The sequence below is a fragment of the Arachis stenosperma genome, chromosome 8 (assembly GCF_014773155.1).
Source record: "Arachis stenosperma cultivar V10309 chromosome 8, arast.V10309.gnm1.PFL2, whole genome shotgun sequence".
In the NCBI taxonomy this organism is placed as follows: domain Eukaryota; kingdom Viridiplantae; phylum Streptophyta; class Magnoliopsida; order Fabales; family Fabaceae; genus Arachis; species Arachis stenosperma.
In genome coordinates this window covers 38,063,997-38,119,137 of record NC_080384.1, presented here as the reverse complement: position 1 = coordinate 38,119,137, position 55,141 = coordinate 38,063,997, and the positions used below count along the sequence as shown (strand labels likewise).

The 55,141-nt window shown below is 28.3% G+C and overlaps 1 protein-coding gene across 1 annotated transcript; it reads left to right on the top strand.

The window, feature by feature from the left end:
- Positions 1 to 34,508: 34,508 nt before the first annotated feature.
- LOC130944760 (indole-3-acetic acid-amido synthetase GH3.5-like) lies at positions 34,509 to 36,776 on the top strand. The gene is made up of 2 exons (XM_057873264.1): positions 34,509 to 35,470; positions 35,927 to 36,776. Exons 1-2 carry the CDS (start codon positions 34,567 to 34,569, stop codon positions 36,514 to 36,516), a joined length of 1,494 nt encoding a protein of 497 aa, XP_057729247.1. The 5' UTR covers positions 34,509 to 34,566; the 3' UTR covers positions 36,517 to 36,776.
- The last annotated feature ends 18,365 nt before the right edge of the window (positions 36,777 to 55,141 follow it).

Genomic DNA, 55,141 nt, shown 5'->3' with positions numbered 1-55,141 from the left:
CTGGATTCTGCATTTTGATATTTGTGGCCTAAATATATAGATGACCAAGTCACCCATTTGGTTTTCTTCTTACACAATATCATCATGTATATTTGGATTAGCTTACTTCAATGGAGTTAACTTTTTTTGTCATTATAAAATTAAAAAAAATTACAATTTTGTAGAGATTTTATAAATAGTTAATGTTAAGTAATTTTTTAAAATTTTATATTTTAAATTTTAAATTTATTAACGTTAACTATTAAAAAATTAATTTTTTATATTTTTTTATATTTAAAACTTAAATCTTTAAATAAAAGCTTTCTTTTTTAATCTGTATAAAGTATAAACACTTATTCATTATTATAATACACTTTAAGTGTTCTAAAAATTCAAATTTTCACTGATTTTTGTCTTAATTTCAATTATATCTCATGAATTTTCAGAACATTTATATAAATAGAAAGTAACCCAATATTACATGAATCATCCAAAACAAAAAATGTTACTTGAATATTTTTATGTATATATTTATGTAAACCGAATTTACTATGTAGTAAATTGAATTATTATTGTATCGAATTACATGGAACACTATATTTAAACATAAATTGTGACACTAAATCAAATCTAGTTGATTCGATCTACTACTGCACCATAAATATAGTAACTCTAATGCTACCTTAAAGCGCTATACTTTATATTAGTTTTTTTAACATCAAAAGTCTCGGTAACGATTCTTTAAATACTAATGAGTCAAATAATAATTTTTAATAAATTTTTAGAAATCGTTTATTATTCCATTTTAAATTTATAAGCGCATAAAAACGTAAATTTGTAGAAATTTGAACTAAAATACAAAAGTTAATTCTATTTTTATTAGTTTTGATTTGTTTGATATTTTATTTGGATTCAAATGGAGTATTTTCTTATTGACATTTATATTTTAAAGTTAATATAATTAACTTAAAAAAAGTAATAAAGGTCAAGTTGGTGGATGGAAGATGTCAATAATCCACAGTTTGGATAAGTTCCGATGAAATTGTTGAGGAAGACGCGTATAACATAGTGACACGGAGGAAGATGCGTGCCGCGGAGCTTGAGTTGCTGGTGGCAAAAATATAAAAGGAGATGTTGTACTTGAGCAACGATTTTCAAAAAAAATGAAAAAATAAGAATTTATAGCGCAATAAGAGTAGTCTTCAGAGGGCGTCAGAGGGCAATAAAAAGATGGCGCGTGAAGCGCAATAAGAGTGCAGATGGAACAGCTAAAACAGATGCATATTGAACTGCTGAAACAGAATGCAGCAGATGAATGTACAGATAGAACTGCCGGAAGAAGGCATATACAGGCCATAATGACTATTTCATGAATGATAGTTGTTTTTTGTTAGAATAGGGGTAACCAAGACTGATGTTGAATTTTTACTTGGATGGATGTAATAGAGATTTGTTGGATTCTAAGCTAAATTAAAAGATTGATTATTTATCGTGAGAAGAGATTGAAAAAAGAAGTAGAGTGATTTTTTACCAGAAACATGATAATTAAGCTTATTGGATATGTTATATATATAGTACAGTAATAAAAGCTTATTCCATTTAGTGTTACCATAATTAATTCGAATTATTACTAAAATATGTGAATTGAATTCAATAAATTTAATTTACATAGATATATGCATAAAGACCTTTACGTAAAGTTTTTTATTTTGGATGATTTATATAATGTTGAATTGTTTTTTGTTTATACAACTGTTTTACCCTTTAGAAATATTTTCTCAAAATTAAGCTCAATGTTAACACAATTGTATAACGCTAATAATGGCTCAAAAAGCTTGGAGAGATAATGTATGTTCAATGCCATAATAAATCCACGCTAAGTTCTCAAAAGGTGAATCCTGCTATAGTGTAGAGTTGATTAATTAGATTCTGTCTGCTCAATCTTTTTTTTCTCTTGTTCTCTTGTAATAATGATTTATAATTTTAATATTTTATTCACCTTTTGTAGAGGTTGGTCTACTTATTCACTCCCACTGAATATTGTTCTTAAACTGTACTTATGATGCAAGTTCTGTGTCTTTTCTTATTTTCCCAGTTAAATGTTAATTAATGATAAATTATATTTTGTGTGTCAATAATGATCATTAGAGAAAGTAAAATAGAAAAAGAGCTTTAAGAAACAACACTTAATATACACTATTAAACAATAAAGATTTGAACCTAGAATAGTGAGTTAATCACTAGTAAATACATAATATTATATAATTATAAATATTATATACATAAAATTATAAATATTAAATTAAATAAAATAATTTTAATTTGCATTGTTGTTTGCGTAGCATTATTAGCAATTAAAATTGCATAAATGAATCAACTATTCAACCTCAAGAGAAATCCATGAACACAACTACCCTTATTATTATTAATAAAGTGTCTATATTAATTGGTCATTATATTAATTGATATAAATATAAGACTAGTTGATAAAAGAAGAATTGTGCACTAAAATATTTTCATTTTAATTATATACAGTAAATTATTATTATTATTATTCCATAGTGACAACTAACCAACAAAATGGCCTAAACAGTAAGTGGATAAAGCAATTTGCAAGAGCTCCATTACCACACAAGCTGTGAAAACAACGCTTTCATATTTTCACGGGTTAACTTATCATTGAAAGCGAAAGAAAAAGATTGGTATATGAATAATAGAGACATAACGAAAAGTAAAAGCATAAAAATATGAAAAAAGAAAAAGAGAATGTCTTATGTATAAATAAAGTACCAAATTATTTGGCATATGTCTTTTCAAATGGCTACGTGTGTCTCTGATAAGGACTTTGAATCTTCACCTTCCCAACATATGTATGTGCATGCAAGCCCTCATGTAGTAGAACTAATAATATACGATAATAAATTCAAAAAAATTTCAAATGTATAAAAAATATCGCTATTTTATTAATCTTAGTTGTTAATTTTAATTAATATATATTATATATATTTTTATAATTAAAATCAGCGCCTAAAATCACTTAAATACTAGTATTTTTAGATTACTTAAAATTGTAACTATTAAGTGTTCATAAGCAATATTTCTGGTAAAAATTTAAGCTGTTAATTCTAAGGATGCTATAATGAAATATTTTTAAAAGCTTTATTTTATAATGATTTATAGTATTCTAAAAATTTCGATAGGTCCTAGAATATCTTAAAAAATAAAAATAATTTCAAATATTTTTAAAAGATTCTGAAATATCCTAAACCATTAAAAAGAATGTGAATAATGGTAAAGTATTCCATAAATATATAGAATTAATTATATCAAAAAATTTAGTATGTAGATATATAGAATAGATATTTTATATTGAGTTATGAACAATCAATTATTGAAAAAATGGAAGACTACTCTATATAGACCAAGAATCATAAATAAAATTTATGTGCAGATTACTTTTAACATACCACTTGGGTAGTAACGTGTTTTCTCCACTAAAGTTTCATTTCTTTTGTATCTTCTCTTGTTTCTCTCTAATTATTTGCATTCATATAAATAATTGTTGAGGGTTAAACTAATATGTTCTTAGCTCAAAGAGTTAAATGAGTCTAAGTGCTTGTAAATAGTATTGCAATGTGTCCAAAATTATTTTATTTAATTTAATATTTATAATTTTATACGTATATAATATTTATAACAAAAATATTATTTATATATTTGTGTATAAATATATATAATTTAATTTATTTTTTATATATTTTATATTTTAATATATATTTTATTCTAGTAACTGATTTTGATAATTAATTTTAATGTATATTTAGTATAGTTATATTTATAATTATATATTTATTATTTTAATATTATTCAATTATTTCAGTAATAATTAAAAATATATAAAAAAATAAAAGTATTAAATAAAATAATTTTAAATTATGTTAAACTTATTTATGTTTTCTTCTAAATATTTTTGTTTCTCATTTTTGTGAATGCACCCTGTTATTAGATTTTGATTCGACAACTCGACGAAGGAAATTATAAATTTGACCAGTTTGACTTTATTTGCCTTTATAAACAGAGTACTTAATTTGGCCATGGTATTTCTATTTTCAATGAATATCATCTCTATTTTTTTTTTCCCGTGATACTACTTTTCCTATATATTTTAATAAAAAAATACATAAATTCATGCAATAATATTTTTTAAATTTATATAAATTTTTACATAAATGTTTTTTTAATTTTTGTCTTATATAAATTTTTTTTAGCTTTTATGAGAATCGAATTTTAGATTTTTTTATTATATATGATATTTATCGGTTTTTCCAAAAATTTTAACCGATAAAAAAGAGTTGAATATATAAATAAATAATTATATATATAATATTTTCAATTATTGTTTAAAGTATCTACAAATACTAATGTTATCAATAATTGTGAATAATGCAAACTATAATAATTATTATTCTCCGCATACGTTTCATATAAGGTGAATGCTACCCAACCCTCTCTAAAATAACATGTAAGTTATCCTTTATTATGTGTCACGTTGTAATTGGTCCTTATCTTAACCATAGTTGGGTTATTTTATAATTTATTATTCTTAAAATATCAAAGCTCCACTCCCGTTAATTGAAACACATTCCACTCCTCCATTCTTTGTTTATCACTTCATCACCTAGATTTGGTCCTTCCAAGCACCCTCGCGTTCGTGACAAGAAGCGCTAACGTCATCGCCATGCCCTTCCACACAACCTCTCTTCCCATATAGTATAGCCAGTGCCTCTATTTAGCATGAATTACTGCTTACCCACATAATTAATGGTTAATTTGGTTATTAAATTTTTTTATTAAAAAAACATATCTTTATTTAATTACGTGATGGAACATATATTTATATATAAAATATAATATAATAAAATAAATCTATTCAAAGTATTTAAAAGTATAATTAAAATCATGAACATACAAATATAATAATAAAATTTGTACTCCAAAAAAATAAACATATATTATTTAAAAATAAATATATTATTAAAATTAATAATAGAAATTTAAAATTATAAAATTCAACTTTTTTACCGTATTTTTTATAGTATTTTTATTTTTTAATTTTTAATTTATTAGTACTTTATTATTTAATTAATAATTAAACAAATTATTTTTATGAAAAATTATTTTTTATATTATATTAGAGAAGAGACCAATATAACAGTTTAAAAAATAAATTGTATAAATATTTAAGAGATAAATATGAAATACATACCTAAGTAATGTTTAGTTTGGTTATTAAATTTTTTTATTAAAATAAATCTTTATTTAATTACACGATAGAACATATATTCATATGTAAAATATAATATAATAACTCTATTTAGAGTACTTAAAAGTATAATTAAAATCAGAAAAAATATATTTTTTATTGTACATAAATTATTTTAAAAATAATAAATTGTTAAAATTAATAACACAAGTTTAAGATGATAAAATCTAACTTTCTTACAAGTATTTTTTATAGTATTTTTATTCTTTTAATTTTTAATTTATTCGTACTTTATTATTTAATTAATGATTAAATAAATTATCTTCATGATAAATTATTTTTTGTATTATCTTAAAGAAGAGACCAATATAACAGTCTAAAAAATAATGTAAAAATGACTTTTAAATAAAAAATAGATAATATTAAAATTTTTAAATACAAGAGTAAATTATATAGATAGATATTTAAGAGATAAATATGAAATACATGCCTAAAATAAATAAAATAGATAAAAATAATTCTCCATTTCTCAATAGTACTCCTATTTTGTCTATTTTATTTATTTTAGGTATGTATTTCATATTTATCTTTTAAATATTTATACAATTTATTTTTTAAACTGCTATATTGGTCTCTTCTCTAATATAATACAAAAAATAATTTTTCATAAAAATAATTTGTTTAATTTTTAATTAAATAATAAAGTACTAATAAATTAAAAATTAAAAAAATAAAAATACTATAAAAAATACAGTAAGAAAGTTAAATTTTATTATTTTAAATTTCTGTTATTAATTTTAATAATATATTTATTTTTTAAATAATATATGTATGATAAAAAAATATGTTTATTTGTTTGGAGTACAAATTTTATTATTATATTTGTATGTTCATAATTTTAATTATACTTTTAAATACTTTGAATAGATTTATTTTATTATATTATATTTTACATATAAATATATGTTCCATCACGTAATTAAATAAAGATATATTTTTTTAATAAAAAAATTAATAACTAAAATTAACCATTAATTATATGGATAAGCAGTGATACATGACAAAAAGAAGCGCTGGCTATACTGGGAAGGACAAGTTATGGGCGACGGAATTCAACGACGTGACTAAGGGATCATGCACTAAAGAAATAGAGGTTATGTGGGAAGGCAGTAGATGGCGATGTGCGTTGGTGCTTCTTGTCACGAACGCAACAGTGCTTGGAAGGACCGAATCTAGGTGATGAAGTGATGAACAAAAAATGGAGGCGTGGAATGTGCTTCAATTAACGGAAGTGGAGCTTTGATATTTTAAGAATAATAAATTATAAAATAACCCAACTATGGTTAAGATCAGGACTAATTACAATGTGACACATAATGAAGGGTAACTTACATGTTATTTTAGAGGGGGTTGAATAGCATTCACCTTCATATAATCATATCCGATGCAGAAGTTTAGTGTAGTGTTTGGTGAAAATTTACGTACAGTTATATTTATGTGAAATTAATAATTGAGAATCGTTAGATGATAATTTAGTTAAACTTATCAAATTATCTAACGATTCTTAAATATCAACTTCAGATAAAGATAACTTAACTGTATGAGAGTTTCTACCATATTGTTTAATTTTCTTTTCACTTAATAATATTTCTGCAATATTTTAATCATACCAAAGGTTGCACTAAGCATAGTACTAATAATATATCCCTTTGCCAAGAAAGACATAACAAAAGTTACTCATATGTATCATCATATCAAATTAATTTTGCAGCATATGATGAATGATGATGAAGATCTTGTTGTGTTGTCGGTTTAATGAGGATCAGAATATGTGTCGGTGAGGTTTAAGTTTCCACCATACGAAATTGGACATGGAAACTGTAGATTGAGAAACAGGAACAGTGAAATTGAAAATATTTAAACAAGACTCATCATGTGGTCATCTTTAATTTCGTTGATATATTGATAATTAAGAAAATGATGTGCATATATATATAAATATATGCACTTGCAACACGCTTTGAAGATAATTGAAATTGTGCTGATAATGTAATATCAATTTTTTCAACCTCAATAATAATCATAGCACAAGTATAAAGTTAAAATACTAATGTCATTTTCCATGGATATATATGCTAGTCATTATATCCACCAATATAATCAATGCATTGCACTAGAAAAAATTTTTTCATCACTAGCTTCAATTTCCTTTTTGAATAATCAACTGTATATTATCTTCCCACTCATTTTAGTTTTTATCTGCCACTACTTTTAATTTTTGTTTAAAAATGTACCAAAATTAATAATGACAAAGAAAAGAACACTTATTAAGAATCTTTTTCTATTTTAGCCTCAAGTGAAGAGATTTTTTTTTCAGTGCTAGGGTTTTGTGTTGTGTTATAGCGATGTTAATTTATTTTTTCTAATAATAATTTCTGCATTGAGATGTGAGTCTTAAATCATCACGTTCAAGAATAATACTGTCAAAATGACTTAATAATTAGATTAATATTAATGTGGACCACAGATAAATTTGGACCACTTTTCACATAGATCTAAGAGTTTATAGATTGCATAATAGAAGAAGCTACCTCAAGATAAAAGTACTCATGTTAGCTTAGCTTACAATGTCTCCCGTGATAAAACTACTTTCTTCCAAAACTTAAAATTGATGAAAAAAATATGTAAATAATTTATCTCTAATATGTATTTATACAAAAGAGTCTTTTTTTTTTGGAATTTGCATAATTTGTGAATAGGATTTTTTTGTTGGTCTAATGTTAAAAAAATTTTAGTATCAACAAAGATCGAATTCTAAATCTTTATTTTATAGAAATATCGATATTATTATGATATAAAACTATTTTTCTAAAAACTTTAACCTAATAGAAAACCACTTAACAAGTTACACCTTCCAAAATGTTTTTTAACTTCCATTTTTTATTTTTAATCAAGTACTTTAATTTATTAGACCAAATATTATATATAATTATATAATCAATGAGGCTTAACTGTTTTTATATTCAATAAGAGACTGTAATTAAGATATTAAGCCCACAAAAATGTCTAAGTTATTGTTTCTGATAAACTAAAACTAAACCATTTTTAACTTGGTTAAAGGTCCATGCAATTGCATAGCATATGATGCATGGGTCAGGTATGCATGAGAACTGGTAAAACAGAAGTTCAGGACTCCTCAATTATATTAAAAAACATCATTGCACGAATTTGAAGGAATTCAATTAAGCGCCTAATGTGGTAAAAGCTTATTCCAAATTCCAAAATTTCAAAAGTATATGTATATTTTCTGCCTTATAAATTAATCAAAGTTACATCTTAATTCAAATGCTTTTGATTCTTGTGCAAATATAATAGCGGAGAAAAAAAATATTGCATTACCTTTAACCATATGACCATATTATTATATATGTCACAAATAGCAAGATGGTCAACAAAATATTCAATTTTTTTTTTTAACTAACTTTGTTCTGGATCTCTTTGAGCCAATTAGAGTTGAACCTAATATTATTATTAATATAGTAAATAATATGGAAATATCTAATTTTGAGGCAAAATCCAAGCTTATTAACGAGGTGGCCATGATGATTTCTCTCATGGATTCTTTCAAATGTCCCTCCATGTTTGTGCTTCCACTGACAATATTCTTCCCTGCCACCCCTGAGAGGAAGCAATGATACTAAGGACCACATCATTGGTACAGAATTTTAATTAACTTTGCCTTAAAAAGATGTTAATCTCTTTAATTACTATCAAATATCAATTATCAATTACCATTACCAATGTCCTACTTAGGATGTTGGATTTTGACTTTAATTAACTACATTGTAAAGATCAATTTGTTGCCTTTCCTTTTTAGTTCCACGAGCCACATCAAGTTGTATAGTTGTATGAACATCCTAAAAGAAATAATAGATACTCGTATCTTAGTACTTCAATTATTCCGAGCCCCCGTCTAGGAGAAAGGGGAACACGGTTTTGCGCTTAATTTCATGCTTCTATCGTGTATGATTATTTTAGGTGGAAACTTAGATACAGTCGACTTCACATGAAGTTAATACTTGAGAGCTCTTAGATGATTTGGCTGATTTGACTAAATTTTCATCTAACAGCTTTTAAGTATTAACTTCATGTAAAGTCGACTTCACCTGAATTTTCTTATTTTACTTCACTTTAAGTGGGAAAAAAAATTCTTACTTGAACAGCTCATGAAAAATTATAAAAGATATTATACATTACTAATATTTTAAATTTAAATATGTGAAATGATAGAGAACCATTAAAATTTATTATTTTTTATTATTAATTAATTATTAATGTTTAAAAATATAAATTAAAATATATTTTTAAATTGGATTGATGATTAAAAACAATAAATTTTAATAATTTTTTAATATTTCTGTATAAGTATTTGATTTTTTGAATTTATTTGTTATGTACTGTTTAGTATAAAGTTTCTTTAGATAAACAACGAATAAAAACTGGTCACCAAATTAATTAATACGTATACAAGTAGTTGTTTTCATCTTTTGTATATATTAGTACATTATTGAATATTTAGATAATTTCATATGAAAATTTATATTGACCCTAAGTAAAAAATAAATCATTTTTAATAAAAGAAAAAGAATAATAATACTATACATTTATTAATGCTTATGGTACAAATCATTATCTTCATTCTTATGGACCAAATTGTTGTATTCTTATGATGCTGATGTGCGCAGTATTATGAAATTATTGTCAGAATTCCTCGATTGCTGGAGATTCTTATATATATGGTAAATATTCGATGCAAAGTTTCGTAATCCGCTACGGGGCATGATGAAGACATGAACTAGGCTGACAGGTGATTAATTATGGTTTTCTACAGTTAAAGACTAATTCAACCTGAAAGAATTGCATAAATTAAATATCTAACCCACCTCTTAATTTCTGTTTGATAAAGATTTTGGGACAGAAAAGAAACGTAATTATATTCATATTTAATTTTTTTTATCTCTACTTTCATTATCTTTAACTTTTCAGTATATAAGAAAATAATTTAATTTTTATATATTACCAATGTGACATTGTAAAAGATTATCTAAATGTATGAATATAATTAAATAATTATGTACAATATTTTAAAATCTGCAAACCTGACCTTAGATACATGACGTACCACTTATAGGCATTTTCTTCTAAAATAGAGAAATGTTAGGTATCCTAGTTTCACTTTAGAAATTTAAGAAAAAAACGAAAAAACAAAAAGAAGATTGAGGTAAAGCTGCATTTACCACTGTCCAGCATACAGGAGAATTTATGAAATTAATGATAATCAATTCTGTCCTAACTGAGCATTTTGATTGCACTAATTTGGTAGTTAAGATATGCTTCATTTTTCAAATCAAAGGTCTATAATAACATCTTAATTTATTAATTAATTTCTTATTATTCTCATTTATGTGTCATTAATGCTTTACAATGCCAGAAAAACGTATTTTACCGTAAAAATTATTGTAAAATTATTTTAACAGTAATTACCATCGAATTTTATATAAGAGTATTTTACACAAAATTCAAAAAAATCGTTATCACAAAAATTTACTGTCCGATTTCAGTTTTTAACTCTAAGTTTAATATTAAAATAAGCAATTTTGTTAGGGAATCAAGAGGGGGTTCAGCTAACTCCTGCCAACTTTTTAATAGGTTGGACCTCGAAACTCATCTTAAGAAAAATAAGTTAATATATATAGATGTTTCTTCTGCTAAGTATTAGAATGTTTCTTTTTCATACTAAATGGATGTTCTTTTATATATTTTTCGAATTTTTTTGTATTGCAAATGTGAATGTCTCTATTTCTTTAAGAATTCATCATTTTTTTAAATTTTATAGATATTTAATTATTTTTGCTAAAACATAACTAGATATTTCTTTTGTTAAGTATTAGGATGTTTTTTTCATATTAAATGAATGTTTTTTTATATTTCTATAATTGTTCAAGAACAATTCGTTCTCCACCACTTCTTTTAGCTAAGATCAAGTGTGTAATTTGCAGTCTCAAGAATGGCGAAGGAACTTGAGAACAAAGCCAACGAGGCATTTTTGAATGACGATTTTGCCTTCGCCGCCGATTTCGGCCTCAAGCTATTTGAACAGCCTCGTGGCATTGCGTTGCTCCTCTGCAAGCTATGACGGCTGGATCTTGTTCATGATGACCACCATTTCCGTGGCTGCAGAAAACAGAATCGTAGAGGATAGTTTCAGAGTCAAAACTGGAGCACCGGCCGCTGCGCCACTTGCGGCTGCCATGTCGCACATGGCGGTGGCGGTGAGAGTGATCATGTTTATGGAGTTGAGAAGGAGGGTGTTCCAGTTGTTACGCTGCTCTCCCATATTGTCCTGGTGTTGTCAACTAAAGTTGAAATCCGCCTGTGGGTTGAAATTCGATATTTCAATTCTTGCTCATAACGGTGCCAGAAGAGGAGTGGGTCGTAGTAGGGAGGCGGAGAGGGCTGACGGTGAGAGAGATGGGTCTCTGTGTGTGATTGTTAGAGGTGGATAGTTTAATGTGAGAGAGAAGAAGAAGGTTTTTATAGGTTTTAATTAGGTTTACTTAATCAACTTTAAATTTTTTAAATTTTAAATTTAAAAAATTTAAAATTAATTATTAGTATAATTATAATTAATTAAGTTGTTCCATTATTTGCTGATTAAGAGTTAATTCCATATACTTTTCCTAAAATAAGGCATAAAATTGGCATGTAACATTATTGTCGAATTTGTCGTTGGATCATATAAATCAATTGTATCAAACGTATTGTTTAACTTAATGACTTGCACATTACCATTGGAATTATCCTGTCAGAAAATCTAATGCAAATGAACACCAAGGTTGCCAATTCTTGAATTCAAACAACCCAAAGCATCTATTACTTTGCAAGGCACAACTAATTACTACAAAAAAAATGTTAAATACCGTCAAATTTATCATCAGATTTAGTGTTGTAGAGTAGCGGCAGATTTACCGTTGAATTTATCGACAGTAATTACGTCGAATTCGTAAGGTTTTTTAATTATCGGCAGATTCTATTTTTCGATAGTAAATCTGTCGGTAATTTTTGAAGGAAAAATAATTAAATTGGCGCGTCCTTTACCATCGGGTTCACCGTCGGATTAATTCGACCGTAACTCAATTTAGTGAAACGATATGTTTTTGTGACCCGCAATGATTTACCGTTGGAATTTTTCGACGGTAAATCCGACAGTAAATATGGCGTAAATTCAAATCACGAACCCCTTCCCCTCATTTGACACCACCACCATCCCCCTCTCTCGCGCGTTCCAGCTGCTGCCGCCGAGACCACCACTGTCGCCACCCCCTTTCCATCGCCGTCAACCCCCACTGCCGACGCCTCCTTCATCCCTTCTATTGACTGATATATCGTACCACCTCTAACGATAGAAAAACTCCCCCCTCCACTTTCAAATTCATCGCATAAATTTGCAGTGCAGCAGAACATCAAGCAGGATATCGAACCTGACAGTCTCAATGGTAAAAATTACTTTGTTTCCTCTTTATATAAATTGCTATTATATTTTGTTTTGGTGACAAATTGCTATTATATGAATGAACTTACTGAATTTGTATTTACTATGCTTTTCATTTTTATATATTTTTCATTTATGTTTTGTCTGTTAATAATACCTGCACCCATATAACAGCGGACGTCATCAAACTAATGTATGAGACAGGATGGCTTAGCTATAGGAATATTTCCCGTAAAGTTAGAGATAGATGATTCGATAAATAAAAATTATGATCACATTAATTTTGGCTTTATATTTTTTTCTTTTGAATAACAAATATCAAATTTTGAATATTTAGTCACAAAAACTTTGATATTAAGATGCTACATGGAATCTAGCAACCAAGAAATGTTATATTATAACATGCTAAATGGAATCTAGCAACCAAGAAATGTTATATTATTACAAATCAAGAACATATTAAATTAGCAGCAACATAATATATTGAATAGAGGAAATGTGAATGGAAAATATGATTCAGATGTGAAAATAAAATCTGTTATTGAACTTTTCAAGTAAAAATTTACATACATGTACTATAATAAAATTGACCGATCATGTAACTAATTGAGTTCTTGTTTCAACTAATTGGTACAACTAACTTAATTTTTAACCAGTTAACTTATACTACTAACCACTACAAATACAAGAGTATATCTGATATTTCCCTCAAATTGGAGCATATAGATTATATGTTTCTCCTCAAGGAAGTGCTTTGGTGAGAATATCTACAAGTTGATACTTGCTTGGAACATGCACCAACTTGATAATTCGAGAAGCGACTTTCTCTTGAATAAAGTGACAGTCAATTTTAATGTGTGTTGGACCTCTCATGTAAGGTTGAATTGGTAGATATTTAAATAGCTAATATGTTGTCACAAAAAAATCATGGCTAAGTAGACCTCAATATGCATGAATTTTAGCAAAGTAATGAGCGAAAAAACCTCACAAGCAGCAGTCGCCAACATCCGATATTCAGTCTTTGTCGAACTTATGGAAACCACATCCTATTTCTTGCCCTTTCACGATATCAAAGAATCACCCAAAAAGGTGCAATATCCGATGGTTGATCTCCTCGTGTGTAAACAATTACCTCAGTCCGCATTAGTATACATAGTGAGATTGAACTTGGACTTAAATGAGAAAAGGAGCCTTGTCTCGGTACAGCTTTCAAGTAACGAAAGACATGATGAGCTGCATTCAAATAGGGAAGGCGCGAATCAGACATAAACTGCGCCAATTTCAATACTGTGAAGTTAATGTCTGGTCTAGAAATAGTCAAATACATGAGGCGACCAATCAGTCTTCTATAGTGGGATGGATCAGGTACGGGATCGCCTTCACCAGTTCGAAATTTTAGATTTACATCCATAGGGAAGTGGTAGGCTTACATCCTAAACATCCTAAATAACTTGTCTCTTTCAATAATGACATCGCATATTTTCTCTCGGTAAGGGAGATGCCATCTTTAAAGCATGCGAGTTCTAAATCCCCCAAAAAAAATTGAGATCACCCAAAATTTTGAGCTTAAAAATCATTTGGAGTTTTAGCTTAACATTATTAACTATCTCTTGTTTAAGGGTAACAATGATGATATCATCCATGTAAACAATAAAAAAAGTAGTTGTATCACTTTCTCCTAAAGCAAATAGAGAATAATCCTGTTTGTATTGAATGAACCCGTGGCTAAAAAGAGTGTTACAGAACTTGGTAAACCATTATCGTGAAACTTGCCTTAGAGTATACAAAAACTTTGTGAGCTTGCAAACTAATCACGATGATCATGTATGTTCCATATTATGATGATGCTATACATGATCTGTGAAGATCACGGCTCACCTGACAACTGATTAACCATTAAGACTACCAAATCAAGAAAGTATTCTAATCTTATATAATTAACAGAATAACAAACTTAACCAAATTCTGATGATTTTCCTAACCTTTATCTCGATGTTAATTACCCTTAATACGTTTACCAAGTCGCTAAGCAAAATAATAATGTTAGACTCGTGGATCTAGCTAGCTAGTTTTATTAAAAGTGTGTTTTATGCAGTTCTTAATTATTAATCTTCTAATGACTCCAATTATTGTGTTCCGGATGTGGTATACTCAAGTTATGATTACTAATGTTGATTTTTCTCTCTTGCTTTATATTTAGTTTAAGAGCAAATTAACGCCGAAACAAGGTCATCGTTACCCAGCATGAAAGATTGAAACACCAAACCCAAATTATATAGAAAATAGAAAGAAGTGGTCCAATCAAGTTCATTATTTAAATTTGAAGTGTAGAATGTGTATGGTTTGTGCTCTGAATTATTATTGTGTTGTGCTCTTCCAATTTCGCGTGCACCACATGATGAACTGTGCTATAGTATATGGTTGACTCCAAAGTAGTTGAAATAGAAAATTTGAATTCAAGAGTGTTAGAATATATATAAGGCTTTGTACTAAATTTCAAGAGAAATAAAAGTATATTATATAAATAATTATTTATATATTTTTACTCAACAATTTATTTATTTTTTTTTACAAGTGATTCAACATGATAATTTGTTTATTAATTATTAGTAATACTTGGTTCTATGTATTGTTATTGGTAAACTTGCCATGTTTTATTTGTAGTTAGGATGTGATTAGTTTACGTTTTTATTTTTATTTTTAGTATTTTTTATAATTTTATTTTAAAAAATAGGAGATAAAAACAGAAAAACAAGATTCATGATTTTATACCATTATTATGAAGAGGTTTCTTTGGAATTCATCAAACGAACTCTTAACTAATGGTACTCACTGAGAAAGTAATCGATAAAAAGTATTATTAAATGAAGTAAAAATTGATATTTTTACTGTATTAATTTTTTAAAAAAAAATTCTTCATTTGGTAATTAAATAATGTTTCAATGGACATATTAAAAAGATAAATACTTTCTCTTAAATTACAATAAATTAAATAATAGCATAAAAATCAGATATATATCATCATATATAGATATGTATTTAGTATTTATAAAAAAAAGTTAATGTTGTTATAAAAAAATTTAATTACTTTGTAGTGAAATGCTTGATTATTCTATTGTGAAATTTGTTATCATTTTTATGGTTAATTATTTTGTTGAAAATATTGTAAAATAATATATATAAATATAAACAAAGATGGTGATTGATTTGCTTTTTAATTGAATTTTTTATAATTATTATAATAAATACGACACTAACCCTTCTAAAGGGTACAAATAACAATTGAAAAGAAATCATATGTATATCACCTAAAAATAATTAATTGTACAATTATATTAACGAAGTTCCATTATTAGATGTTCTTATTAGAAGACAAGGTCACCTGTTGCTTTTTCTCCTCCTAATTAACTTGATTCAATGTATCAGCTTGAGTATCACGATTTTAGTATGATCTCTTATTTGATCTCTCTTAGTTAGTTTCTTATCCACTAACTAATCTTACTCATTTAAGTAAAATTGCAAAAATCATACTCTTATACAAATAGAATTCCAAGTATTGTAAGACTTGAACTTTTTTTTTTCCGTATGAACAATATTATTTTGACTTATAGTTTGAAAATTGAGCTAAAATCCATCACATATGACGAAAGCTCAACCGCTCCATGGTCGGCACATTTAGGGTAAAACTTCTTATTTCATGTAAAAGTAAGGGCCATATATGCAAAAGATGACAAAATTAAGGACCTCCATAATAAAAACCAATAATGTTATATTATTAGCCTTTCACATTCTCCCTTTCCATTTAACTCTCTCATCATTATCTTTTCATCCATCATTTCTGCCACAAATAATGAGCTTATTTAGGATACTGACAAATTAGAGAGTACTTAGTAACATCATATTGTACAACAAAAATTGATGCAAATTTCACATGATCGTCCTTTGGCTCAGCACTAATTAAGCCATATATAATACTAATTAGGTCAATAACTTTGCGTAACTATTGCCCCCACTTTGGTTTATTAATTTCCATATCCTCACGAAAATCTTTTTCCTTCTTTAGTTAAAAACTATCTCACCATTATATATAAAAAAAAAAAAACAGACACAAATGAATTGGATCATTAGAAAAAGAATAGAGAATTAATGTTTAGTTAGTCGTCATATATTATTATTTTTATTTTTATTTATTTACTTATTTTCTTACTAAACTAGGTGTCTACACTGATTATTTGTCCATTTAAGAATAAACATTAATATTTAAATGAATAATATTAGGTAATTAATTTTTTTCCATTAATACTAGTTAACTTTTTAAAAATTATTTTATTTATCTTAAATCTATATCTAAATCATAAATTCTTATCTCTAAATCTTAAATTGTAAATTTAAATCTTAAAATTGACTAATAATATTAACTAACTAAAAAAATTTTTTTTTTATCGTTTTCCTATTCAAAATAGTCTGAGAAAATCATTAACTTGAGTAGTCAAATTTAATTTTTTTGATTAATTTCCTATTAACGTGTAATGTTATATATCGTGATACGTTAAGAATATGACAGTGATAGATTTTATCTTAAACCTTAGTGATATTTTTGAGAGACTAAATTTAGGCGTTAAATTATTTGAGAGAACAAATTATTTTATGTATGTGTGTGTGCTTTTTTAAAATCAATCTTTAAAATAAAGGTCTTAAAAGTAAATAAAATCTAAAATAAAATTCAGTTTAGTAATTGAGATTGATTGTAAATATAAAGTCGGAGAGATAATTTCAAAAAAGTTGTTCAACTAGCGTAAGAATTTGCATATTAAAAAATATTCAAAAGGAATGTGATACCAAAAATTAAAATACTGAAAAAAAAAGTGTTTATATATACGAAATAATATTATTTGTGTTTAATATTTTGTTATTTTTGGTTTGACAAACTTTGTAGCTTTTACCAAAAGGCCTTTTAATAAAGTTTTGAGTAATGCAGTAAAAAGGTGAATATGAACACACGTAAAGTTAAGGAATTAGACATATAATATAAGTAGTCCGTTCGATGTTAAGAGATTAGCTAGTTGACAAAAGGAAAAAAACATAAACAATCGCGTAAGATCAAATATTGCTCTTATTCTTTTTAGTTTTTAGTATATTACAATTTAGAGCTACAGTAAAACTAGGTATCTAAATATTTTTTAAATTAAATTATGAGCTAAGTTATCGTACATTTTTTTCGCAGATGCTTTCTCTTTTTTTTTTCTTCTCCTCCTCCTCTTTTGTTATCGTTGTTATCATTTTCTTCTTTTTTTTACACACTTCTTTTTTCAATATCATTATCGTCGTTGTTATTGCAGTTACTGTCGCCATCGTCATCGTTGCTACCATCACTGTCTTTCATCACTATAAGAAAAATACTGAATACCGTCAAATTTAGTATCGAATTTGCCGTTGAATTTAGCTATAAAGAAAGAAATTATAGCACGTCCCACTACCATCGAATTATTTCGACAGTAACTTTGTTTAGTAAAATGTTGCATTTTAAACATACAAAAAACGTTACTGTAGGATATTTCCGACGATAATCATGCCCTAAATGATAACGCAAACCCTCGTCTCCTCTATTTCGAATTTTCCCTTTTCTATCTTCATCACCACCCTCTCTCTCTCATTCCCGCCTCCATCTTCGCCACCGGTTCTCTGCCCCTCCTGTCACCACCGCTGCCACTGTTCCACCATTCTCGACAAGCTAGAACCTTCGCCACCGGCCGTGCTCAACACTCCACGTGGAGTTGGGAAAGCAGAACCTCCACCACGAGCCAAGCCTCCACCACCACGATGTCTGCCACTCTCTCCACATAGGCACACTCCAGCGAGCTACCTCCACCGCCGCAACTTTCACCTCCACTGTTGCTCCACTCTTCTTGCTCCGATGTTGGTTTTGAGATTTTGTAAATTTTCAATTTAATCTTCTCTGTTCTAAATTCATTATGGTTTAATTAGATTTTAATTTTTTTATTAGTAATTTGGTATAGTTAAACTAATTTTCACTATTAGGTTGATTTAGAGTAAAATTTGCATTTTTTATTAGGATTTCTCTTGGTTCATAGGTAATTAAGCATTCTATTGTGATTCTTGGGTTTGTAATTTGAATTTATTTAAGGTTTGTAATTTAAGTTGATTAATTTAGGTTAGATTCAATACATTAGGTTTTGAATTGTTGAAATGTTTGAAATTCACTAATTTTGTTATTTCCTGCATTGATGACTATTTCTCTGAGAAATTGTTGTTGACGTTGTTTGCTAATTGTTAATTTTAGTTTAATTTAGTTTAGGTTTTGTTAGAATTTCAATTTCAATTTTGAATTAGCTTTAAAGTTAGTTTAGGGTTAGTTTTCTAGTATTCGTGGATTTAGGTTGATTAAGTTAGGTTAGATTCAATACATTAGGTCTTGAATTGTTGAAGTATTTGAAATTGTCTAATTATGTTAATTGCTGCATTGATGACTGCTTTGCTGAGCAATTGTTCCTGAGATTGTTTGATAATTTGATATTTGCAGACATGCCGACAGATAGCGGTGCTGCGGATCAGGCTGCTGGTCATGGTTGTAGCCATGGTTGGGGTAGAGGGTGGATTTCTTTCGGTACCCACGAGACTTCTGGATCCTGTCTCTCTACTCCGACCACGTCGGTGATGCCACAGGTTGCGGGTTTAGCGGACTGGCTGTTCATCATGGTCCCTAACCCCATCTACGTGCCTCCGTCCACGACGATGACACCGCTTCCTACCGCTCAACAGCCCGCATCCACAGCGATGCCACCTCTAGGGACGAATGCCGCGGCCTCGAAGTCTAGCCAGCTAATGCCCTTCCACCACCTCCCGCCACACGGTTGTGCATTTGGCTTGATGACGGCATGAGGTAAGTATCACGTTCAATGCTCATGTATTTCCTATTTATAGTTATCGCTGGTTTAGTTGCTTTAAGTGTTAATTGCTCATTATTGTTTTCTAGTTTGAATGATTATAATTCCTGTATGCTGAAAGTTCCTGAAAACTAATTCCTGTTTAGTGGATTTAGGTTGCTGTGGATTGGTGGTTATTGTTTTCTAGTTTTAATTATTATGATTCTAGTTAATGCTAAAAGTTCTTAAAACCTGATTCATGTTTAGTGGATTTAGGTTGATGTGGATTGCTGGTTATTATTTTCTAGTTTTAATGATTATAATTCCTATTAATACTAAAAGTTCCTATAGCCTGATTCCTGTTTAGTGTATTTAGGTTGATTTGGATTGTTTTCTAGTTTTCATGATTATAATTCCTGATTTTTGTTTTCTAGATTTAATTATTAGGGTTGATTCTTGTTTGTGAGTTGTTGTTGGGATTTTGCCAAACCCGAAGGCGTGCACTTAGAAGATGACGAACGTCATCAAGCTGATGTACAACTAGCCCTGACCCAACTATATAAAGATCCCTGTTGAGACCAAATATCACTGGTTTGAGAAAATGAGCAGTAGTTACTTTTATTGTTTCTATTTTAAACTTGTTTAGTTAGTTTATATCCTCTATCTTGTTTAACTCAATTTAAAGCTTCTTTGTTACAGCTGCACTTTATTTGGGATGCTGAGCACAACCTTGCCATCAGAAAGATATTCGACCATAGGATGGGTCGGTGGCTCCAGCAGATGCTGGATAATGTTCATCATGGGCTAGACCAGCAGACGGGCTGGCTTCGATTGGGGGTATAGAAGGGTCTGTTAGCTCATTGGGAGATCGATGCAGGGTTCAGGCATCGGCGTCTCACCAACCGAACTAATAAGGCAATGGCCAAGTCGTCCAAGTACACTGACGGCTCGGCGACCTTCATGAAGACGAAGGCCAGGCTGGTATGTAGTTCCGTTAATATTGTTAATAATTTTGTTATGTTATCTGTTTTGCATATCATTACTAGGCATTCTAATATTTTATATTTCAATCCAACTTGTGTAGTCGAAGTCGTTGGACTGTGAGGCCACATCGGCGGAGATGTTTAAATACACCCACATGTTGAAGGAGAAGAAAGTGAGATTTACTGATCAGCTGTCTCAGGACCATTATGTGAGTAAACATACATCTGATTATCCTCTACTATGAAATTACTAGAGATTGACTGTATATCTGTCTTACTAATCACAGTAACTTATGTTAATTGCACATGAGTCCTACATACAGAGACTAGAGGCTGCGACTCAACAATCTTTGCGGTCTCAAGAAAGTGGGAAGGACGATGTCGATGGATCTACGACCTCAGTCATCGACCACGATGTGGTTCGGCGCAAGACCGCCTCAGCCACGTACAAGAACGGCGGATACGGGATGAAGTCGTTCACCGCCACCAGCCTCTACACCTCGATATTGAGGCCATCGTCAGGCTTCGATACCAGTCGAGCCGTCCAACCCGAGGAAGGCGTGGATTTGAGGCTCCAGGTGCAAGAGCTCCAGCTTAGCCTTCACCATCAGGCTCATAAGCTTAACGATTATCGGGAGAGGTATCAGGAGATCCTCACCCGTGTGACGTCTACGGATGAGCTCAAACTAGATTTTAGAGAGTCGCTGGAGCGGATACAACGTATGGAGGCTCAGATGGAGGTATACCAGGCCCAGATACGCGCTGCTGGCATCGACCCTGTTGGTGGGAACACCGCTACTGGTGGCAGCGGTCCTATTGCAGGTGGAAGCAGTATCACTAATGGCACACGAGCATCGTCACCGCCTTCTGCGCCACCGACTTAGGGACATGGGACTGTCGACGACGACAATGACTACCTTAATCTATAGATATTCAGTTTTTGTGTTATTGTTTCATATATTTATTCGATGTACTTGACTTTTATTTCATTTGCCCATTGTATTATTTATTTATTTTTGGTGGGCAAAATTGAACTCCGCACAACTGAACCAGCAAGTACACCGAATCGTCCAAGTAATACCTCAGGTGAGTGAGGGTCGAATCCCACGGAGATTGTCGGATTGAGCAAACAATGGCTATCTTCTAAATCTTAGTAAGGCGATTAGAAAAGATGGTTGTTTGTCAAGAAGCATAAACAAAAAGTAAAGGAAACAAAATGCCATATTAGTGTAAAAGCAATGATAGATATTCAGTTAAGGTTTTGGATATGCATATTCTTTCCGGATTAACTTTTCTTACTGTATACTTCAATAACGAATGATTCATTCAATGGCAGCCGTAATTGACTAACTCATGTAGCATCCTCATCAAGTTTGTCTCTTTTAAACCATAGCAGTCCACTATATCCGAGCAACTGGTGTAGCATCCTCATTAAGTTAACTCATGGCTTTCCACTATAGTTGAAGATGAAGATCTGAGCAATCCACTCCCCTTCGCGATCCTACTCAAAACGCCGCAGACAAAGTCGAATCTTCCGGATCAGAGAACGTTGCTTCTCAAACTCTAGCCTTAACGCCACAGAAACCTCAGTAACTGACGGTCAAGGGAATTTTATGTCACGTATCCAAAGTCGCATAGGCACACTCTTGAAATCTGCAGTGCACTCTCTAGCTGTGGTTCAATGCTATCCGGGTCAGGACTCACATGAAACCCATATAGAACAAGGATGATCGTCACGAGTCATTCTCAATTCATGAGATGAAGAATAAAAATGCATAAGAGAATGGAATCAATGTGTATTGAAATAGAAATAGTAATACTATTAATCCATGAGAATCAGCAGAGCTCCTAACCCTAACTTAGAAGGTTTAGTTGCTCATGCGTTACAGAAAGTAACGTAAAATGTGAAAGAGGTAAAGATGAGGCAGAAGATTCTAAACATGATTGATCTTCTCCTTTTAAGTACTAATCTAATAACTAAGAAATATAAAAAGTATGACAGACTAGACTAGAGGTGCAAAAATCCATCCTTGTGCCCACTTTGGTTGAGTACTTGAGTTGAGTTTGGTGTCTAAGTTGAAAAATGGATGTTTGAACGACCATTAGGGGGTGATTGGCATTGCCTTGCTTCTTGGTGGGCGTTGAACGCCCCAAAGGGGGTGGTTCTTGGGCGTTCAACGCTGGCTTGTCTCCTTGGGACGTTGAACGCCAACCAGGGGATAGCTTCTTGGCGTTTAACGCCAGTATGGGCAGGCTCATTCGAAGAAAAGTATAAAGGATTATATATTTCTGGAAATCTCTAGAAGTTAGCTTTCCAACGCCGTTGAGATCGTGTCATTTAGACCTTTGTAGCTCCAGAAATGCTAGTTTGACTATATGAAGGTCAGATTTTGACAACATCTGCTACGCTTTCCTTGTCTCTGACTCAGACTTTGCTAAAACTTCTCAATTTCAGTAAAAAATTACCTGAAATCATCATAAAACACAACAACTCAAAGTATAATCCAAAAATATGAATTTAACACTAAAACCTATAAAAACATAATAAAACTTAAACAAAACATAACTAAAACAATATGAAAATGATGCCAAAAAGCGTATAAAATATCCGCTCATCAATTTTAAATAAAAATTCTTCATTATTCATGAATTGATCACTAATTGTGTAAAAAAATAATTTAAAATTAAAATTGACAATTTATTTCAATTTTTTTTAAAAAATTTACATTAACATCAGAATTACTGATGGAATAATCTGACAGCAATATGCATGGCACGGAACAACATGTTTTTGGCGCCAATATTATTGTCGAAAAAATTCGCCGGTAACCAATTAGTTTTCTGAGTAGGTGATCTACCGGAGAGTCTGACAGTAATCACCGTTGGACAAAATAAATCTGACGATAAACATTTACCGGCGAGATTTATACCGTCTGATTGTTTCCGATGGTACTCAGCGTTTTCATTGTAGTGTTTTTCTTGTTGTTGCTTTTAAAATTTTTTTTCCTCCTCTTCCTCCTTTATTATCATCATCGTCGTCGTCTTCATCGTCTTCATCTCCTATATATAGTTCAGAAAATTAGAGCATAGAAAGTTTAATATACATCACAAAAAATTTTAAACAACCACATACCTAAAACATTAACACCTAACCAACAAAATATATACAGTACAGAAATTTCAGTCCACAACCCAAATATTTTGATACTACCTAACACAGAAATTTTAGGCTCACATATCCAAAATATTGACATCCAACCAATAAAATATACACATCACATAAATTTTCGTATACAACACAGAAATCTTAGTGCATAGCACAAAAGTTTGTGTCCAGCAGAAAAATTTTTGGAGGAAGATATACTGAGAACATTGACTCACTCAACTAACAAAATATACATTCATAGCAAAAATTTATGTTATGTACAAAAATTTCTATCCCATGTGCAAATATTTATGTGCTATGTGCGAAAACTTCTATAATATATTGATAAGTTTGTGTTATTTGTAAAAATTTTTATGTTATAGACAATTTTTTGTGCTATATCAATAAATTTTTTTGCTTTTTAACAAAAATTTTTGTGCAAAAAAAAAAAACGAAAAAAAAGAAGTAATAATGTATGTGCGTGTTCTTTTTTCGTTAAACTTGTACCAACTTAGTTAGATTTAGTTACAAATATATATATATATATAGTATCACCGTTATATTTAAAACATTAAATTATTAATATATATAAAATTATTCAAAATATGTAGAATAGTTGAATTTGTATTTCATTTTTGAGCTAAGAATTATATATGTAAGGGGTACTGTATAACTAACGGCTTACTTGATTAGTTATAATTACTAAAATTTGTTACTCTCTTCATTAATAAGTAACACCGTCTTTTAAGTTATCTTAGCTAAATTATTTTTGTAATTTAATTTATCTTTGAATATATAGTTATAGGACAATTATGACAGTGAGTGAATATAGTTAAATGCAATATATATCCAAAATGAAAAAAAAAACTTGAATTTGATTTTAAAAAAACTAAAATAAAATAATCTTGTAGTTGATTTTGAAATGATTAAATCAACTTTTTAAAATTGGAATTGTTTAATTTAATATAAATTTAAAATTAGTATATATATTATGTCCTGCACAGATAATATACAAAATATATATAAAATATTTTTTTATTTTTTAAATGAAAACACACGTAATAATATTTGTTATAAATTTTTTATAAAATTAATTAAATTTAAAAATCAACTATTTTTAATATTAAAAATAATGAAATCAAATAATTAATGAATAATAATTTTACTTTTTTTCAAAGTATAACAATTATTCATTAATAGTAATATATAGTTTGTGATTAACTAAAAATATTTATATTAGAATTTTATTTTTTTAAAGATTTTTTTTGTCATAATAACACTCGTTCTAAAGTTTAAACTGATAAGAGAAGGCGAGTTAAGTCTATAAGTGGTTCATAAAGTTACACTCAAGACTCAAATTGGTCCCTGAAACTAATAGTTACTCAATTTTGTCCTTAAAATTATACTCCATGACTCATAATAGTCCCTCAGGCAGTTTTCGTCAATCACTGGCCATAAAAAATATGAGGTGGACTAATACTTGCCACACTGGCACTAACTACGTCGTTTTATATTTATGAAAAAAAAAACCCTAATGCCCTCTGAGGCCCCCTTCCCAACCTACTCTCCCACACTCTCAGCATCAACACACGGCAGAGGCAGAGCTTTCCTCAATCCTCTCTGTCGCCACCTCTCATTGGCCTCGATCTTGGCACCACGCTGCTCGTCCCCTCCCCGACCTAGTCTCTCACACTCAATTTTTTTTGTCGTCGCCTCTTGCCGACCTCCATCTTGTCACCATGTTTTCTCACTCTTTGATGTAGGAAAATGATGATGCGCACAAAACGGTGTCAATTTTGTTGAGGACACCGTTGTGCGTTTGAGGCCTCCGAGGTTGTTAGTTGTTTAACCTCGTCTTCGCCCCAACAGGCTCTTTCAAGTAAAGCTCAACGAAGCTCTGTGCCTCGCGAACTTACTCGAAGAACAAAGAGATGGGTACTTTTTCATCAATTTCTTCGATAAAGAGTTGCTGCCCACATTGTTGTTCAAAACCCTTCCATAAAAAGAGCGACGTTTTCCGAAAAATAATTAATCAGGAATGGAAATGAAGGGAGAGAATCACAAAGAGAAGGCGTTGAATCTTCTTCGAAGTAAATTTTGTGACCACAAATTTGCGTTCAAGGCACTCTATGATTCTCCAGAGAGCAATTATAGCAAGCTTAAATTCATGATTTCCAGTTTTGTTATTGAGGCTTGAAACAATTCCATTCTTTTTGTCGGTCTTCACGGCTCCGACAAGATTTTCATTTGTCTTCTCTCTAATTGACTACTCTCTTCTTACTCTTTTCTTAACGGTTTCTTTAATTTCGTCGTAACTATATCCTCTATGGGAGTTTTGGCAAGATTTTTGTTTGTCTTCTTTCTAACTGACATATGCTTGATTTTATTTTCTATGTAATAATGTAGACTTCTTGCAAACCCTTATTGTTGTGATTTCTTTACTGTGAGAGTGAGTTCTGAAGTTAAAAAAGAGAAATGATAGGCTTGGAAATTGGATTAATTACAAAGTAATGTCTTTTTGTTTTCCGTCACTATTTCCATTATTTGGACTATCTTTAGTAATTTCATGATGTACTATTTTAGACAAAAAATTTGTGGACATTCCTACTGATGTTCCTAAAGCACATGATGGCAAGAATGATGGTCTTGATGAGAATATGCATTAGCACATAAAATAGTCATTTTGTTGTTGTGATGGTTGGATTTGAAAGAATGAGAATAGATAATAAGTTTGAAGAAGAAGAAGAAGAAGAGAGTGACGAAGAGAATTTAGTGAACATAATTTGAGGATTAGGGTTTTAAAAGGAGAAATGAACCACATTCGAAACAAAAAAATTTCGTCTGCCACGTCAGTTAGCCATTGGCGTGCCAACGTGGCAGGAATCAGTCCACCTCAACTTTTTTATGGCTAGTGATGGATGAAAATTGCATTGCCTAAAGGACTACTAAATTTGAGAATAAAATTGGGTAATTATTAACTTCAGAGACCACTTTGAGCCTCAAGTGTAATTTCAGGGACCATTTTAAGGCTTAATTGGAAGGAGGCAAGATGAATAGTTATATTTTTAACACTCCTACTCAAGCAAGAACCTCTTTTGAGTTTGCTTAATTTTTGCATAGACTTTCTTTTCTTCTTTTATTTGGCTTATACTACTTTTTTTTTTCACTTTTGGGGTTCACCAAAGATCGAACTCTAGACCTTTCAAACATAAACTTCTGATACCATATCATGATACCACTCATCCCAAAAGGTTAAGTTGACAGGAGGAGGCAACATGAATGGTTATATCTCGAGCACTCTTTAAATTACATTAATGGTTAATTTGTTAGACATTTTCTTATGATTCATGAGTAAAATTTTTAAACCCTCTTACTCGTATGTTAAAATAGATTTGAGCAAGTACAATTTAATATGAGATAAAATTTTTCATTGAATTATCTTTTTTATTATCATAGCAAAAAAAACATTATGGAGAATTGTTCGAGTCATGCTACATATCCAAGTCCTTTTGCCAACCAAGTTCAAATCAGTTTTATTAGTGAGAGCACGAATGCACGCTCTAACTATGTGAACGTTCCACGTTCCTCCTCCTCTTCCTTCTCCTCCTCCTAATTCTTCGTGTTTCTCCTCCTTCTTTTTCGCGTTCATTATTCTTTTTTGCGTGTTTTCTTTTTATCGTCGTTCTTTTATTGTTGTTGCTGTTGCTGCATTTTTTCTTTTCCTCCTCCTCTTCTGAGTGATTTTGCAATATTATGTATTTCTTCTTCTTTGTTTGTTTATTTTTTTTTGTTTTTATTCTTATTAAGAGAATAAAACCAGAAGAATAATGATAAGGTAAAACATGAAAAAGAAGATGAACAAGAAAAAAGATGATGATGACAAGGATGATGAAGGAGGAGGAGGAGAAGTTTTATGTTCGGTGCATTCTGGATTTAATTTTGGTGTATTCTGGTCTGAACTTGTTTTAAACTGAGTTTGTTTGTATGTCATCATTATTAAAAAATTTAGGTACATTCTGAATTTGAACTGTTATACATATTAAAAAAGACAACCATGATGTCAATAATGATAATGATGATGATGGAGGAAGAAGATGAGGAAAAGAAAAAGGAAGAAGACGATCGAAAAAATCAAATAAGAAAAGAAGAAAGAGGAGGTGGTGTTGTGGTGGAGATGATGATGATGATGATAACGAAGGAGAAAGATAAGAAAAAAAGAGGAAGGGGAGCAGGAGGAGAAGATGATGATAATGGAAAAGAAGGAGGAGGAGGAGTAGTTTTGAGTTATCCTTAAATAATTTTGGTGCATTCTAAATTTAATTTGATGCATTATAGTCTGAACTTATTTTGAATTGAGTTTGTTTGTGTGTCGTTATCATTATAAAATTTTGGTGCATTTTGAATTTGAACTATTATACATATAAGAAGAAAAAGACGATGGAAGAAGAAGAATGAAATCCGCAGAGAAAGAAGCCATCAAATGGTAGTTAAAGATAGTGGCACATGAATGTCAATTAGGTTATACCAACTTGGTTGGGTAATCAACTTGGTTGTAGAGTATTATTCGGATTGTTTTTGTTAAAATTTACACCTATAACTATTTTATATTCTAATATCATGTTCATGGATCATGTGAAACCAGGTTTGACTCGACCCATACTTGACCCTAAATTATGTGTAGGCCTACTTTTTAAACTGATACTCGACCCTAAACTCGATAAAATTTCAACCAGTTGAGGCAAATTCTTATTGGGTACGTTTTGGGTATGAAGCCGGGTCTCAAATCAGATGGCAATGAATGTTCAAATTTTAGATTATGAACAACACAACAACACCACCAATGCAACATATTAAACAATACCAACAATACAACATATCACATAATAAAACTCCATCTGTTTATTAGATAATTTTAACTACAAAATCTGAAAATCAACCACAAAAGAAGCAAACCAGAGACAACAATACAGAATAAAATGACGGCGATGGCAAAGCAAATCATTGACAGTGACAACGATTCAGAACAAACGCGATAGAGATGGCAAAGCCGATCAGAGGCTAAATACAAGCATCGGCAATGACACATAACAGAGTTGCAAAGACGATGCATAACGGATCGGCGGTAAAGACTTAGAATAGAAGAAGACTGGCACACTGAGAAGTGTAACTACAGAGACAAGGAAAAGGAGAGGAAGCGTAAGTCAGTAATGAAAGTGCGGTCACAGTGGTAAGATCCTGAGAAAGAAGACAGAGAAAAAGGGAAAAGGAGAGGGGCAGCTAAAATAATGAAGAATAATATATGGGATGTATTGCTAGCCCTAATAATCCTCTTTTTTATTTTTAATCGAGCTGAGCCGGGTGACCCAACCTTGGACTCTAAACTAGTTGAGTTGTCAGACCAGGTTGTTTTTAATAGTTTTGGGTTTAACCTAATTTCAATGAAGTCGGACGGCCAAATTTAGTTCAAAATGATCAGGTCGGGCCAGTTGGATTTTGTTCATTCTTAGTTGAAACTTACTAACATATTTTATCTATGCTTGAGTTGAAGTAGTTGTATTGGTATTTAGGAATGGTTTTATGTTTTTTATTAGTTTAAACACCTACCAAAAACTGCTAAAAATAAGATAAATGCACAATTGAATGCACAATATCTTGTTACAACAATGACAGATTTATTGGTCTAAAGTAATTTATAATGTTTTTGATATTTTTAGAAAGATAATAAAAATTTTACTAGGAGAAGACAGGATACAATTTATACTTATCTGTTATACATAAGCACTATTGTATATAATTATTCGTGATTCTTATAAAAATGGAGGTAAGCCAAACAGACGAAGACGAAGAAAAAGATGTACAACAAGTTTTATTGATGTTATTTCATCACTCAATTTTTTAAATTAGAAATAAAATTAAGCATGTTAGGAATATAATTTAAACATTGAAAATACTCAACATGTGAAGAGTTATGATAAATTACTTTGTATGGTATAAAAAAAGATAAAATTTATAATAAAAATGATAAAATAAATAGGAACAAAATAAAAGAATAAGAAAAAGAGTACAATAACAAAAATAATGCTTTATAGTTTAAAAAAAATTAAGGAGGAGAAATAATGGATCATAGGAGAAAAGAAAAAAGTGTTGCCAGATAGAAGAATGATAAAAAAAATTTTTAGTATATATAACTTTTTACGGTGAATAAATTATAAATACAAAAACAGATAAAATAAAAAATTAATTTTTTTAATAAATTAAAAAATATTCACAATTATATAATTGATGGTGGGTATATAAATATTAGACAATAAATTAAAAAAATACTGATAATAATATTAGATTTGATATTAAAATAAAAATATATTTAAACAATAAATAAAAATTTAAAATTAAAATATTTAAAATCAAAGAAAAACATGAAAATAAACTTTTGATAAATAATAACTCAAACATTAATGTGATAATAAATTTATTATAATTATTTGACACAATAAAATAAAATTAAATAAATAAAAAATATATTATAAACATTTTATATAAAAATTATTAATTAAAATATATAAGATAAAAAAATTAATATAAATTAAAATAAAATTTATTTATTTATTTTATTAAAAATAAATAATTAATTAATTATAGTTAATTTTTTATAAAATTTATCAAATTAATTTCTAAATAGCAAATTAATCAGATATCAAAGTGATTATTATGTCATGCAAACAGGGGGGGTAGAAATTAATGTTTAAAAAAAAAAACAAAAGGCGGTCGTAAAATTTAGTAAAACGCGTTGCTGCGGTACGTACGCTAAAGACCTGCATGCTTGTACTGCGGATGTCCCATGAAATACCGGCACCCACTTTTCCTCAGTTACTTGAAATTATCGTTTTATTTTATTTTGTAAATAAAACTTCAAAAAGAAAATCTGTTTGAGTGGAGGGATAGTACGGTAAATAATATAGCTGGGTATTATTGTTGTTAAGACCTAAAGAGTATCCAAATGGGACAAGCTAGCTAAGGCAGCTGTATGTGTGTCAAACTTGTTTGGTTGACACGTACCAATCAGGTCATATCCTTTTCAGCACTTTTTTTTTTAACTAAAAAAAAGAGTGTAATATTAGTATAAATACAAAAAGAAAAATTATTTAATCAATTATTTTATGTTATATATTATCTTATATTTTTAAAAATGATTAATCAACTTTTTTATATCTAAAGTTACATTTGTTATAAAAAATAATTAAATTTTTATAACAGTATAATCAATTTCTTTTAAGAATATCAAACATATGTTTTTATTAAAAAACAATAACAACCCATTTTTTTTTGTCTGTGTATCATAGTTAAAAAAAATTTACATAGATTTTAACTAAAATCATGGCGTGCTTTCATGCTTAAATATTACTTATAAGAATATATTCAGATTGTTTATTAAAACATCACACAACAACAAAAAAATCATATTTGTAAGTGGACGTTTAAATTCAAACCGATTTAAATTAGATCGCTCATTTAATTCAATTTAAATTGAAAATTAATTAAAATCGTATTAATTTAAATTTGATTGGATTCTATTTTTTGTAAATCGCTGGATCGGATCGGATTTCGAATATACTTTTTATAATTGATTCAATCCAATCCAAATCGCACAATGTGTTATAATATTATTATTTTATTATTATATTTACGATTATATTTATAACATGTTCAATTTTTTATACATTTTTATATTATTCATGTATTATTAATTTATTATTATTTAATAAATATTTTATGTTTAAAATGTTATTTATTTATTTATTTTAACTAACCTATAATTTTATTTCTATTGTTATGTTATCGTTGGTTTTTTAAGATATTGTTGAGACTTGTTATGTCATTGCTAATTATTTTAAATTTGATGATGAGACTTGTTATATGTATTTAATTTTTTAAATTTATAAAATCGCAAATCCAATCCAATTCAATCCAATCCAAACTGCTTGAAACTGGATCGGATCGGATCGAAATTTTTTTTAAAAAAAAAAAAAAATATCCAATCCAAATCGCATCGCAAGTAAAATTAATGTTCGAATTAAATGAATTTTTAACTCAAAACCAATTCAAATCGCACCACAAATACTCCTAGTAAGACTCATTCTAGACTTCTATTATAAAATTTAGTTCTTCTCTTTTTATATATATATTTTTAGAATAATACAATACGTCTAAATTTTTTGTTAATTAAATTTAATTAAGTTAGTTTAATATAATAAAAATCAGTTATAATTAATATTATTTTAAATTTTAATATTTAATTTAATTGAATTTAGTTTATAAAACAAGTTACATACGTAGCATTATTCATATTTTTATAAGATTAGTGTTTCTTTATTTCAAATAATTTTATTTATTTTGAGGACTAAACATTTCGCATGGCATATATTTTTTCCCAATATCAATTCTTTCATATGCAAAATGTAAATTTGGGACCGTTAATAATTAAGGAAAGTTATTTGTTTGTTATTACTAAAGAGTAATGAGTTGAATTTAGACACAGGAATATTTGACAAGGCGCATAAACCAGTATAATATCAGAGACTTTTGATATGGCCAAATTAAACATAGCTTAGCCTGTGGCGGTAAATGTATCAAATACCAATTAGAGTAGCGAGGATGCCACGTGTTTGTCTATATTTTACACTCTATTCCGTAAAAAAAAATAATAATAATCAAGTTACGAACTTGCAGATGTTTATCCACATTTATACAATTTTGTATAAGCATTATATATTCATAGTTTATTAACAATCCTATTAATTTATTTTTTATTTAATAAATGTGTATTAAAAATATAATTATTTATATATTTTTTATTAATTTAAATTTTTTAAAATAATAATATTTGATATAATATTAAAGCTTCTATTATTAGAAAAATTTAAAAGTTCGATCCTTATTATCCCTAAAAAAATATAAGACAAATAAAAAAATATATATATATAAATATTTAAATAAATTAAAGAAAAACTCTTATTTAAAGAACGTGATAAAAATATAAACTATTTTATATACTTTTTTATTAATTTATATTTTTAAAAAATATATTATGATAATATAATAATAAAAATAATAAATGTATTTTTATATGAATATATATGTACTCGATAAAGATCATTTAAAAAAAAAAGCATGGTACACAACATTTTTTAATTCTCATTATACTATATATAGATAGTAGATATAGTAGATACATTATACAATATAATATTTTTAAAAAATAATATTATGATAATATATAATAATAAAAATAATAAATGTATTTTTATATGAATATATGTACTCGATAAAGATCATTTAAAAAAAAAAGCATTGGTACACACAACATTTTTTAATTCTCATTATACTATATAATAGATAGTAGATATAGTAGATATACATTATACAATATAATGAATTTTCTGTGAACTTACGCCATCTTCTTTAATTTGAACACGATTAACAACTGTAATCTCTATATGTCTTCATGTGAGTGGTGAATTGAACTAATTAATTAATTCATTACAAACTTATTACAATAATAATTTGAATAATGACAAATACCTTTTTTTCAGCCAAATTAATAAATCTTTTAAAATTATTTTATTTATTTTAAATATTAAAATTGGTTAATATTAGCTAACAAAAAATTAGTTCTTATATTTTTATTTGAATATACATTCGATATTATTCCACCGGATATTCATCGTGTGTATTATGGTCCCCTCAGCTTCTTACTTCTCCAAAAGCATGACATGTGCCTCTCGCTCTCTCTATATATACCTCTTTCCTCTCATCCTCTTCACCCCTTCACTCCACCATTAACAAACATAAACACTTCGTTCTCGTCATTCTTCCTTATCCTTTTCTTTCTATTTCTTCCCACTTAATAAACAACGAACTGGTTACCATGCCTGAGGCACCAAAAGAGTATGACCTGGCGGGTGAGAACAAGAGGGTCCTGGACTTTCGAGTATGTCTGCAAACGCCGACGTTGTGCAGAAAGACATCCTCGATGAGATCCTGTCCCGTAATGTCGGTGTAGAGTATCTACGCCGGCATGGCCTTGAAGGCCGCACGGACCGGGACACCTTCAAGAAGCTTTCCCCGTCATAACTTACGAGGACATCCAACAAGATGTTCTTCGCATAGCCAATGGAGACACTCTCCAATACTCACCTCAAAGCCTATCTCAGAGTTCTCACTAGGTGCCAATAAATTAAAACTCTTCTATTCATATTTCTATTTTTTTTAATTTCTCTTGTTAGTGTTGGTTGGTTGGTTCTTATTATTATGTTTTCTTTTTAAAGATGAGAAATTTGAGAGCCACTTTAGTGGAAAGTCACTTAAAGAGATTCTCCTTTAAAATTGCTTTCTCAATTAAGTTTTGCTTTTAATGTTAAATGAAACAGACACTTATGTAATTTTAGTAATTTTAATTCCTATTAAAGTTTACATGGGGTTTACCTTTAAATATTTTTTTTAGTTTAACAAATACACTAAAATTACCATAATTTTGTTACTTGACAAATTTCAGATGTTATTGAAATATTGGTGTTTCAATAGTGTTAGCTATCGATATTAATTAAAAGGAAATAATATACAATATATTAATTAAAATTAATGGTTAAAATTAATGAAATGGTATTTTAGAAACTTTTGGAAATTTTTCTACACACAAATAACAACAACTTTATTTTTCTTTTTTGTGTAGCTCTGGGACATCAGGAGGAGAGAGAAAGCTGATGCCAACAATTGAAGAAGAGCTAGGAAGAAGGTGCTTGCTTTATAGCCTATTAATGCCAATAATGAGTCAATTTGTGCCTGACCTAGAAAAGGGCAAAGGCATGTACCTTATGTTCATAAAATCCGAGTCTTGGACACCTGGGGGGATAGTGGCTCGGCCAGTCCTCACAAGCTACTACAAGAGCCCTTATTTTAAGGACAGACCCTATGACCCATACACTAACTACACAAGCCCAAATGAAACCGTCCTTTGCCCTGATTCCTACCAAAGCATGTACTCACAACTTCTTTGTGGCCTTTGCCAAAACAAAGAAGTTTTGAGGGTTGGAGCTGTTTTTGCTTCCGCTTTTATTAGGGCCATAAGGTTTCTTGAGAAACATTGGGTCCTACTTTGTAACGACATAAGGACCGGATCTCTAAATCCCAATATCATCTCTGACCAGACAGTCAGAGACGCCGTGAAAAAGATTCTTGATAAACCCAATCCGTATCTTGCGGATTTTATCGAGAGTGAGTGTAGTAAGAGTTCATGGCAAGGGATTATCACGAGATTGTGGCCCAACACAAAGTATGTGGATGTTATTGTGACAGGAACTATGTCACAATATATACCAACATTGGATTACTATAGCAATGGGCTACCACTTGTGTGTACCATGTATGCATCAAGTGAGTGTTACTTTGGTGTGAATCTAAATCCTCTTTGCAAACCAAGTGAGGTGTCCTACACCCTCATCCCTTCAATGTGCTACTATGAGTTTTTGCCGGTTAACCGGAGCGACGAGGTCACCGGTTCGCTTCACATGCCAAAATCGCTCAATGAGAAGGAGCAACAGGAGCTGGTGGAGCTTGTGGATGTTAAGCTTGGCCAAGAATATGAGCTTGTGGTCACAACTTTTGCCGGTTAGTTTCTAATTTTGTACATCATCTTCTCTCCATTATATTTTAGAATTTATAAACTTATTATAATATTAAGTTAAATAAAATAACTTTATATTATTGTCCTGTTCAATAAACATATGCAGTCTTTTTGTTGGATACATCATAAATGTCTAACGACCATTTTACTTTGGGCATGATTATGTCTCTTCCCAAAAAATCATATTTTTGCACTACACGACAACACTGATATAAAAAACAGAAATGATTTTTCAATACCCTTTTTTTAAATCGATACTCATCATTCTACCGTTATTGAATTATTTTGCGCAACTCACACTCTAATATTTAAAATTTTTGTTTTTTGTATTATCACGTTAAATTAGATATTGAAAAAATATTTTATTTTTAAGTGATTCTTGTAACGGTAAAGCAAACGCATATCTTTGGTTAATTCATATATACTTGTGACAATTTCAGGCCTCTATAGGTATAGAGTGGGTGATGTCCTAAGGGTGTCCGGATTCAAGAACAAGGCGCCACAATTCAACTTCGTCTGCCGGAAAAATGTTGTCCTAAGCATAGATTCCGACAAGACCGATGAGACGGAGCTCCAAAATGCCATGAAAAATGCCGTGACACACCTCCTCCCCTTCGATGCGACCGTGGTCGAATACACCAGTTATGCGGACACCACAACCATCCCGGGCCACTATGTGCTCTATTGGGAACTTGCTCTAAACGGTGCGACACCAATCCCACCGTGCGTGTATGAGGATTGCTGTCTTGCCGTAGAGGAGTCCCTCAACAGTGTGTACCGGCAAGGACGTGTGTCCGACAAGTCGATTGGGCCACTCGAAATAAGGATTGTGGAGCAAGGAACCTTTGATAAGCTCATGGACTATGCCATAAGCTTAGGTGCATCAATTAACCAATATAAGGCACCTAGGTGTGTTAAGTTTCCACCTGTGCTGGAGCTATTGAACTCAAGGGTGGTTGAAAGGTTCTTTAGCCCAAAATGTCCAAAATGGGTCCCCGGACACAAGCAATGGAGCAATGGTCAGAACTGAATGAATGAAGACTGAAGTAGCATGATTAGAAAAAATATGAACACTATGTTATGTGGTTGAGTAGGTTTTTTTTAACAATGTTCCTATATGGGCATCTTAGGTTAATTAAGGCTTCTTTAGGCCCCCTCTCTCTTTAAGTTATAGTTGATGTTTTTAATTAATAAGTTGCATAATGAATAGTAGTGATGTGGAACTTAAATTAGCCAATGTAAAAAAGCAACAAATTCCACCCTACTCTAAATCGTGTTTCTTTGTATCCAGTTAAATTGAACTTTTTTTTTTTAATTTGGTGATACTTTTTTTATTTTTTTCCTTTTGTGGAAATGAATGATAACGTTCCGTTGGGAAGCAATCATGCAATAATGCTTCGTTTGCGCACTGAATTGAAGTGTCAATGGGGTTGCTTATTTCCAATTAAGGGAAACGAGTAAGCCTTTCACTTCTGAACTTTATTTTTCTATTGTTTTCAGGGGAAAAAAAGGGCTAATTATCTATTTGTTACCCCAAAGATTTAGTGGCCGATAAAATTTTTTTACAATATTTAATAAATATTTAAAAAGTACGCAAAAAAATTGAAATAAAATTTATTTCTAATTTTTCTTTTTATTTTTCAAAAATATAGTAATTCATAATTAAAAAATAAAAAAAATTTACCTAACATAAAATTACTAAATTTTAATAATAAAAAAATCTTTTTTTAATATTAATTACAAAAAATTACATCAAAATATATTTTTTAAAATTTTTTAAAATATATATTTAATATCTAATTTTTTATCATATTTTTAAATTTTTTAAAAATTTATTTGTTATTAATATTTTTTAAAATTATTTTAATTCACAATGCAAATTTTCAGATACCATTTTTTCGATAGTTACACACAACAAAAATATGCATATGTACTAACTTTTTCTGCCTTGTTTCCACAATTCCACACTACTTGAGTCCAGCTAGCTTACCAGTCACACAAAAATAAATTATTGGAAGACAATACGTCCCTTAAAACTAACATATAAACAAGTTTATTTAATTTGGGTATATTTTATTATTTATTATCAAATTTCATTTCTCTTATATTTCTAAACAAATAGAAGCTCAGGCGTTAGGATTTTTCTTCAATTCATTATGAAATGGAAAAAAAATTGTACTCATTTTATTTTAAATTTAATTTTCATGTAATAGTATAAAACGTTAAAATCTATTCTTTTGAATGAATATTCATGCGATTAATATAAAAAATAATTATTTATTGATGTGCATTGTTACATAATTAGATACACGTGTAAAACTTATTTATACAGTATATCAAAATTAAATTTTTTATGTTAAACACTAATTAAATATGCATTTGTTGTTTTTGAATATAAATATAAGATCAGATCTATTTTTATATAAACTTTAAGTTTAAGCTAAAATTTAAATTGAATGTATAAGATAAAATGAATAAAAAGGACCTATTTAAAATTAATGAGAAAAAAAGAGTAATAAATATATAATTTAGAACAAAGAGAATTAATAAAAAATATTAGAGACTACACTTTTAGCAATATTAACTAATATTTTGGATTAAAATTTAGAATAAAAATAATTTGTCTGACCGAATTTAAAAAAATGTATGATAATATAACATTGCTAAATTAATAAACAACACGCTTTTATGAATGTTGATTGGATACTAGTCTTCTTGGTGAAAGTGATGGCTAGAAATGACTCCAATTCCGCTTATCTCTCACAATGTCTTTTAAGAATAACAATATTGTAGTATTTTACTCATAGGCAACACTTTATATGGATATTTATTAAAGTATGATAAATGGATAATGAATATTAATGTCATGCATGATACATTTATAAAAAGTTAATTTTTTTATTCTTGATAAACATATTCTCAAATTATTTAAACATCATGCATTTTTTTTAATATGACATTTTAAGAACATTAAAAAGTTTCTCAATTAAATAAATGCTAATGAGGGTAAAACAGATGTTTAGAGTTTTTAAACTATACTATGTCTATATAACCATACTATGTTTAATTTAAGAGTAAAATCAACTCAGTTTGCTTAAATAGAGTTTATTTAAAATTTTTAATATTATCTAATCTAAGTGAATCTATCTCTATATATTTTTTTTAAATATAAAATTTTTTATGCATTTGTTTCAAACAATTTAAACTCTCATATTTGACCTATTTTTATGTTTTTAATATGTAGAATTATATTATAAATGTCTCTTTAATAAAAAATTTTTAAATAAATTTTTTATTTGTTATACATAATTTTTTTATTCAACAAAAATTAAATTCTAAATTTTTTTAATCATACAAATTTTAATATTATATTATAATATTTTTTTAAAGTTTAAATTAATAATAAAATAATAATTATATAAAAAACACTAATAATATAGAAAGAACAGTTTTAGTTGGAACAAATAGTTGTTGTATCATTCTTATCACCGAATTCTATATTTGCGTAAGATACAGAAGTCTCATGTTTCATCATCTTAGGATAAATCCTTTATCCTAATCAATTTTAATCATATCATATTTTCACAAAGTCCGATTCTTAATAATTATGATTATTTTATTTGAATATATGACTCTTTTTCCTAAAAAATACAATTCGCTCAGCACTTCACCTTACATCAAGTAGTATTACAATTGGTGAAGGTTAATTAACTTATTTAAAACATGAGGAAGAAAAAAATGAAAAATAAATATACAAAGATATACTATACCATTGTAAACAAAATTTATATTGATAAATAAGATTGTCAAAATAGATGAATATATGTATTAACTTATTTAATTATTTTTAAAAAAATAAAAAAAATTAAAAATATTGTTAAGTAGTTATATTTTATGTATTTTATGTACTCTTATTATATATTTATAACCATACATTAAATGTAACAAGTTAAACTAATTTCTATTCTAATTAAATATTAAAATGACTAATTAATTATAATGGAGCCCACGTCTAAATAATAGAAAATGATTTAGATAACACTAGTCAAAATAAGACGTTTGACAATTTTGGTTTTACTAAATATGAATTAAATATATTAGTCTGTAAAATAAATAGATTGACATCTTTTAATTTCTTATCATTTTTTTTGTTTAGTTTTTAACATTTTTTTAATAATCAAATTCAAATATTTCAAATTTAATTAGCTCTTAATAGTGGGGCAATTTAATTTTGAAGGTATATGTATAGTTAATAACTTAATATATAATTATCCACTAATATAAACTATTAAATAGATCAAATCAATTCATATTTGAGAAATATTAAAAAATTATTAAAATTTATTATTTTTGGTTATTAATTAATTATTGATATTTAAAACTTAAAGTATGAACTAAGAATCTAAGATATGTAATTTGATTACTAAACTAAAAAAATTGGTTAATAACTAAAAGTGATAATTCAATACAATAAATTTTAAAAATCATCTATATTTTTCTGTTTAACACAGGTATTGATTGATGAGTACTATCATAGATATTTTAATCTGAAAGATAAAATATCTGTTGTGTGCCCCAATCTAAACCTACGACAGTCTATTCTCAACCTGAAAATTTGCCGACAAATGACAGAATTAATAATAATAATAAAAGAAAATTAAATCAAACTTCTTTAATTATTGTGTTAAATATTTTATTTAGTTTCTTAAGATAAACACTATTTGAATTAAAACTCAAAAAATGACAGACACATCCTCACTGAAATCACTTCTTCACTGAATTCAATTAGGTTTAAAGTAATGGTTTTTCAGAATAAGATTTGAATATACACGTTTCAATTAGGACCATTAGAAAAATAGAAAAGGGAACATAAGGAGCAGAGTATTGTTCCCTGTTTCCTACATTCTGTGAAACAAAACAAAGTAAGAGTTGTTTGTTTTGAATTTTTATTATTGTAAAGTGTTTTATCACGGACACAATCATAAATTGTGTATATCCCTCTGACACAAATTCAAAAGAAGAGACAAATCCATGTATTCAGGGACAGATTCTGTTATCCTTATTGGCCCATGTGAATCAATACGATCCTCTTGCCAGTAGTGAATAATTGGAGATAAATACGTGTGTTATGCACGTTATATTTTTGTTCAGTTTTTTCGTCCACTTCGAATAATTGTTAGGACCCTTTGAATCTTCACCTATGTACCCCCATATAGTTGCGTTATTTCCTTAATCACTCTTCCAGATTAACGTAAAATTATTTTATGTAAAATTTTTAAATAAAATTAATAATTAAAAATATTTGATAATATTACTTATTTGGTTAAATAAAAAATATTATATACATATTAAAAATAATAATATTAAATATATACTAAAATCAATTATTAAAATTAATTATTAGTATATAATATATTAAAAATAAATTATATATATTTTAGTAGTTAATTTTAATATATAATAGTATTTTGAAAAATAGTTAGTATGCATTTACTGTATTTAATACATAATATTATTAATTTTTGTAATATATTTTATATTTTAGCATGTATTTGTAATTAATTTGATGATTAATTTTTTACATATATGTAATATAATTATTAATTATTATTATCTAATAATTTTTAATTACCAAATTTACTTAAAGATAAATGTATATAAATTTTTAGGTTAAAATTGACTAACATAAATATATGATATAATATAAGATTTGCGAACTTTTTTATTTAAACAGAGAAAATATCATAAATATTCGTACAATTTAATGTAAATTATTATAACCTATAAATAATTTTTATTTTTAGTATTTTTTGAATTCACAACTAGTTTTAGTTCGACCACTACAAGAAAAATGTCTATGGTCACACTTTTTTTTGTCACGTTTTAAAAGCGTGGTCAAAAGTGGTCAATAGCCACATTTTACAAGAGTGGCGATTGACTAGAGATTTGGCCACGTTTTTTCTTGCTACGCTTAAAAAGATTTGGCCATGTTTTTTCTTGCTACGCTTAAAAAGTATGGCGAAAGGAGTCTATGGCCACGCTTTTATGAGAGAGACAACTAATTCGAGATTTAGCCAAGTTTTTTTTGCCACGCTTAGAAACATGCACACTTTTAAAGGTTGGCGACCGAGATTCGTTATAGTGACGTTTTAAAAACGTGTCCGTTTCTTACAACTCTTTTGGCACGCTTCAAAAGCGTGGCCAAAAGGTCCTCGTACAAAATAAAATAAAACGCTAAGTTTTACTTCCTTATTCAAAATGATGCTTATCTCCATCATTCAAAACCCCCTTTCTCTTCAAAGAACCTAGGAGACCAGAACCCTAAAAGCTTCGAAGAACCCCTTTTTGCCACGCTTTAAAAGTGTGGCTGTATATCTTCATATTGCGACGTTTTAAAAACGTGGCCATATCTCACATATTGTCATTCTTTAAAAACGTGGTCATATCTCCCACATACGGCCACGCTTTTAAGCGTGGCAATATGTAAAAAGAGTGGCGATAGGTTATCAAAAGCGTGGCAATAGAGCAACCGCCATGCTAACAGAGATAACCCTTTCAAAAGCGTGGCAGTAATCTAAAAAACGTGATGAAAAGCTATCGTCACGCTTTTTTCAACTTTTCGCCACACTTTAATAATTAACATTTTTATAAAAAGAAATAAAATATATTCATGACTTTCTTGATATATAACACCGCCCACCAGTCTTCCTGTAAACCTAAATATTTTTAGTGAAAAAAAAAAAGTTATTGTCCAATGCAACTTTCAACATTACTTTGTTAATTCTTGGTCTATATTATTGCTCATTATTGTTCAAAACTTTCCATTATTTTATGCCTAACTTAATGCAAATTATACATCTTTTATAATAAAATTTATGGGAGTAAATAATTAAATTTATCTTTAAAAAATAATTCATCTTTTAAATTAGTCTTAAATTTTTTTTAATTAAATTTGTCTTTTAAAATTAGTTAAATTAGTTTTTTTTTGTCACTTTTGTTATTCATAGCATCAAAATTTGTTTATATAACATGTTAAGTGACACTATAGTACATACCTAATAATTCTAATTAACAACTAACTTGATAAGTTTATGAAATCAAATCAACTACAAACAAAGGGATTTTAATGTCTTAATATCTTCCTTAATTTGTGATTGATTTAATCTAATTGCATAAACTTATATTATATTACTCATCAATTAAGATAAACGGGTATGTATTATGGTTATAATAGTGTCATTTGATGTATTACATCAATAAATTTAAACTCTGTCAAAAATAAAAGTGATGAAATAACTAATGTAACTAACTTAAAATTTTAAAAAAATAAATTTCATTAAAAAAATCTTTTAAAAATAAATATAAAAATTATTAATTTTTCAAAAATAAATTCGACTATTTATTCAATCCCTTGAATTGAGTTCCTATTATTAATTCGATTTAACAACTCGATCCTTTGATACCATTCGTGGTGTGTTCAATTTGTACAATATAAATATTTTGACATGGGACTCAAAGTGATATATACATAAAAAATTGAATTTGGATGTATTAATGATATAAACGGTTTTATATAAGTATTTAACATCAACTGTTACCTAGATCATTTACTACAAAATGAAAAATTAAAAATATTTGTTAAATGGTTACATCTTGTACTCCTCATATATTTACACTATAATTAATTATAGTCGTATATTAAATAATTAGTAAGTTAAATTAATTTTTATTTTAATTGATATGTACTAAAATGACAAATTTGTTATAATTGAACTTATATTTATTGTTAATAAAAAATAATTTAAATAACATCAATAAAAATAATTAATTTCTATAATATAAAACCCTATAATTGAATGATTTTATAAAATAGTTTACATATATTTTTTTAATGGCTTAAATAAACTAAAAAACAATAAAAACAAAAAATTGCAGTGTACATATATATATACATATATATATATATATATATATATATATATATATGTTTTGAATAAAGTGAATATATACAGAGGAGGGGACAATAGGAGGTAAGAAATCAATAGCCTTGTCTGTGGAACCCATACCAGTAAAGAGGAGTGCGTTGCATGCCTAGGAGTCTGGAATCCGAAAATTAAGGGATAATAAGGCCTTCCATGGAATCATCTTAGTGGCTACAAGTCTTGATTGTTGCCACGTGAAAAAGGAGTTTAATTGATCCGGTGTAGTAAGATTATTAGGTATTGACTATGACTACAATAGTAGCAGAGTCTTCTTCCATCTCTGTTTCAGATAAACACAGCAACAAAAGAAGGAGGCAAAGGGACCCACACATCACAGAAATTTACATGCCATTGTCTTCCATTTACTCCTAGTAATGTTAATAACGTTTTGGGCATAGCAAAATTACTTTTAATAATTGAAAGAAGGATGTCGTTTTGCCTGGAAAAAAATTTTAAAAAATTTTATAATAGAAAAACAAGATTTTCGTTTTGTGATTTAATTTTTTCTTTAATTATGAAAATAGAAACGGCATTAATTAAACAAATTTAAAAATAAAAGCTAGTCAAAACGTTACTAGTGTGTTACAGAGAAAAAAGTAAAAAAATAATGATATTTTTTAAAAATGTCAACGATCTTTTGTATTTGTTCAAATAAAAAAAATAAAGTATTATTTTGTCTTTAACGTTTGGGATAAATCTTAAAAGTTATTTATAACATTTCAATCGTTCTATTTAAATCCCTAACGTTTTAAAATTAGTTCAATGTTTTGCTGTCATTAGGAATCCGTTAACAGATTTTGATGGTGGGACAAAATTGAGACGATTTTGAAATGGCAGGGACTTAAATAGAACAAAAACGTTAAAGACAAAAACAATACATAGAAATAAATTTTAATTTTATCCTTTAATAATATCAATTTTTTAATGTATATAATATTCAATTATTTTTTAATCACATCTAAGTAAATTATACTTAATCACACTACTTTTATTTTAAATAAATTTTTTATATTTTTATATTAACTTATAACTTTAAGTATAAAATTATAAAAAAAATAAACTTATTTAGAATGAAAGTAATGTGATTAAGTGTAATTTACTTAGTCACCAAAAAAAATGTAATTTACTTAAAAATGATTAAAAAATAATTGAATACTATGTACACTAAAAAATTGATATTATTGAAGGATAAAACTAAAATTTATTTCTATGTATTATTTTTATCCCTCAACGTTTTCGTCCTATTAAATCCTTAACGTTTCAAAATCGTCTTAATTTTGTCCCGCCGTCAATTCTATTAATTGATCCTATCGATTAGGGCTTGAAGTGAGTCAAACCAGCTCATGAGCCAGCTCGAGCTCGGCTCGTTAATAGTTCGATAAGCTAAGCTCGTGAGCTGGTGAGCTAAGCTTGAATCTGAAATTGAGCTCATAAATTAAAGAGCCGAGCTTGAACTTGGATAAACTCATCTCATTAGCTTGTGAGCTGGCTCGATTATATATATATATATATATATATATATATATATATATATATATAGTATATACTTTTAATATTATATATACATATAAAATAGTAATATATAATTATATATATTAATGATCTTAATTATTTAAAATTTTATATTTATTTATTACATATAATTTTGATGTAGGACATAAATAAAAAAATTATATTTATTGATAGATAAACAATATATAAAATTGTTCTTTTTAAATATTTTTTAAAATATATAAGTTATAATTTATTGATATAAAATTATAAATTTTGTGTTTATGTTTCTATTATTTGAGCCAGCTCGTGAGCTTTAGCCAGCTCGTGAGCTTTCGGTGAGTCGAGCTTGAGCTTAAGAAATATGCTCGATTGTTAACGAGTCAAGCCGTGAGCCAAGCTCAATTTTGGTGAGCCAAGCTTGAGCTTGGTCTAGCTCGGCTCAGCTCCAGCCCTACTATCGACATTCGAGAGGACAACATTGAGTCAATGCTAGGGACTTAAATAGTGCAATTGAAACGTTAAGGACAACTTTAGAACTTATCCAAACATGGACAAAAACGATACTTTATTCAATAAAAAATATAAAACTAACTATAAAAAACAATAGTGTTGCGTCAAAAAAATATTTTTTATTTTGAAAAAGAGCTTAAATTGTTCTTAATCTTGAGGAAGTGAAACAATTTTAGTAAGTATAATAAGTGTATAAAATAAAAAGTTATGTTATTTTATAAATTTCTTACAATAGTCTAATTTTGTCATACACATAAGAGTATTTATGTGTTATTGTTATTTTGTCATACATATAAGAGTATTTATGTGTTATTGTGGTTCTTTGTTTAACAGCATATAACAGTCTTAACTCTTAACTATACTTTTTCGAGGTATAGATCATCAAGCTAGCATTGAAAAAAATGACAAATATTTTATTTAATAAATTTCTTCTATTTCAAATAATGCAATAAATTTAATATATAAGAAATATTTTTTACCTATCATAGTACTAAAGTACAAACCTCACTTGTTGTATGGGTCTATTTGATTTAAGTGTATTGTATAAATATCTTATACTTTAACAATAAAAATCATAATTAACATTCAATAATTATAATCAATAAGTACAATAGCGAATATTAAATTATTGTAAACTCTAATAATTGATAATTACTAAATTAATGGTTAATTATTAACCACTGCTGTTAATACAAGATGCTGAAAGTATTTTATAATGTGGTCCTCAATACGTTTAAAATATCTAAGTTTTTCTATCTTCGTCTTTTCTAAATTCTATAATTAAAAAAATATACTAACAATTAATGATAACTATTTTATTTACTAGTGATTTTTTTTATAATTAATATTAAAAAATATATATTAAAAATTAATAAGAATTTTATTTTTATAATAAATATGCAAAATAAAACTAAAATTATTAAAATTGTACACTAATTATTGCACACAATAACAACTAATAATAATATTACTTTTATTAAATATTTAAAGTAAAACTAAACTTACATAACAACATATGCTAATAATTAATAATACTTATTTTTAATTAAATATTTAAAATAAAATATAAATGACTAAAAATATATCCTAACCATTAATAATGCTAATTCTGTATTTTTTATGAATATTTTCAACAAAACTAAAATTAGTAAAAATATATACTAAAAATAAATAATAATAATTTTGTTTTTTTAATAAATAGTTAAAATACAACACAAAATCTTAAAAATATGTACTAACAATTAATAATAATTCAATTTTATTAATAAATAATTTAAATAAAACTAAAATAACTACGAATATAAATTAAAAATAATTGCAACTTCTAATATTTTACGTAAAATAAATATTTTTAAAAATAAATACTTATCATTAATAATAATAAAAACTAATATATTTTAATAAATGTTTAACATAAAAGCTAAATCACTAAAAATATGTACTCACACCTGTTAGATAATTCTATTTTTGAAAAAAAAAACTAAAATATACTAACAATTAATTAATAATATATAATAACAACAATTAATTAACCGTAACAACAGTAGTATTACTACAACTACAACAACAAATTATATTCTTTATTTAACCAGACCTGATCAACTAACAAATTCTTTAATACAAATGTTTAATAGCATACTCTTCATAATTAATTTTATTTTAATAAGATAAATCATTGAATTAAACAATTTTATGGATATTATTATCAATTTAAATGATCATTAAATCATGCTAGTATCCACCTAAATCATATATATTACTGCTTTTTGGATTATTAATAATAATTTCTTTTTATTTTTTTATCTTTTTTGTAGCATTTATTGATTAGTTAATATTTTGCGATAATAAATTTAATATAATAATTATTAGAATTATATTTTGATGAATAATAGGCAATAATTTAAATTTGTAATAATTTAAAATAGAAAAAGTGATTTTTTTAATAGTAAAAGTTAGTTTACGTACTAATTTATTAAAAAAAGACTACATATTTTTATCCCATTTTTTATTTTGATATTGGATACAAGTGTGCAAAGCACACACATATGAGATAGAATAGTATTTATCAAGAAGATGAAAATTGACAATACAATTCATAAATTATATTTTTAGAAATAAAAAATATTTGTTAAACATCTAATTACCTAGTATCGTTATAATTCATGTGATGTGATTCACAAACATCTCACACTTAATAAACAATATTCATTTGATTATTAAAAAATCTTAATAATAATATTTATGAATAATTTTGTTATATAGATTGATAAAATGAATAATTTGTACTGTAATATAATTTGGTTCTATATTTTATAGTTGATGATTTAATAATATTATAATTAATTAGTTATGAAAAAAATAAAAATAAAAAAATTAGTGATAAGGAAAGAGAAACATACATTAATAAATTGAGTAAAATCTTAACAATGTTATTTTTATCAAATTAGAAGGATAACTAGAGTTACTATATATTTAATACTCCTAATCATTTCTCTAAACTAAGCAACTACATTATAATATTATTGATAATGATTATACAAAGACTTTGAAAGAATAACCTAGCGACAACAAATTTTAAATGATTTGTGTTAAGAAATATTGACACAAAATTTTAAGATAATAGTTAAACTTTCTCAAGTTTTGTAAAATTTTTATAATATATATAATTTGTATTAATGAATATTAACATATGAATTTTGATTAAAAACTTTTTTTATCAATTTATTGAATAAAAAATTTTCATGCTAAATATATATTTTAAAAATAATCCAGATAATACTTTATAAGTGCAATTACAAATGTAGTCTTATTAGTATATGAACTAAATGAACATATTAATTCAAAATAATTATTTTAATTTTATTGAATACTGAATAGTGATGAATAATAAAGATAAAGTAAATATTTTAAAGATATATATAATAGAAATAAATTTGATCCGTTAAATAATTTTATTTATACCAATGGTTAAGATTACAACAAACAATAATTACATGATATTATAACAAATTTTAATCTTAATTATTCATGAACCATTTATAATGTTTAGTTATATAGCTCAAATTTATTGGTTTTCACTCCTTTCAATGTCATTAACCAAACTTAATATATTCTTATGATTACTTTATCATATATATCAAAACATTGTTTTTTTCGATTTTATGTCATCATGGGGCATTTTTATAACAAACAAAAGAGGTAACTTTATTTGCTACTAAGATGTCACTTATCATTTCATATTTTGAGTATACATGTTTCTTTCTCTTTTCTTTCTCCTTTTTTCGTGTTGGGACTAAAAGAAACAAGCAATTCACAAGCCAGCGTTAAAGATTAGAATCTCACAAAAGAAAATGCTAATGAAACAACACCAATTGAAAAAAGAGACTCATAATAATTAATATCTATGCATGAATAAATAAGGTAAAGAAAAAGGGCTTCATATGAAATGACAGTGAGAATCTTACATTAATATGCTCAACATATTGCCAACAATGACTAAGATAGCCAAACAATTATATATATTCTTTAGGTCCACGATTGTTTTATTTAAACTAACGTAAGAATAATAATGATGTAAGATCAACTACAATAATAATAATAATATGGTTGATATAATATAGGACAGCAAATTGAAGAAAAATAGATACAACATACATTGGAAAGTTGGAAATCATTGCTGGGCTATTTTGTGCGTGACAGAGAAAGATGTATCATACAGATAATGACGTAGATATTATAACATCAATTCAATATTAATCATTATTTTATGAGAAGACTTGGTTAATCAATTGTATAATACTAATAAAGTGTATTTAGTAGACCTAGAAAAAAAAATATTTTGTATGGAAAATAAAACCAGTTATATGCACATATATGATATTTATGGATTTTAACTATTTTTTTTTCCGGCAACCACCACAGACCACACTATTTGAGCATATTTCTATATATTAATTTTCATCATGATAGAATTATTTATTAGTTATTTTATATATAGCTTTAAATATTTTATTGTCGAACTGTGTTCCACAAAAATACTTCTTTAATATACAACAAAAATATATTTTAGAAGCATGTAAACAATTTTTTTTAACTCATCAAAATCTAAATAAATAAAATCCTGTTTTTATTTTAGAGTTTGTTTTTGTTCACCATAGAATGTAGAATGTACAATGAAGGATCTTAATCATCATGAAGGATTGAGAAGAGAAAAAGTGAAGAATGAAAAGAAGAGAGAGTACTTGTTGAGTACACAAAAGACAAAATATACATATTCATCATAACACAGAATTGAACCTTACACTAATATATACTTAGCTATACTACACTCTCCTGTTATAAAAACTTAGCTATACTACCAATTGGGTAGCTGTTCTAAATCACACTCAGTTTGTCAATTTTGTAGCGGTTGAAATCGTCACGGCATATTTCATTGTATTTTGCCAATGTCGCCACATATTTTCAATTTTTTTGGAAAGCTCTGTGTACCTTGGTGACTAGAGAGATCATGATGAACCTCCATTAATCTCAGTCATTCATTCTTTATGGAATATTAAGCACATGCATAAAATTAATTAACTTTAGTATGACATGTAAATATATGTTTCTAATATATATGATTTATATAATTTTACATATGTTAATTAGTATATGCTATGGTGGGTATGATTAGGATGGCTATATAATCTTAGCAACATTTAAAGAATGCTATTAAAATTAATTTTTGTATGACATAAATTCTTTTTTATTTTAAAAAATAAAAAATATTATTAAAATACATAAAAAATATCTAATTTTAGCAAATATTTTTTAAATATTATTAAAAATTCTGTAGCCACAATATAAGCACTATAAACTACCGTGTATTAATTATCTTCTTGTTTTTACTACTTATATACACGATATATGATATGATATAGACGAAGGAAATTTGTCCTTGTTCTAGAGAAAAATTTTGTGTGAAATTACGGTGTATTCATATAAAACTAATTTTCATCTGATTGTTTAGTTTGATCCAATTATTATGATCGATAATTTGAAGTGGATTTACAGGTAAAACTATGCCGACAAATCAAATAAGTTCAAGTCATTTTTAGTTTAGATGTGTTTAACTAGGCTAATTGGGCGGTGTTATGTTTTTTCTCATCAAAACGGTGTAGAGCTAGAAGGATTGCATTCTTCAATTATACACAGCGAGATCAAAGATGATGACATGATGCAAACAAATGATAAAGAATAAATTGGTAAATTGCACAGCTGAGGTTTTTTTTACCGTTTAATTAATAGATGTTTTTGTAGATATACTTATATTTTTTTTTTCAACAAAAAACCTAGTAAATTATTAATAAGAAAGAAATTGAATCCTTAAAAAATAGTTAAGTGGTCGTCGTACTTAGGGGTGGAAAAATGTCAGGTGGCCTGCCAGGGCCTGCAGCCTGGCCAATGTTTGGCCTGGCCTGGCCTGACCTGTTATAAAATAGGTACAGGCCCAGGCTCTTTTAAAAGCCTTAATACATTAATAGGTCAGGCCCAGGCTTACTAATTAGCCTTATAGGCCTGTCAGGCCTGCCTGGGCCTATTAAAATATAATTAAATATATAAATAATTATTTATTATTAATAAAATTATGAGATATTTTAAATTTATTATATTTTATTATAAATATTTTTGTATATTTTAAATATGTTAAAAATTTAAAATTTTTTATAAATATTAAATATATGACATATTACACATAACTATTTTTATTAAAAAATATTTTTTTTAAATAATATTTTTATTTTTGTAAAAAAAAAATTATCAGACCTTTTAACAGGCTTCTATGACAGGCCAGGCCTGTTAAGAGCAAAGCCTGGCCTGACCTGACCTGTTTTCACCCCTACTCGTACCAGAATCAAACCCCTGTAAAAATAAACAAATTAAGTTGCTTACATTACCTTGTACTCTTTATCATGTCTTTTTTTTAGAAAATGTCATATTATATTTTAAAAAAAAGTGAAATTGATAGAATGATCAAAGATGTATATAAACAGTTATATCTATAATATATTCTATTTTTTTCACATACCTTGTATCGAAATTCTTTTGTTTTTTTGGTAAAAAAGGATTGAATTTTAGATATTTAGGTCCTTGAAATTTTAATATTATGTCATCAGACCATTTTTTTTAAAAAATTAATTAATACTAGTATGGCAATAGTTATCAAAGAATAATGTCATATGTGTCAATTTTGTGTCTATTTTTTGAATACTTTTTATTATTGATATTAAAAATAACAGTTATGTTACACATACAATTTTTTTTGTCATTTAAGTGCAATTAAATTGGTCTAAATTCAACAAAAATTAACTTCAGATTAGAGAACGTGTAAACACGCGCTCCCACAACTGTTCAGTAGCACAAACGTTAATACGAAGAACAATTCTTCTCCCTCGATCAAAACTAAAATGATCAAAGTTCAAACGACACCTAATTTCTCTTAAAAAGTCTCAAAATCTTCGCGAAATGTAACACCCTACCATACAGAGATTTACATCTAGGATGTAAAATAGAGGTGGCGAGGTGCTACGACTTCTAAAAGAAAGAATTTATATACATAATATAGTGAAAAAGATTTATAACTAGGAGTATTTGAAAAAAAGTTAAAATCAAAAACGGTAAAACGAAAAAGTGCAACACTCACGCTACGTAAATGATAAACGGAAAAGATAAGAGAAGCAAATATAGATATAACCGAAAGAGAGTTCCGAGGTACAAATATCAAAGCTCAAGATTCGGCTCGCGAAGATAAACCGGCTTGAGAACATAAGTATAAAACATACAGAGTTACAGAACCTATTTCTCCAAAATAACCTCTAAGAGGAAGTTAATACATCAAATACATAAGCAGCGGAGATAAAAGTATCTATATATACATATATCCAAAATAAAGCCCCAAAGACAAGGATCTACGATATCAGAAGCTTCCAGTATGCTTCAGCGTGGTGCCTCACATCCTGCATCTGAAAACCACAAAATATGTACAGGATGAGAACCGAAGGTTCTCAGCATGGTAACAGTGCCCACATAACTAACATATAAGGTCCCGGGAAAACCAAAGGCAATCCTAAACAACACTAGATTCAAACTTAAAACTAACATTTTAAACCATAAACAGGGTAAGGTATCTAAGGCTTCTTGGTTCCATCTCAAATCCTAATTTAACCCCTACATCCCTTTCTCCAATCCTCCAAAACACGGATGCACAGACAAACAAAGCAGACAAGACAAGCACAAGTAGATATTCAAATATAGCAGATATAGCAAATAAGCATAGATATTCAAGTAAGCAAACCCAAGTAGTGCAAAACCAAACAAGTCACATAAATGCATATGATGCATACCTTTCATATTGGCCGTGAGCTCACGTGTTAGTTACTTTGCCATAACCCGACACATCCGGTAGCTAACCCGGATATCATCCTCTTGAAAATCGGTGGGCTGTACACCACCACGAACCCTACACAACATTCTCTTTTAAAAATATGTGGGCAGTACACCACCATGAACCCCATACAACAGTTCTTTTTAAAAAACATGTGGATGGTATACCACCACGAACCCCACACCAGTCTCTTTTAAAAACATGTGAGCGGTACACCACCACGAATCCTACATACTTTTCGACACTGAGAAAGCGGTAAACCACCACGAACCTTGCCAGGTCAAGCTCAAACAATTTTGATTTCAAAATCTTATACATTATTCATTCATATCCACTCATAATCATTCAAAGTCATTCACTAAGGCCAGATTCTTCATATACATATCACACACACTTCTCATTCATACTTCACTACTTCTCCAAATTTTTTCATCTCCAAGTTACTACTCCTCCCTACCTTCTTCGCATAACTCAACATACAACTAACGAAACAAGGGCCATGCGTATGCGTGGGTGTGCATTATTGAGAAGTCACGCGTACGCGTGGGAGTGCATTTGGCCCATCATGCGTATGCATACACATGCCCGCGTATGCATACATGCCAGGCAGAGACGACCCTTCGCGTATGGAGGGGTTCGCGTACGCATACAATGCAGATAAGTCAAAAATGGCTAAGTCTGCAGAATTTCAGCCTTATATACCGATCTTCCTGCGCGTATAACTTCCTCGTTTTAAAATATTTTTCATCCGTTCTTTGAACGGCGTAAACTTCACGGACCCAATTTTCATATGAAATAAGTTTAAAACAATTTGGGGGTCTGGAAGACGAGTTATGAATCGTTAAAATTCGGCCAAAAATTAACTTTTCACAAAATTTTCACAAGAGTTCTAAACCTCAATTTTCACAACACTTCAATTCCATCCCTATTTAAACTTACCAAACTACATCAACCCAAGCCCCAACATTATTCAATACAACAATTTTACAAGTATGGTCACTTCCACACAATAATTCATTCTCAACAACAATATAATCCATACCAACAACTTACATATATATATATATATATATATATATATATATATATATATATATATATATATATATATATACTTTCTCATATCAAATGACAACCACTTAACCAATCCACATTCAATTCAACACAATATACTACAAAATACATCACCACCAATATCATTATCATAACATCGTAATTATCATTGTTCAACACACATTCAAGGTTAGTTCTCAACATTCACATCTTCCTATCCCAACAATCAAAATCATGCAACACAAATCATGAATACCATCATTCCTCATCCAAGTTCAAGATACTCAACATTTACTTTAAGGTCACTAACCACTAATCATACATACATGCTTCAACCTATCTTATGGTTATCTAGCCTATGTTTTCACAAGACATTACATTTTAGTTACGAGAAATCGAAACCATACCTTGGCCGATTCCCTGGTAAACCCAAACCACCTCTCTTATATACCACACCCTAAGCTTTGAAATCCCAGCTCCTTTCCAAGAAAAACCCAGCTTCCAAGGCTTGATCACAAGCTTGCGAATTCTCAAATCGACTCCAATCAACAACCAATTTTAATCTAATAACACAATTATAATCACAATCAATGTAAAACTCACTAACTTAATATTTCAAAAGGGTTTAAGGGTGCTTACTTGACCTACTGCTCCAATGAGCTAAAGCCGACAATACTCGCAAGTTAATTTGAACCTAAACACCGAAATTAAACAAAATTAAACATAGATACTCATTGAATTTTGAAATTTGGGGAGGGGAATTCTGAAACTAAGAAATGGGTTCTATACCTAATCAAGGACTGGGCTTTGTAGAGCTCAACGCTGCAGTCGCGTGGCTGCAAATGATGCGGCGATCGGAACTCCGGATTGAAAGTTACGATGAATTGAAAATTGAAAAGGGGTTAGGTTTTGGTGGCTTTTCCAATATCTCTTCTCAGTGCTGGAAAGGGAACAATGAATGGAAAATTGGCTGAAGTGAAGTGTAATATATGTTGGGCCTTGGGTCCGGTCCAATCGGTTTGGCCCGTTCTGCCCAATCTTGGGCTAAATTCTTTAAAATTAGTGTCAAAATTCTTATTTTAATTAGCTCTACCTCATTAAACTATAAAATACCATTTTCTAATTTTCCTGATTAATAATTAATTTATTAGCTAATTATTTACAAATTTTGTGGATTTTATACGAAAACTCAA

Bases quoted from the DNA above. Each gene is read 5' to 3' on its own strand.
- LOC130944760 (XM_057873264.1), top strand. From the start codon at position 34,567: ATGCCAACAATTGAAGAAGAGCTAGGAAGAAGGTGCTTGCTTTATAGC. The intron at 35,471-35,926 runs GTTAGTTTCTAA...TGACAATTTCAG, and splicing joins TGTGGTCACAACTTTTGCCG to GCCTCTATAGGTATAGAGTG.